At 37.7% G+C, this 72,089-nt stretch overlaps 2 protein-coding genes across 3 annotated transcripts; both read left to right on the forward strand.

The window, feature by feature from the left end:
- Positions 1–9,620: 9,620 nt before the first annotated feature.
- On the forward strand, positions 9,621–26,677 carry LOC103322040 (Insulinase (Peptidase family M16) family protein). Its single transcript, XM_008223905.2, has 26 exons — positions 9,621–9,841; positions 9,996–10,071; positions 10,508–10,575; positions 11,340–11,431; positions 11,523–11,596; positions 11,686–11,729; positions 12,387–12,438; positions 14,790–14,912; positions 14,995–15,107; positions 15,243–15,405; positions 17,813–17,905; positions 18,119–18,204; positions 18,951–19,037; positions 19,151–19,254; positions 20,845–20,947; positions 21,185–21,280; positions 21,357–21,546; positions 21,656–21,717; positions 22,270–22,374; positions 23,558–23,759; positions 23,866–24,074; positions 24,601–24,725; positions 24,821–24,872; positions 24,945–25,031; positions 25,677–25,799; positions 26,093–26,677. Exons 1-26 carry the CDS (start codon positions 9,716–9,718, stop codon positions 26,336–26,338), a joined length of 2,901 nt encoding a protein of 966 aa, XP_008222127.2. The 5' UTR covers positions 9,621–9,715; the 3' UTR covers positions 26,339–26,677.
- Positions 26,678–52,414: 25,737 nt separating this feature from the next.
- Positions 52,415–70,907, forward strand: LOC103322039 (insulin-degrading enzyme-like 1, peroxisomal). Of its 2 annotated transcripts, XM_089043514.1 has the most exons (26): positions 52,415–52,655; positions 52,810–52,885; positions 54,773–54,840; positions 55,611–55,702; positions 55,794–55,867; positions 55,957–56,000; positions 56,677–56,728; positions 59,041–59,163; positions 59,245–59,357; positions 59,500–59,662; positions 62,077–62,169; positions 62,383–62,468; positions 63,274–63,360; positions 63,466–63,569; positions 65,154–65,256; positions 65,490–65,585; positions 65,662–65,851; positions 65,961–66,022; positions 66,578–66,682; positions 67,850–68,051; positions 68,162–68,370; positions 68,897–69,021; positions 69,112–69,163; positions 69,236–69,322; positions 69,977–70,099; positions 70,369–70,907. In XM_089043514.1, exons 1-26 carry the CDS (start codon positions 52,530–52,532, stop codon positions 70,612–70,614), a joined length of 2,901 nt encoding a protein of 966 aa, XP_088899640.1. In that variant the 5' UTR covers positions 52,415–52,529; the 3' UTR covers positions 70,615–70,907. The 2 variants fall into 2 exon arrangements, with proteins under 2 accessions (XP_088899640.1, XP_088899641.1); XM_089043515.1 differs by lacking the exons at positions 52,415–52,655; positions 52,810–52,885 and adding an exon at positions 53,615–53,756.
- The last annotated feature ends 1,182 nt before the right edge of the window (positions 70,908–72,089 follow it).

A 72,089-nucleotide genomic window follows, 5' to 3' on the forward strand; every position in this document is an offset into this window, starting at 1 on the left:
GTTGTAAATTCTTCTGGAACTTCGTTAGCATACTACCCTAATTTGACGTTATGCACTATGACTGATATAAGGTTGACAAATGTATTGTGTTTAAACCACGTTCCCCTAAAAACTATACAACTGCATTATCGTTCCTTACATTCAACCGCTATGTTATCAACAAAATGGAAAGTTTACATGCAAAGTTAAAGCGAAAACTTCGCTCTAGTCAACTTAACTTTTTGAGATCGTGGATGAGTATTCACTCTTTGCGAGTCCACTTCATATGAAAGTGGAAAGTTTACATGAAAAGTTGAAGCAAAAACTTTGCTCGAGTCAACTTAAATTTGAGAGATCGTGGATAACTATTCACTCCATGCTAGTCCACTTCATATGAGGGTAATTTAGGAAGAAAAAAGTGTGTAGAGAGTACTTTTAAATTTCACTAAAAATGTTACGAGGTGTAAATAGTATATGATGTCAAAATAGCAAATTTTGGGTCAAATAGAATCACAATTTGAACAATATCATTCATCGTGCCAACTATTAGAGCAATATTTCTGCAAGAAATATTTATATTGTAAACAACTGCACAACTTTTTTGGAATTGTGCTCAATAATAGAGATGTTGTTACTCAATTTATCCAAATGATTAACTCATTTTCCCCTGCTTTCCAAGTGCCTGCGGAGTTAGCAATGTTTCTGACATATCTAGTGAGCAACTACAATGACTTGTAAGCAACAATTATTATTATTTTTTATATATAGTTTTTCAACTCACTATTGTTGTAGTTATTTATGAAATTTTCTTTTTCATTTATGTAGTGAAAAATTATGGAAGCGCCCAGCACTTTTGAATGCAGAAGAGAGATTAAGGTGTAGATTTAAAGATAAACAAGTTGTAGATGAACATCCTTTGATGCAACAGAATCTGGATATCAAGTTGAGTGGCATGGTTCTGAATATGGCAGATTGGATTAACAATGTTGTAAATTCTTCTGGAACTTCGTTAGCTTACTACCCTAATTTGACGTTACGCACTATGACTGGTATAAGGTTGACAAATGTATTGTGCTTGAACCACGTTCCCCTAAAAACTATACAACAACTGTATTATCGTTCCTTACTTTCAACCACTATGTATGCGTACACCCTATATACTAAACTAATTATTATTTATTTTGTCTTTCAAGTTCAATTTAGTTTCATTATTCTAATTTTTATTGTATGTACTTCTAGTTTTCGACTGATGTGGAAGTTGATGCAATCCTAAATAATTTTGTTTTTATTTTCATTGGTAGTCTACCCAATTCATTTTTTTATTTTGTACTTAATATTGTTTTTTGGGTAGTCCACATACTTGTTAAAATGTGAGGATGTGTAATCATTTACGACAATAATGATACTTATCATGCGTTCTTTTTTAAATATAAGTGCATAATACCATGTCTTGATTCATTAGATATGAAGAGGATACATAGAGGTACTACTGAGGCTGCACCATCTCAACCTGATAGAAAGCGTCCCACAGCCTCAACGAAGAGATACAAGGTGATGAGGTTAACCCCTTAAGAAGACCAGCCTCATCTACTTTTTTCAAAAGATGTCTTAATCTTTGTGTTCTCGAGCCCCATCGGCTCTTTGTAAAAGTGGGAAACGATACTTATTAGTCTTATAGGTGCAATCCATAATAAATACATGTGGAAATGCCCGCAAGATCTCAATATTAACAGGTGATTCCAAAACAAGTCAGTTACAATATCACCAGATGTCCTATGCCAATCAATATAATTTGTTTGGACAACTTAGTAAGTAATTGTTGCATATGTGTTCTCCGAGAAAATTCTTTACTTCTATTTCATATCCTAACATTGTATATTGTCTTCATAGTTGAAACATTCATTGCATCTCTATCCTTCAGGGTGACCAAAATATCCATGGGTTTCACCAAACTCTTAGACATGTCCACCAACAAGTCATTCTCCTCTTTAGAAAGTCGCCGTACAATTGAATGACCTTAAAGATACTTGGAAACAATATGGTTATGTACTCCGCAAACCATCTCCAACTTCCAATTATCCCCATCACCAATATTGATACCCTTTAATAAGAATGGGCATCCACATTTCTTCGTACTAATGTCCCTCAAATGCATTTTTGTATCACAATTTACATCTGACCTTACACCATTTGTCTCACTAGACTTGCAAGGCTCATATTTACCGTTCCTCTCACAAGCAAGTAGGTCCCCTTAGCCTCTTGCCCTGAGCTCCAGAATCAAACTTTCTAATAATAATTATGATATTATTTATTTTTCCTTGTGCACGAGCCCATCTAATTAATACATCTCTAACTTTGAATATTTGCACATTACACTCATGTTATTTGAAGTTAAAATTTGAAACACTAATGTCATGTTAATAATATTAAAAGGATTTCATTAAGAAAAAAAAAGATACTCAAAATAATTACCTCGTAAGTTGTGAACATTCCACATTCTGTTTCAACATTGTTGCCTTTAGTATGAGCGTCACCTTATGTTTTAAGCCCCCAAATAAACGAAAGTTGGGTCCCCTATATTTCAAAATCCAACACTTGGATATCTTTTTTTATCATTTCATAATGAAGAGATATTTCAAAAAGATGAGCTGGGATCGTGAAGAATATGATGAGAGTAGATGTCAGAAAAATGCTCTTATCCTTGGCACCATGGAAGAATTTCAAAGCTCCTCTTCCAATCCGCCCACCAAACCAAGTTCTCAAAATGGTCGGGAATACATCAATTGATATAGGGAAGACTATGACAAGATGCTGAGGAGGGATTATTTCATGCCAAGACCGGTATACTCATCCACTTGGTTTCGAAGGTGTTACAGAATGATGCTTCACCTCTTCGACCGCATACTTCATGATGTTGTTGGTCATGACAATGACTTACAACAAAAGCAGGATGCCCTTGGTAAACTTGGTTTGTAGCCCCATCAGAAGCTCACTGCGTCACTTAGAATGCTTGCTTATGGCTCATTTGCGAATCAGTGCGATGAGATTTGCAGGATGGGGGCCAAACAACAATCGAGTCTATGGCACGATTTTGCAATGCAATTGAAGCAATCTACATGTTGGACTATCTTCGCTCTCACCAACATCAGCGAACTTGCATAAGCTTTTGAATAAAGTTGAGCAACGAGATTTTCTAGGTATATTAGGTAGCATTGATTATATGATTGGAAGTGGAAAAACTGCCCAACAGACTGGGTTGGAGCTTTTAAAGGTCATAAAAAAAAAAAAAAAAACCCACTATAATTATAGAGGTTGTTGCCTCATTCGACACTTGGGTCTGGCATGCCTATTTTGAAACTCTTGAGTCCCAAAATTATATCAGCATGCTCGAACAATCACCGGTGTTCAATGAACGCATGACAGGTCGAGCACCTCAGGTGGTGTACAATGTTAATGAACACGACTACAACATGGGCTACTATCTGGCGGAAGAATTTATCCAAAGTGTGGTATTTTTGTGAAAACAATTCCAAAGCCCAATAATGAGAGGAAAAAAAAATGTTTTCCAAGTACCAAGAGGCATATTGTAAAGACGTTGAACGATGTTTTGGTATACTGCAAGCTCGATTTGGCATCATTCAGGGGGCTGCCCAAATATGGAATAGGGCTACCCTTCTTACCATCATGATAGCTTGTGTAATCATGCACAACATGATTATGGAGGATGAGCATGCCGAAGATGAAGAAGATTTAGATGTAAAATAAGTTGACTCGATGAACCTAAGGATAGCAAGAATATATGAGGGATCAGATGATGAAGAATTCGAGCCAGTGGGTAGAGATGGACAAAATCTTGGCGGCTTTATGGATCGTTATGCACAAATTAGGTCTGATTATGTTCATGATAGTCTTTGAAAAGATCTAGTTGAGCATGTGTACCACATGCACATATATATGTTGTTGGATAAACTACAGTAAACCCTCTAACCTATAGGGTCATTTACGAGTTCATACCCGATTTTGGGAACATTTATAGGTACATACACAACGTCGCAAAAATTTACAGATCGCCCCCCTCCGTTAGCGAATCCGTTAGAAAATCCGTTATGTGCCTATGTGTCAAAAGTGAGACCCTTTTTTTGATGACGTGGACTTCCACGTGGACAAAAAACTAATAAAAAATTATGTATATGTTAAAAATAATTTTTAAATCATATTAAAATCATTAAAAAATTAATAAAAAAAAGAAAAGAAATATCTCATCTCTCTTCTCCAACCCAGCAAACCCTCTCTCCCTCCCGACTCAACCCCACTTCTCACCACCACTCTCCCGTCGCTTCTCCCCCCTCCCTTTACCATGAATACCCAAAAAACAAAAATAAAAAACCCAGAAAAAAAAAGCTGCAAACATCTACATCATCAAAAAAACCCAGAAAAGAACCCAAAATTGCTTTCCCTAAAAATTATAAAATTAAAATTAAAAACCCTACCCATATTCTGTCTCCCGATTTCTTCCCCCTTCCTCCCAATTTCTTTCCCCCAGATTTCTTCCCCTACCTAGATTTAATTAACCACAATCTTCGTCTTCTTGTTTTCTCTGAAATGGAAGGAACGAGCAATGGAGGGATGTTGTACCACGATGTACAAGAGTCGAAGCTGTGCACGGTGCATTGCGTGAACACGGTGTTGCAGGGGCCTTTCTTCTCCGAATTCGATTTGGCGGCACTCGCCTCCGATCTCGATCGCAAGGAGCGACAGATGATGCTCGTCGAGGGTGGGTCCCACGCTGGCGATTTCCTCTCCGAGGAGTCTCACAACATCTCCAGATTTGTCTGGACTGAATTTTTATTTATTTTATATTTATTTTACTGATCTTTTGTAAAACAACCCAGCAACACCCCCTCTCTGATTGATCTTGTGTACCCAAAGAATGAAGATAGATCAGCTCCTTTTTTTATTTCTATTTTTTCTTTTCATTGTATGGAACTGAAAGAGATCTGCAAGAGTTGAGAAAATGAATTTGTTGTGCTGAAATTGGGGATCGCGCAGTGATCAGAGGGAGAAAGTTCTGATTCTGGGTTGGGTTATCTTAGCAATTGAAGTTCATATTTTTAATTCGTTAAACCTCTTTCTGAGCTGCTAGGTTTGTTTAGTTTAATCATTTTGTGTTTGACTGGGTTTCATGAATTGAAAAGGAGAAACTAAGTTTGATGAGTAAAAGAAACACAAGAACTTTTTTCTAGGTTTGATTAATTGAAGGAGAAATATGCCTGGGTAAGGATTGATTCAATTGATGGGGTTGCGTTACTTTGTCGGAGTCGGAGAGAGAGAGAGAGATTTTTAAAATAATTTAAACATTAAAATAAATTTTTTTATTATTTTTTTCATTTTTAAATAATTTTCATGTGATTTAAAAATTATTTTTAACATGTACATAATTTTTTATTAGTTTTTTGTCCACATGGAAGTCCACGTCAGTTAAAAGAAGGGTCCCATAAATGCCACGTAGGCAGATAACGAATTTCCTGACTAATTTACTAACGGAGGGGGCAATCTGTAAGTTTTCGCGATGTTAAGTATGTACCCATAAATGTCCTCAAAATCGGGTATGGACTCGTAAATGACCCTATAGGTTAGGGGTTTACTGTAGTTTACTCTATGTTGTCCTAGTAACTATAAAATTAAATGAAAATGAAAAAAAAAAGTGTTTGTCTTTTTTTATTTTGCTCAAAATTGTTGTTCCAAATTATGGCTCAAAATTGTTTTCAAAAATAAATTTTTGTGTTGCTTTTCTTATGCTTTGAATTTTTATCACAAATAAAATATAGGACAAACTACAGTAAACCCCCCAACCTATAGGGTCATTTATGAGTTCATACCCGATTTTGGGAACATTTATGAGTACATACACAACTTCGGGAAAACTTACAGATCGCCTCCGTTAGCGAATCCGTCAAGAAATCCGTTATCTGCCTACGTGGCAAATATGGACTCCATTTTTTAATAAGGTGGACTTTCACGTGGACTAAAAATTAATAAAAATTTATATATTTTTCAAAACTAGTTTTAAATTATTAAAATTATTTTAAAATTGATTATAAAAAAATAAAAAATAAAAACAAAAAACCAACCCAGCCAACCACCACGACGTCCTTGCCTACCCCTTCCCAACCCCTCTTCGTCGCAACCCCAACCACCCTCATCGACTGCATCTTCCCATCCCAGATTCTCCCAGATCTGTTTCATATCAGATTGGGTTTTGAATTTTGACTGACCATCTCAACTCAAAAAGCAAGCATTATGCCCTGCTACTCATTCAACAACAGAATCCAGATGACAAATTTATAGTTGTAAAATTATAACACATATTTCTGAAAGAGATTGGTATTTCAATTTCAAAGTTCGACTCAGTAAAAATGCATACATCATCTGATAAATCGATTCATAAAAGATAGCGTTGGCCCTCATGGTGGCGTGGCTGCCTGCTGATGCGACGCGTCTTCTACCCAGACGCCCACTACCGCCATCTTCAACCTACACCATCTTCCCACAACCACCATCTCCAACCTGTACCAGCGCCACCCACCCCCTGGCATCTCTCTCTGGAACTTCTACCATCGCCTGACGACCCACGAGCCGCCTCCCATCATCCCACCCAGCCAACCCCCATCCTCCCTTCCTCCGACTTAACCCTTCGTCGATCCACCCCGAACCCACTGCCAATGTCGTTCTCTCTCTCTCTCTCTCTCTCTCTCTCTCTCTCTCTCTCTCTTTCTTTCTCTCTCCAATACAACCAAACTCCACCTCCCTTTGCTTTCCACGAGTTGCCGCTTCCATCTTTAATTTACCCAAGCTCAGTATGGATGAAATTTGGGCAGCAAATATTAAAAAAAATAAATAAATAAACTGAGCAGCAACATCACCTTTCAAGATGCCAAAATGGAGATTTCAGAATGAAAATTTCAAAACAAATGTCTAGTATTATCAAACCAAATAGCTCGAATTTGAAATTTTATTCAATCTAATGGCCTCGATTTCAAATTTCAATTCAAATTTCATTTTAAAGAAATATCAAATCTAGACATCCAACCACGACCTTCCATCTCCCTTCCATCTCCAATGCCAGAATCAGATCTGGATTTTGTGTGCACTCAGAATCGATCTGATTACTTTCGAGACATTAATGATGATGCAGGTCTCTATTGTGTACTTGGGATCACTTCGTCATGGAGTGTACTATCCATTGTCTCACCACCACAGTATTCTACAGAGAGTTATCCAGGGAAGGTAGTCTATGCAGAGTTTTCCTTGCCCGCAGTTTTTGGGTCTCTAAAGTTAAAGGCTTTGGGCGCGGAAGCGGCGAAAATCGAAAGCTATCAGCGTCGAGGCCAGCTCCCATGAGTTGATAACCTCCGAGGAGGATGAATGCGTTTGGGTGGTGGTTTATGTGGCTAGGGGCTAGGAGGAGAGGAGATGAGAGGAGAGGAGAGAGAGAGAGAGAGAGAGAGAGAGAGAGAATCTGGATGAGGGTTGGGGGAAGATAGTGGGTGCGAGGTGGGCATATGCTGGAGAGGAGAAGAGAATTCTGGGTTGCAGTGGGTCGAAAAGGAGGGAGAAGGAGAGAGAGAGAGAGAGTTGTTTAGGTTTTTATTTTTTTAAAACAAATATTTATTATTTTTTAAAAGTAGATAATTTTTTATTAATTTTTGGTCCACGTGGAAGTCCCGTCATCAAAAAAGGGATCCTATTTTTGACACATCAAGATTTAACGGATTTTCTGACGGATTCGCTAATGGAGGAGCGATCCGTAAGTTTTCACGAGTTGTGTATGTACACATAAACGTTCCTAAAATCAGACGAACTCGTAAATGGCCCTATAGGTTGGGGGTTTACTGTAGTTTGTCCTAAAATATAATAAACTAACATAACAAAATTTGAATTTTAGCCCTTTGCCCCTAACCCCTCACCACCACTAAAATTATAAAAAATTTGAAAGGCTAGATTTTGTGAATAGTACCATTTATTGCCCTTGCATTAGACATCTTCTAAGGTTGCAGGGACGTATCTTGGGTCTAGCGAGAAAATTCAATTTTTATTAAAAAAAATTTTGTCCTTAACAATAATTATGTATAAGGATAAAATAGGTTATTGGGTTAATAATAAAAAATTTATTCTTTGAATTATTTTAAGAAATTAAACATATGAAATTAAAATTAAAAAAAAAAAACCATCCCAGGTTCTCTCTCTCTCTCTCTCTCCGATCTCCTCTCCTCCTAGCCCCCAGCCACACAAACCACCACCCAAACGCATTCATCCTCGGAGGAGGTTATCAACGCATTCACCCTACCGAGATTCACTCTCTCTCCCGATTTCTTCCCCATTCCTCCCAATTTCTTCCCCCATCTCAGATTTCTTCAACCCCATATCTCTCCCGATCTCTCCTCCCCTCCTAGCCCCCAGCCACCCAAACCACCACCCAAGCTTACTTAGGCCACACATCCCAGCCTTAACACCTCTCTTGTTCCAGCCCAACCCATCACCTCCCCCATGCCACAGATCTGATCGTTTTCCCAAACCATAGCTGAGTTCAACTTCAAATTTCACATCCCAACACAACCCACAGAAATTAAGACAACATCATTGGAGTCAGCGAAATTCAAAAAATCCAAGAAACCCACCTCTCCCTCGCATCCACCATCTTCCTCACAAACAGCACAGTTACGTTATTTTTCAAAAAAAATAAAACCCAATCTCATAGGGTGTTTTGAAATCAGTCTTAAACAACAAGCGAAGCAGATTTGAAGAATCCATAGATATAGTTTGCTTAAAGAAGATAGAGATTATAAAGGATGAAACATTAGAAACAAAACCACATCTAAACATCTAAAAAGTCAGTGCCTATGAAATAGAAAATGCTTGGCTGAGAAAAATATCAGAATTCGAATTCGTTTAGTATAATTCAAGGAATGGACTTCCCCAGGCTCAAATCGTGACATGGCCTGCCTCGCTCAACTCGCGAGGCTCCGACATAGCCAACCTAAACCCCACAGCGTCATCTGGCATCAGTGCAGTCGTCGTCGTCGCTCATAGGCCCTCGCGATTCCGTTGCTGCCCCTCTCGAATCGACCATCCCCAGTTGGCAGCGCGCGACACCGTCCACTCGTCATCTCTTCTTCCCCAGCAACTTAGGCTGGTTGTAGAACTGGGTTGCTATGGCTCGGAGGTTGGGCTGGAAGGGAAGGGATGAAATGAGGCTATTTGCGTCTTTTTACCTTTTTCAATTTGATTTGATTTGATTTTTTTTTTTTTTAAATTTTTAAATTTTTATTATTTTAAAATAAATTTTTTATTATTTTATTGTCCACATGGAACATCACGGATTTTCTGACGGATTCGCTAACTGGAGCGGTGATCCGTAAGTTTTCGCGACGTTGAGTATGTACTATAAATGCCCTCAAAATCGGATATGGACTCGTAAATGACCCTATAGATTGGGATTTACTGTAGTTTACCCTAAGTTATTTTATGTCTAAAATTTTTGTGTTTTTTTTTTTGGGAAGGGACGGGGAAACTCACACGCTTTGTACACCACAGGCATGAACTTTTTTGGATGAAACAAAGGCGTTATTTGACGTAGAACTATAGACCAAGACTACCCAAGTCCTTCTCTGTCTCTCTCTCGCGGTGTTGTTTGGTAGAAGAGAAGTAGAGAGAGAAAAAAGAAAGGAAATTTCAAATGGCAGTTGGGAAGGAAGAGGTCGAAGAAATAGTGAAAGCCCGTACGGACAAGAGGGAGTACAGGAGGATCGTCCTCCCAAACTCCCTTGAAGTCCTCCTCATCAGCGATCCTGATACTGACAAGGCAAACGGCCTCCCCGATACTCATTTCTCTTGGCCTCTTTTGTCGCTTAATTTTTAATTTCTCAATTCAATACGTTTCTTATTCACAAATTCACAATCTTGGTCTTGTGTATCTTTTTTTGGGTATTTATTTGTTTAAGTTATCTGTTTCTCAGTGTGCTGCTTCCATGGATGTCAGTGTTGGTGCTTTCAGCGACCCTGATGGCCTGGAGGGCCTTGCCCATTTCCTTGGTAACTTTAATTTCTTTAATGTTTAATACTATTTTATCTTGTTCTGGTATATGGATATTGGATACTATATTTGGTATATATTTGGTATGGTGTTGTGTACGTAGTTATATAAATTTTTATTTCCATTAAAAATCAATGCTAAAGAATAGCACTTCTAGTTTGATTCTGTTGCCATTTGGGTTAGCAGTTGGTGTTCTTTCTATGGTACATGGTAGTCTCTGTAACACTTATAGAGGTTAATATTTCTTCTTGTCAAACAAAAATCGGGTTGGTTAAATTGATCACTGGAGGGGTTTTTTTTAATGGTGAACTAGAAGATGAGTTCATTATATATTTTCATGACTTATTGTTAGTAAGCTTTCATGAAAGTGGGGTTGAAAAAGAATAAGATGTTTCATGACATTCTTTTCTGAATATTGCATGTGTTTTATTGCAGAGCATATGCTGTTTTATGCTAGTGAAAAGTACCCTTTGGAGGATAGTTACTCAAAGTACATAGCCGAGGTACTTATTGCCAGACTTCACAGCTACACTCGGGCCTTTTGAATGCTTTCAATCAAATAAATTTTGAATGGATTTTTATTCTTTTCCATGCTCCTCCACTTTCTGTTTCTTATTGTCAAACTTTGTTGAACGTAGTGGAAGTTAAAAAATGATACAAAAGCAAATAACACATCGTAGACTAAGACATTCTTTCTAGCATACAGGCAAACAACATAAGGATTTCTCTTCTGGAGAGTAGATAGGAGTCAATGTTTGAAGATAATTTCTAACGTGCATCTTCTTTGAGATTTCTGACAAGTGTTCTTATTACTTTTATATGTTTTTTTGAGATCACAATGGACCACTGTGCTTTTTTCGATTGGTTTATAGAATTGTGATTGTGTTGTGCACCATCATTTCCTTAATCCAATCTCATTTATGGGCTACACTTTCCATTATTTTACCATTTATTTATGTTTGATGAATCAAATAGAAGATTTGGACGGACTAGCTAGCTCTTCCCTGATTCTTTTGTATATCTGTCCAAATTCCGTAAGATATGTTTCGTTCCAATGCTTTTCTGCCAACCTGTCCCTCAGGGACTCTCTAATTCGAGAGTGGCCCTTTGTCGGATACATGTCTATTATAAAATGTTTTGGTGGTGTTGTGGAAATACAGAATAACAAAGATAATGTTAGACATATTCTCTTGATAAGGGCCCTTATGCTTGCTTACTTATGTTGTTTTTCTTCAACCTATATGTGGTTTATTTTCTTGGTGCACAGCATGGAGGAAGAACAAATGCTTATACTTCATCTGAGCACACCAACTATCATTTTGACATTAATGTTGATGCCTTTGAAGAGGCTTTGGATAGGTTGATGCTGCTTTTCCTTCTATTGGCTGTTATTTTCATCATTACAATTCTCAAAATTGAACATTGTGTTGATGTGTGGTTTATTGTTCAGATTTGCTCAGTTCTTTATTAAACCATTGATGTCAGCTGATGCTACAATGAGGGAAATTAAAGCTGTTGATTCTGGTTAGTGGCTCTGTTCTGATAATTTTTTTTTATTCTTCAAGTTGTCATTTTAATTACTGTTAACTTCTACTGTGTGTTTGGCGTTATAGAGAATCAGAAAAACCTGTTGTCTGATGGCTGGAGGATGAACCAGGTAGAACTTGCCTCGGATTATAGTCTTTATATGACTGCAAATGCTGAATCTTACTAATTTGAAATGCTATTATTGACATTCAGACTGCATTTAGTTTTGTTAAAGAAAAGTATATATTCGAAATAATTTAAAGAACTATTATGGTATTATGGTCCAATTATCATATGAGTAGTGCATAGTTTTGATGCATATGCATGTGTAGCTACTGTCTTTCCAAATATCACTTTTTTTTGCTATTGTTTTTAACATTGTCTATATGCATTGAGGTTTCAATTACTGTAAGTTTGTTTGCATCTATTGATAGTAGAACCCTTGTGAAACTTATTAGAAGAATGATGAGCTTTAACCCCCATACGAAGAACCCTTGTGAGTCAGGTCCTGCACTGAACTTTAAGAATAAGAAAAACACCCTAAATCTCTCTCTCTCTCTCTCTCTCTCTCTCTCATAAATAGTAGGCAAGTACCCTTAAGTTTCTTTTAACTAAAGTCTGCGATAATAATCTTATTCTTATAGATTTCTTAGTAATTTCCTTGTAAGCATATGATATGTTCTTGAAGTGAATTAGAGCATGCTGCTTTTCACATGTTGTAGCAGTGTTTTTATTTATGTCTCCAACTGGTGTCTAACCTTTTTTATGCATGAATGTCTATGTACAGCTTCAGAAACATCTAAGTGTGGCGGACCATCCGTACCATAAATTTAGTACAGGTCAGGAATTGACTCTTGATTATAATAAAAATTCTTTGACTCAATGTTCATAAAAAAGAGGAAGCAGGCTATTTTTACATCTGAGCTTTCTGTTGCTAATCGGATTTAGTCTTTGGTTATGGTAACCCATGGTTCTTCTTGTTTCACTCCTTTTGAATTGAAATTAATTTAGTGTGTTGGAAAATTGCTTATGCTATGTTATTAGTTATTTTTTTCCTTGTAAATATGAAGTATTGATAGGAGGCAATTGTATGCTTGGTTTTTGTTTGTATTCAAACTGTACCGGGGTGGATGGGTGGCGTTAAGTCTCATATGGCTAAATGCAACGGTGTTTTCATTAACTTGGGAAATAAGGTTTGATGGGGATGAGTTGATGTCTCTAAAAGGACTCTCTTATTCCAGTGGTTGTAGATTTGCACTATTGAGAAGGTGTTTTAAGATGGGATGGTCTATCTGATGTACGAAGAACGGAGGGAAGGCTGAAGTTTGACTAACGTTTTAAATGCTTAGTTGGTCAGTGTGTTGAGAGTTGAGAGGTTTAGAAGTGCACTGGTAATATGTGCTTTGAGGTTTGTATTGGGTATATTTTCTTTATTTATATAAAGGGTTCTTGGCGCCAGTAGTTACCTTGAAAGATTTATTCCTCAACAAGGGAGCAATGGTTCCGTATTGCAGTGCTTTGCATTATGCATTGCATCGGAAATTGAGCCTGTTCTTTTGTTTAAAAGCAATTACTATAAGGTGTTTTTAGGTCCTGCAAATATTACTCTATAACTGATGGTATGTTGTTCATATGGTTTCTGGTTGAGAGGATTGTTGAGGCTTGGGGACTAGTCCCTTGTTGTTTGGAGTGGAGTATATGGGGGAGAGGAATATTGGGACGATGTGAATGTGCAGAGCTTCCTATGGACAAGATCAGACTGTAAATCTTGATGTTTGTTGCTTCACTACTTTGAATTTTTCCCAGTGTTTTTCTTTGGTAATTCTCGTGCATGCCTTCTGTGTACTAGGATCGCTTCCTGTTTCTTCTGGTATTATATCTAATTGATGGACTCATCACCAGCTTAAGAGTGGATGAAGGGACTATCTATAAGTTTGTCTTTTTTGTTATCTTTTGCTTAATTGACTGAGCTCAGAATCAGATGATAGAGTAGTTGTGCATCGGTGGAGTCTCTTCACATGCTTCTGTATTTCTTCCCCCATTTATATGCTCAGTTTTTGTCTATAAGTTTTGTTGGTTTGCTTCTATTTTCTCACAGCTATATGGTAGTCCTACACATTTGACGTGGGCACAACCTCTCTGTTTTCTTTAATAAGACATGTGAATCTTTATGAAAAATAAAACTGTACAACAAAAGTGAACAAGGATTCCATTTCTAAAAGAAAACTAAACATGCAAGCTGCATGAACACCTCAATCCTAGGGGGAAACAACAAAACAAAAACAGAATTCCATAGAGTTACAAAACGTATGCTTTCCAATCTGAAAATAATAGAAAATGATAACTCTCTCAACTCTGAAGCTACAGATGCCCCCAAAGACGTCCAAAAATGCATCCTATCCCATAATCACTGCACCTCTTCACTGTCAAAAACCTTATTTTCCTTTCAACCCATAGAACCCAGAAACTAGAACATCTCCCAGAACTACACCCCATTTCTTTACACCAAAAGAGTTAAACTTCTCACATAATACCACATTACACAACACTGGGATGTACCAGCATAAACCTCTCTCATAACTGAAACTGCAAAAAAGAAGCCACTGTACCGTGCAGCAAGAAGTGATCCATTGCCCTTGCTTCTTAGTGATGATGTGGAGAGTATCACTCGTTTTTTTAGTATATTACTTATTTCATGGTATTTCAGTCATATCCAATGTTGATGTTGAGTTTAATATCAAACTTCACCTTAGTAACTCAGTTGTAATAGTATAATCATACATTAATGACTTGGAAAATCCTATAATGAATATTGGACGATAATTTTTTTTTGCAAATTTCATATCACAAATTTCATTATCCTGACAAGTGAAAAAATTATGAGGTTCATGTGCCCAAAAAGTCCTCTTATTATAAACTGCCTCCAATCACTCATATTTAGGACAGTTTGAGCTATTTAGGCTCCCTGGAGAGCTACACTATGAGTTAACGTAGGAAGAAATATGTGACCTATATCTTTGAAATTTGTTTCTTTTAAATGGCAGCTGCTTATTTTCAATTTATTTTCCTGCTTTGTGGATGGAAACTTTATACAGACTATTCTTACAAGAATGCCACTGTCTATACTCTGGTTGGTGTTGAGAATGTCTACCATGTTTTTCCATCGTGCCTACTTTGTTCACTCTTTCAGGGAATTGGGATACTTTGGAGGTTAAACCGAAAGCGAAAGGACTGGATACCAGAAGTGAGCTTATTACATTCTATGAAGAATATTATTCTGCTAACGTCATGCATCTTGTCATATATGGAAAAGGTTTGTAGCTACATTTACCTTTAACAATCAGGTTCAATGGCCTCGTGGTAAGTTAAATAATTATCACTATGGATGTTTTCAGAAAACCTTGATAAAATTCAAGGCCTTGTAGAAGACAAGTTTAAAGAAATTAGAAACATTGACCGCGACTGCCTTCGTTTTGCTGGTGAGCCTTGCACATCAGAACATTTACAGGTACACATGGTTCTGCTGAACTTTTTATGCTTTCTTTCAGACTTGCAGATTTTGCTGATTAGGAAAAAAACATACAGAATGTCCTATCTTTAGATGGATAATTCTTGCTGCCTTTCTCCTCTGTGTTTTTGTCAGATTCTTGTCAGAGCTGTCCCAATCAAAGAGGGTCATGCGCTGAGAGTTGCGTGGCCAATAACTCCAGAAATTCACCACTACAAGGAAGGGCCATGTAGGTATCTTGGTCATCTCATTGGCCATGAAGGAGAAGGATCTTTGTATTACATCTTGAAAACTTTGGGTGAGATTTGCACTATCTGTTTCCTGCTTCACATAATGAGTTTTCCAGCAGATGTTATTTGTATTGGAACTTTGAAGCCAATGTTCACATACTTTTCATTTCAATGCCTCCATAGACTTCCTCTTTGTGTTTAGATGATTTGCACTTCGGCCGGCTGGCAGTTGCTTTTCACACCCCCAGTTTGTCATCCTACATTTCAAACTCAATGTTTTTTTTTATTATTTATAACCCTCACAGAAAGAGTACGGTATGACAAACTGGGAGTGGAATTAGCATTGCCCTGTAACTTGTTTTTATTTCAAATGTGAAGATTGACATTGTACTCGAGCCTTATCTATAATGTATAATTATCATGCAATTTATGTGCGCATGTAATGTTTCCTTCTTCTTATCCTGCATAAACAGCGTGCATCTTGATTTACATATATAAAAGGATCTATTATTTATTAAGATGCAGATCCCCTCGTACCTCAAACTTTATCTTTAGAATTGACCTGAACTTATAAAGAAAATAAGTTTCATGGCACGCGCTTGGTTGGTTCCTACTGAATTTTACATGTCCTTTGACCTCATTTTTGCATCATTTGGTGAATATGTGCACATGCACACAGAATTTGACTCGTTCGTACTGAGTTTTCTTTTTTATTTTTGTTCACTCATGTCCTTCAAAACCTCTCCTTAATCTGTTTCTCGGATTCTTTTAAGTAGTCTGGGCTCTCTCTCCCCCCTAATATTGTTTAAATGATAGAAATGATCTGCAATGTAGTTACATATAGTTAGACCTGGCAACTTATTGTTTTTTACCATGTTCATTTTGTGTGAAGTGATCCTAAACCCAAATCCGAGTGGTTTGCTGTGTTATGTTTATCCATTTTATCTGTTATCCTTTTCTTTTGGGTAAAAAAAATATAAAAAGTTATAAATAATATCGATTATAGCGTAAATAAAAATCTTATAATACAATAAAAACTTATAAGTTATATCTAATGCATTACACAACAAATGTCCAAACATGTTACCAAAAAGAATGTATAAAAAACAAAATGAATTTATAGGTTAAAATATTTTTCAAAAGAAAAAAAAAAAAAAGTATCTTTCTTAAAGATAACATGGCACTATCGTGTTAAACGAATGGACGCTCACCCGATCAGTTAATAAATGTGTCATTGTCATGTCAACCTATTACTGACCCAATCAGATAATGCTAGATCGAAACACTTGGGGCCCGATTGATAACAATTTCAATTTTAGTTTTTAGTTTTCATTTTTCATTTGTTTATAGTAGAGAATAGAGGAAAATGAGAGTGAGGATGAGATTTAGAGAGAGGATGAGAGGAGAGGATGGGAGGGAAGTGTAACAAAAGTGAAAACAATTTCAAATTGATTTCAGTTTTTAGTTTTTTTTTTTCACTTTTGTTCCTCCTTCCTCCCTCCTCTAATCCCATCTTCACACACATTCTCACTACCATTCTCCCTCTTTTTTCCTCTATACTTTAGCACAAAAAATGAAAACTAACTAAAATTGAAATGGTTATCAAACGGGCCCTTAATGTTTCATTTCAAATTGTGCCGTGTTATCTTGCCATATATGATTTTGCTACGTAGAGTACTCTCGAAGGACTAATCTCCTGAAATTTGTTAAGGAGCATCATGTTATGCAATGGGCTCCAGAAGCATGGGATGCAGAAATTTAATCAGTCATTTCATGATATTGGCACTGAAGATTTAGGTTCTCCATAGACTTCCTGTTTTCTTGTATACGTGGTCATCCTTCTTTGATTTGGTTTATTTTATTTTATTTATTTATACCCTTTTTTTAATTTTTAATTTTTATTAATTGTCATAATCAGTGAAATGTAACTTCAAAGTGAACAAAGCTCAAGAATGTGATGCTTCAAATCTTTAAATTTGGCTCTGTTCTCATTAAAACAGAGAGATTGAGGAGTCTGATTACCAGGAAAGGTAGAGTTGATAAGCTATACTAGAAATGTTTGTGCATAAGAATACTTACTATAGTAGATGATCGGATCTAGTACAAATTTGAATGTAATGTTTGTGTACCTCAGATTACATGATAGTGTAGTAAACTAGTAAACTAACAGGATAGATGAATTAGGTTCTATCAATTTTGGCAGAAACTTAAAGTTGCCCCAGCTAGTTGATTTACTTGTGGTTCAACATGTACTAGAAAAAGGGCATCATTTTAAGGAAGATGTGAGTCTGATGTCTGATTTGGTCTGGCAGATATCACTAAGAATATGGCTGAATTTTAAATTTAGAGATTGACACGTAAAGATGAAAATTCGTTGATGTGGTCACCTTCTGTCCTGATTATAGGATGCATGAAGTTAATTTACTTGGGTAAAAGCTAACTTCACTTCTTTGTTTGTTCTGAAATAAATTGCAGGATGGGCAACAGGTTTGTCTGCTGGTGAAGTAGATTCAACTTTTGACTTTTCTTTCTTTAGAGTAGATATTGATCTCACTGACGCGGGTCATGGTTAGTTTATCTTCTATTTTTTTCATTTTTACGTATTCTTATTTCTCCCAACCCCTGCCCCCATTTAGGCTTCATTTCATTTTGGATGAACATTTTTCACAAGTCCTAAGACAGCTTGAAGTACTAATCTAACATATTCTTTTTGTAGGGTGGCATTCTTTTACTTGGATTTTAGTTTTCTAGAATATGATAAACCTTTTTACTATATTGCAGAGCACATGCAAGACATCGTAGGCTTGCTTTTCAAATACATTTCCGTCTTACAGCAGTCAGGCATCTGCAAATGGATTTTTGATGAGGTATACATATTGTGTATTGTAGTTTATGAATTACTGGTGCATGATACCTTTATCTGCATTTTGTCTAACATCAAGTGTTGTATCTTCACAGTATGAATTACTGGTGCATACTCTTACTAAGAAGATGGCTAATATGTCATGGCAGCATACCCATTCTTGGTTTCCACATCTGTTTGTCATGAGATCAGTCTAAGGATGATGGATATAAGTTATTCTAGTTGTTGGTGTCATGTCAAGGACTTTAGGGGTTGGATTGAGTGTACTTATATAATATTGGCGTTTTAGATTTGTAACTATCCCTATCCCTACTCCATGGTAGACGTCTCTTCCGTCCCTCCCCCCCCCCAAAAAAACTCTCTTTTCCCTAAACCAGACGAATCCTTAATGTGTAGAAGGGTGGATTAGTCAACTCTCGAGACCTTAAAATATATTTTGCAATGGCCTTAGGATGTTTTCCAGGGACTTGTTCTACTGCTGCTATATTAGACAGTGATAGATAGCCTTTTATTTCATGGTTACAATGGAGGGAATTGTACCCTGGACCTAACCTAATCATAACCCATTTCCCCACCCACCCTTATCACTTGGGTTAACCCTAAGGGTGAATGCAATGCTGACTTTATATATGAATATGATTCATCACCATTTTCTCTTGATTTTCTTTGTATCTAAACAGTTTTAATCATACTGTGGTTTGAATTGAGGAATAAATTCTTGAGTTATGATATACCATCTGTTTACTGTAGCTTTCTGCTGTTTGCGAGACGAAGTTTCATTATCAGGACAAAATTCAGCCAATTAGTTATGTGGTCAGCATTTCGGCAAATATGCAGGTATTCGGGCTCTTTTTTTTAAAAAAAAAAAAAAACTGTGCTTCTATTCAGTTGTTTGATAATTAATATTCACTTGCTTCTTACTCACATGACATGTTTGTGTCCTTACGCAGAAATATCCCCCAAAAGATTGGCTAGTGAGATCATCCTTGCCTTCTAACTTCAGTACAGACATTATCCAAATGGTGCTGAACAAGTTGTCTCCAAACAATGTCAGGTAAGTCTTTCGCTTAGTTTGGGTTCTTTACGGGTTGGTAAGGTACAAGGCCATCTTCCAAGGATATCATGACTTTGTCTCTCATTTTAGCTTGGTTCTTTTTATTGGTTTAAACATCAGATTTTGGGAAGATCTGTCCTGGAGTGATGCTCCTTTTTCTTATTAAAGAAGCAATGTTCGTTTCATGCTTGAAATTTTTATGCCTTATCATTTCTAGGGTTGTCTCCATGACCTTTTAGTGTCTTTCTCCAGAAACTGTCTTAACTACTCGGGGTTTTCATTTTTTTCTGAAATCTGAATGATGGAAAGGTAGCATTTCATCACAATTCAGGAGAATATTGTGTTTTTGGTGGAGGGGAGAAAGGTAAGGTTTAATGGATCTTTTGGGTTATTGTCATGCATTGGGGCTGTGGTGGTGGTTAATCAGGGAGGCAGGGGTTTCTTGGGTTGTTTCTCAGTCACATTGAAACATTCTTTGTGAAAAATATTGTCCTTTGGTGGTGGAAGGAAGACAACAATTTCGTGGTATCGCACTGTGTTAGCTTGTTTTTGGGTAATTTGTCCTAAGGCCTCTAAATCCACTTACCATCCTAAGAGGAGATATTCAAAGCATGTTTTTATAAAAGTTTGTTTAATGTAGTTCTTGCCTTGGACTGTTAACTCATATCTACTTGCATTGTCAACAAGGACGGAACTACGCTATGGCTAGATTGGGCTCTAGCCTAGTGCAAAGTTTGGGAAAAAAGAAATTTAATACTAATTTTTAGGCACTACACCTCATTTTACAAAAATTAGCCCAAGCAAAAATTAGCATGTCCTATCTAAACAGATCTCCAGTTAGCTTCAAGTTTTCTCCTATGAGAAAATAAATGGAATTTTAATTAGATCTTTACCCATATAAGAAATAATAGCCCACCCTTAAAAAAATTTCTGATTCTGTCCTTGATTGTCAAGCAATTGATGTCAACTCATTACAACCTTGAGTGTTTAGGAAATGGAATATGTAAATACAATCAGCAAATTTGGACTGCTGACCCTCCCTTTATTTCTTGGTACCTTTATCTAATTGTAATAAAAGTTTTGTTTTTATCGAAAGACGGCCTATCACTTGGTTTGCCTACGTATAAGCAAAACTTAGTGATATGATAATAGAAGAACCCTGTTATCTGTTATGTTCAAGGAATGTTTGGCCCACCTGCATTCACTTCTAAAGAATTGACTGAAAGACTGCAGTATCACAATCATGTTCTGATTGCAATTTTTTGAATGTACTTGTGTTGATTGAAACTTATTTAGTCTTGGTTTCTCATAGTGATTCACAGCACTATAACTCATTAATCACTTATCGTCAGTTCCTGAGGCTGTCCCCGTTAAGTAGCGAAATAGTGTATTATTTATGTGGGAATTTGATCTTTCCATCCATGGCATTGTACTTCTTGATGCTGTCTAAAAGTTTGATCTCAGCAATTAAGAATGTTTTTACTGTTTCTCATAATTCTCCTATTGTCTATTTTTTCTTTTCTAAGCGATATACGAAACATAATGACAGTACATTGTAATAAGTTTCCTAATAGGTCCTTTGCTCAACAGAATTTTCTGGGAGTCGAAGAAATTTGAAGGTCAAACTAATATGGTTGAGCCATGGTATGGAACTGCTTATTCCATCGAGAAAATTACGGGCCCCATGATACAGGTTGGTTACGGGTTCTATATGTATATCGAGTTTTATATATTGATGGACACAATAGCATTAGTCAGTTTTCTTTTCTTTTTTCCATTTCTATTTTTTCTTTTTTTGTCTTTTTTAGAGTGATAGTAATATGTAAGGTATGCTGCTTTTTTATTTGCATCAGTTTAGAGGTATTAGGAATATTTTAAGGGGAGGAGAGGAAAACACTTTTGATCCTGGAAGTTTTTCATTTAAGTGCAGGAATGGATAGTATCTTCGCCAAATGAGAATCTGCACCTACCAGCACCTAATGTATTCATCCCCACCGACTTGTCACTTAAGAGCGATCATGAGAAGGTGTGATGAATAATAAAATCTAACTGGAAGTTAACACAGCACTTAAATTCTTCTGATATGATTGACTTTTTATCAGGCCAAATATCCAGTTCTTTTAAGAAAGTCGCCGTATTCAACACTATGGCACAAGCCTGATACAATGTTCTTTACTCCTAAAGCTTATGTTAAGATTGTTTTCACTTGTCCCCACGCAAGTGACTCCCCTGAAGCAGAAGTGTTAACTAATATCTTTACTCAGTTGTTGATGGATTACTTGAATGAATTTGGTAAGATATGTAGTTACAGTTAATTACTTGGTTTCATTGGTAGTGTTGCATACACAACGTGTTATTTTCTTGAAGAGCTTATTCAAATATTTAATTCTTTCTTTGTCAGCTTACTATGCTCAGGTTGCTGGACTGAATTATGGAATAAGCCACACAGATAGTGGATTTCAGGTATCAATATGAAACTTGCTAGATGGTTCTTTTTAAATTTTTGTTGTGTTTCTGTAAAATTTTAGTCTGTGTTGTCACAGCTACTTCTTGAATCGATTTATTCTCTGAAAGTTGCATTATTCATTTCATAATACCTTATATAGCAAACTCAAAATAATAATAATAATAATAATAATAATAATAAAGGTGGTCTACATAGGGTAAATGGTAATTCAGTATAGCGTGAAATATGAAACATGAAGGCTTTGAATACTGAATGTAGTAATGGTCCTTGGATCACTTTTTTGGACACCCATTGTGGACCTTTGAATTCCGAATCAAGAAATTATTGATTGTTGTTGTCCTGGGGATATTTATTGATCTAAAACTAGAGGAATAGGAAGTGTCTGTAACTCATCCAATTGGTATTATAATGTTTTTAAGGGGGTTAGAAACAGTGAACTTAACTATGTTTAGTTGGAAGATCTTGAGGCGTGGCATTATTCCAAATTTGGTTTTACCTTTTATTGATCATAACTATCCGTAGATTTTACCTTATGTTTTCTTGTGTAGGTGATTCTGGCTGGCTATAATCACAAATTAAGGATTTTACTGGAAACTGTAGTTGAAAAGATCGCAAGCTTTGAAGTGAAAGCTGACAGGTTCTCTGTTATAAAGGTAAACTTCAAGGCTCCTTCATAAAAATATTAACTTTAAATGTTCCTAGTCATTTTTATGGATGAGGATTTGATAAGCTGTCACTAGTGGTACAGTAACTGGATTAATAATTTTGCATATTAGTGACTTGTTGCGCTGTGTTATTCCAGAGGCTTACACCAAAATATCTTCTGTTATGCAGAGCCAATAAGAATTTTGAAAAGATACTGAATCATATCTGCCTATATTCTATTACATTTCTTTGTTTTCTTTTAAATAAACAAAACATTTTGGGACATTCTCCTTATTTAGGTATTTTAGGATCTTCACGATTCTTCTCGTGCTTTCTCAAACTGGGATTAGATTTTTCCATGCATGGGATTTTCTAGTTTTGGCATAACAGACATTCTCTGTTGATCACACATCAAGAATATAAAGTCTTGTCCTGTTTAAAAAAAAGAAAAAGAAAAAGAATCTCCATTGATGGCCAATTGGTTTTGACTGGATGCTTTAATTCTATCATGTTATCGAAGAAGGCAACCAACGTGTCAGGCCCAACGGCCATACGTGCTTTCACGTCACCCAATATAAGTTGTCCATGTCTTTGCACAAGTCATGCTACACGAGGGGTCGTGTTCAGAGTATACCCCACATGGGAAATGTAATGTTCTAGGCCTATGCACCCTTGGCCATTTGGTTTTGGGTTGGTGATCAAGTAATCTTGTTACTTCTTCTATACAAAATATTCAATTTGATGCAGGCTCAACATAAAAAGTATTGAATTACACACATATTGTGGAAGTTCTGACTGGTCCATGCCCCAGTTAAAGATGCTAACCATCCTTAGAATCAAAGAACTTTCCTAGATTTCATGGTTGTCATCATTTTTTATCATTAATTTTCTCCAAAGAAATACCTAATTTTTTATTTTATCAATTAATCTGTCTTCGTCAGGAGCATTTTCTTTTTCCTTTCAACCTGTTTCTGTTACTCTGGGACTTTATTTTTATAGCTTCTTTATTTTGTTGCCCCTTTGCTGAACACCTTTATCCTTATGGTAATCTTTTAAGTATCTTATTTTTGGGAAGGAAAAAGGGTCAATGTATTTTAGCTTATGAAATTTGGGAAGTCAATCTTCTATCTAGAGTGGTGTATATCTTGAATGATACCTTACTTGTGTTATCTGCCCTTTTGTCCGTATCAGGAAATAGTCACAAAGGAGTACCAAAATTTCAAATTTCGGCAGCCTTATGAGCAAGCTATGTACTACTGCTCATTAATTCTACAGGATCATACTTGGCCATGGATGGAAGAACTTGATGTTCTTCCTCATCTTAAAGTTGAAGATCTTGCTAAGTTTGTTCCCATGATGCTCTCAAGGGCCTTTTTAGAGTGTTACACAGCAGGTTACCATGTTTTCTTACCTCAAACAACTTAGGTTATAGCCACTGTTATTTTCATTTTAATTTTCCTTTTCTATTCGTATTCATTCCTAGTTATACGCTTTTGCAGGAAACCTTGAAAGGAATGAAGCTGAGTCCATGATCCAGCATATTGAAGATGTTCTCTTTAAGGGTTCAAACCCTATTTGCCAACCTTTGTTCCCATCTCAGCATTTGACGAATAGAGTTGTGAAGCTTGAAAAGGGCAAGAGCTATTTCTACCCTGTGGAGGGTCTCAATCCAAGTGACGAAAATTCTGCCCTTATCCACTATATCCAGGTTTTTCAATTTGTTTACAGTATTAATCAACTAGATTCTATTGGGATAGTTTAGTGTCTGTATGACCTTGCTGGAATCAATAATTTTTGCTTCTAGTTTTCTTTCTCTATGCTCTAGTTCAAAATTCACCAAACCTTGTCAGAGTTCCCCCTGAAGTGTTTCAAACCAATAATTTCTTCTCTGTTAACTCATCAAGAAATTGCAGAAAATGTCTTTTCTTGAAATTTGAAAAGGTATTGGAGCTGTATCTACCTTTGACAGATCTGTAGTTTGATCACTGAAATGAACTTTCAGGGTTTTATTCTATCAGGTTACATGCAAATGAGACATTCTGACAACAAAGATTATCCACCATCCTTTGGTTAACTGAATCCCCTTCCTATAGGCCATGTTCCTCTTGGTTATAAGACTTATATTTGGCCTTCCTGTTGAACAGCATAAAATCACCTCACACCAATCCCCACTCATTTATCTGCAGCAGAGGTTTCTGTGTTTGTTTTAAATGTAGTTGTGTTAATATGTTTAGGTACATCGGGATGATTTTATGCTGAATGTGAAACTTCATCTGTTTGCTCTTATTGCAAAGCAACCTGCCTTCCACCAACTTAGATCAGTTGAGCAACTTGGTTACATCACCGCCCTCTTGCAGAGGCATGAAACAAATTCAAATGACTTATCCCTCAATTTCATGCCTCATGTTGTGATTTTTTTTTTCTCAATTACCTTCCCATTCTTTTCTGATGCAGGAATGATTGTGGTATCCGTGGGGCACAGTTTATTATACAATCCACAGTGAAGGTATATTAGATGCTTCTACTGTTGCCTTGTTGCCTTATCTACGTATTCTAATTATGTTATGTTCATCTACAGGATCCAGCACATATTGATTTGAGAGCAGAGGAATTCCTCAAGGCATTCGAGAGTAAACTTTATGAGATGACAAATGAAGAATTCAAGGTGAGATCAACTAGGCTCTATCTTTAATTCCAGCTTGCTAGGGTTGACTACATTTTTTATGCTGCTATAATCTCTTTTGTATGGAAAATCGTCAGAGTTAAAACTTCCAGGGACCTTACATTAGTCTTTCGTCCTTGTTTATTATCCTCACATATAGATGGCAGTCTTTCAGTGCCAATGTTCAATCACTTCTATATAAATTTTATTGGAGTTATTTACAGTAACACCCACTCAAGTTTTAGCTTTTTCACAAAACCCCCTGAGGTTTGGGAAATTACACGAACACCCCCTGATGTTTTAGATTGTTTGCATGAAACCTTTTTTCGTTGATTTCTCCTGCGAAGAAAACATTGCACGTCCTCAAAACATCCACCAGCATCATCTTTCGCCTTCCATTGGTCTTTCTTGCGATGTTTAGTATCGTCGTGTATGGATGGTAGATGTGTTTCAATGTCAGTGTTCTTCACTTCTAGATAAAGTTTATGCAAACCTATAAAAAATATATATATAAAAGGGGAGATTGTACGATCTGCAATGTGACAATATGATTTTGAGAATAGTCGTAAAACTTTGATGAGAGTTTACGAGTCTTGAAAGGATCAACTCTTTTTCCCAATAATAACTTTTGAACTGATTGTTACATAGAGCAATGTAAATGTGTTGATCGACATGAAGCTTGAGAAGCACAAGAACTTAAGGGAAGAAGCGGCATTTTATTGGAGGGAGATTTCTGATGGGACCCTCAAGTTTGACAGGATAGAATCTGAGGTATGAACATCACTCTAACTTTATTTGCATGTCTGCAATGCAAAATGTTCAATACATTTTATCTTTTTTAGTACAAATGAATTCGGAAAGAACCTGAAGAAAAATGTCCTTATCAGGGCATGTCATCTTAAGTCCAATAGTTCTATGTAGATGAAAATATTTCGTAAAGTAATATTACAAACTTGTTAGCAGAAAAGGATAATGTTAAAGCTGATAATTGTAAAAATACAAAAGAACTGTTGGAATATACTTAAGAGAAAATGCGTCCTCTATTAATGATGGGGTTGAAACAGATTGCTGCACTGAGGCAGCTTACACAACAAGAGCTGATAGATTTTTTCAATGAGCATATAAAAGTTGGGGCACCTCATAAGCGGACATTAAGTGTACGAGTGTATGGGAACTCACATTCATCTGAGTATAAAATAGACAAAAGTTCACCAGCGCAAGCTTCCTCCGTCAAAATCGACGATATATTCAGCTTCAGAAGGTCACAACCTCTTTATGGTTCATTCAAGGGAAATCATGTGAAGTTGTAGAGAATTCAGAGTATGATATCTCGATTGCATATGGAATTTCATGATTTCAACCTGGAAAACTTTGTAGAAGAATACCAAAGCTTGCAGACAGCAGATTCGGCAACAAACAGCACTGAGAAAGTCACCAAGAAAGTTCATTGGCAAAGCAAGTCTATAAGATCAAATGTTATTTTTCACAGGGCACCGTCTTGAATTCCATCTATGCCGTATATTGCCCTTGTCAAAACAATGTTTTATTTGTGTATTCTATTTAGAGCTACCAATGAATTATCAATAATTCAAATAAGAGATTTAGAATGTGCCTTTGGGTTCGGTTCAGCTCTGAGGCATTTGGTTCAACTTATTTGTCATATACCATACATTGTAATCTATGTAATGAACTACGGAGCATTTTAAAATTAAAACAATTTATAAATCCATCGTGAAGGTACAACCTATATAAAGAAAAATGATTCCAAATAAATAATTTGAAAGAAAAGGCTGCAATAAATAACATGGCAAGGGATTTTTGTTCAAAATTTTTGGCAACACAAACTGATCATATATTAAGATTAGTTAAGTGATGTTCTTGCCCTTGATATTTGGGTAGAACAATTAAGTTGTAAATGAATTTCTTTTTCTTCTAAATTTTGTGATTATATATAAGTTTACTTTTCTTTTTCTTAATACAGAAACTAGTTTTCTATTTGTTAGTAATAAAAACAAATACAAGGTGTAAACGCAAACATTGAGTGATACTCGTATTAACTAGTTCTTGATTTAATGATATTTATCGTTACAATGTTGGAAACCCAACGTATTTATTTCGTCAAAATGACGTTGAGGCATATATTATATTTTAAGCTCTAGTGGTAGAGCATTTTATTCTCCAAGCAAGAATTCAACTCATATCATCCCCTCCTTTAAAAAAAATAAAACCCAAGTCATAGAAGAAAAGAAAAAAAATCCTTTTATAAATAACCAAGAATCAAGTGATGATGAGAAGCCAATTACCATTAAAAGAATTCTTTTCAACACAAATCCAAGATGGATTCAATTCAAGTTTAAATTCTATGAGAAGATTATAAATTTGTGGAAAGAAAAAAAAATCTCCATTAAATGTGGACACAAATTATGCTTAATTTCCTTCCTTTCTCACAAAACAGAATACAAAAAAGCCTCATTGGTGTTGGCCTCCATAGCTGCTGCCTTGACACCACAACTGGTGAAGATGCCATCAAATTGAGAATGGCTGCCATTGGTGGGCTTCTGGGCTTGGTCAAAGTAGTGATGATGATGTTGATCTTCAGAACCAGATGGAGGATGGTAATACAAGCGTCCAGTTTGTGGGCAATGAGAATGAAATCTTGCTGCTATTCTCACCCCTGTATCTAATAATTCCACCCACTTTCCCATCTTTATATATTTTTTTGTATTTCTCTCTCAATCTTTATGTTGCTCTCTGTTGCTTTCTGTTCTTCCCAAGAGAGAGAGAGGGAGGGAAGGAGAGAGATCAGAGAACACAATACAAAGCTAAGAAATAGAATTTTGCTTCTTGTGAGGAAGGAAGGGACACTTGGTCCCTTTTATAGCCTTGCCTATGTTCTTGGTTGGTTCCTCTATTTATTATGGTTTTTTACATTTAAGGGCCTATCTTTTCTATGCAATTATTGTGGTACCCCTTTGTTTTTCATTTTTTCTCTTTTTATACCCAAAGCTTCAAGGATCATTTTACTCATTCTTTTTTTATTGCACATTTTACTCATTCTTTAAGACAAGTGGTCAAGTGAGTGCTATATTTAAAAAATTTAAAACAAACTCATTCAACAACCAACAATTGTGGGGTAGGAAATCAAATTCTACCATTTTAACAAAATTTTAAGAGTGCTGTTATTTCCGCCTCCTGTCCTATTTCCCCACCCACCTTATCCTCAAAATTTTAAAGGCAAATTTGTCTTTATGTAAAATGACTTCTAAGGACTGAAATAAATTCTTCTGTTTGTGACGCTTCTTTTATCATGTCATTGGACTCTTCATCTTCTGTTTGATAATCGACACTGTTTGCTGTTCTTCTTTAATTCAAACTTGACCAGTTTTATCTAGGCAAGTAAAATAAGGTTCACTCTCTAAAAACACTTGTATTTTTTTTTTTCCAGCTGCTTGTTATTTTGCACGAGTTTGCCAAACATGTGGTATTGGAATTTTTATGCTGTTGCAGTATCATTAAAAAAAGGAAGAACTCTTTTGAAACTACAGAAGAAGTAAAAATTGGAATATCGAAGAGTAGGGATGTTGGGTGAGTTATCCTTATGCAGGCTTCATTTGAAATTTATGTAAATAAATAGGGAATTAATTTGGGTAGATAATGTTAAAGCAAAATTCGATTAGGAGAAAACAAATTTATGGGTTTTACAGATGGGTTGGAGGGATTGTGGTGATGGCAGAGGAGAGGAAGAGGTTGGGGGTGATTTGGAGAAGAGAGTTTGATGAACTTTTTTTCATTTAATTTTGTAAATGGTATTTTAGGAATAATAGGGGTGGAAAAATAAGATTGTATTTATTCAAATTTACATGGTGGGTGGGAAAATAAGGTGGGTGAGAAAATAGGATAGGGTGGTGGAAATAGCAGCACTCAATTTTAAAATAAACAATATGTTTTTATTTTTTTTATTTTTTCCATGGAAGCATTTCTTGTAATGAACTATTATTATTAGTACGACCCTCACTAATGGTCCTATTGATAGCAGCCATATCCAATACTCCTTGTAACTTTCTTTATATTCCTTTTTCCTAAGATGGAAAAGCCACATGTAGCGTTCTTTTTAGATTTTATTTATGTATATTTTTTGATAATACTGTTAGTGAGCTCATATTCCGAGTGTATTTAGTTTGAGAGTTTTGGTCATTTTAGGATCATGAATGAAGAATTACTTATTTTAGTTTCTCCTTTCCGCCTTTATTTTCCTTTCTAGTGTTTTGTACGTATCAAGAGGTAATTGAACCTAGTTTACATGTACCCTTCACCATGAACCTGAGTTTAATAATAAATAATAAAAAAGTTGTCATCAACATTCACGGGTTAGAAAGCTCTCTTTTTTTTATTTATTAATATGGGCTCAGATTCACAAGCTCCACATGTAAGTTTTTAGACATTAAATAATTGAGGTCTAATTTTTATTGTAATTAATTTGCATGTGATGACAAGAAATAAGAAGTGTATGGTTCCGTATTGTAGGTCAAATTCAAATACAAGGGAGAGTTGAATGACTAAAATGAAAATATACCAGAATACAAGCCCTGCACTGCAAGCATTCTTTTGTAGGCCGTGATTTGACTCAATCCTTTTGTATGTTATTTTTTTAATTTTTGTGCGGTTGCAATGTAGTCCGAGGAGTACTGCGTCAGTCTTTTGCAGCTACGTTGAATATTCGCATTCTAGTCGTTATAGCAATTGTTGCTTAAGCCGAGCGAAAGGTCCTGGAACTTATTTATTCCCAATCAGGGGAGTAGTAGTTTGACTCCTCAGTTGACTGTGAGTTTTTCGAAGTAGTTTCACCCTTCGAGGAGTACTAGAACGACCATATTAATAAGTCTCGACTGTTATTTGAGTTACATTGACTATATTGGGATTTTGAGGTTTGTTTTTTTTACCGTATGGAAATTCTTGGATACTATTTTAATAATTGAAATTATGAAATAAATGAATATGGGTTAATTGAGTTGGGTGAGATGAAAGTGAGCTTTGGGTTCGGCTATGATTTTAGTGAGTGGATATTGTTTTCAAATAAATAGCATGGCTTTGTGATGAAAATTTTATGCATATGAATTTAATGGTTTATTGAAATTCATTTGATATTTAATAGTTAAAGTTATCATTTTTGTAAAGTATTTGTGATATATATGGGTTTTGACATATTTGAGTATCTTGAGTTCATATATATAATATTTTGAGAAAGAGCTATCTATGTTGATTTTGTGTGGGGTACTTGGTGTGTTGTTGTAAGATGTTGGAAAGATGTGAGTTTAGAATGTTACTTTGAGTGCTATTAGCACTACCTTATGTACCTCCCTGGATATGGATTATATGCTTGAGAGTTTATTGTCTACTATGAATAAATATTTGGAACAATTGAATTAAGGACGGGAACATTGTTTTTATAATATGGTTATAAAGGTTACGAACTCCACCATCATATGTACCTTCTCTAGTTACTATACCCACACGTGGTGTTTTCGAGCGTGTGGGCTTCCTTGGTTACGGATTCTGGAATTGTTGGATGCTGGAAAATTGTGGATGTGGTTTGGATATGTGGAACTCGGACACCCTTCATGGGGTTGTTTGGGCCAAAAATTGACACATCCAGCCCAAGGCCCATCGAACAAACAAAGCTGAGTTGGGCCTCACAGGCCCAACATAATAGGAAGAGGAGTCAGGACAGAAGAGGAACAATCCCACATGGCAGCCTCTGGGATAAAAGTCGCAATGGCGGAAGTCGCGAGGATGAAAAGTCAAAAGCGACCTCTGAAATGAAAAAGTCAGCAATAACAACGCCATAGAAGAAGTGATGAAGGGTTCGTGACATCAAGAAGAACTGAAGATTAAGTCCCCTTATATATGTATATACAGAGATTTTTCCTGTCTTTACAGAGAAGGTAAATCTCCCAAGATAGATAAGCGGTTACAATCTCGAGAGAGGATAAGCGAGAAAGCGGGAGTCGGAAGGCGGCTGAAAACAGCAAGTGATCACCTATCCGAGAGCCTATCTGCGAGAATTGAAGAAGAGGAGGAAAAGGGGAAAATATCTTTGCGCCCAATAAAAAAACACAATCACCCTACTCCAGAGAAGAAAGCAGTTTTTCTATAAATACAAGAAGGAGTGAACAGGGTAGAGGACACTCAAAAAACCAGAAAATCAATCAAAAACAAAAACTCAAAATGACTTCAAAACACTGAAGCAACCAAAGCTCATTGAGCCAAGACACAAACAAACAACTCAACGAAGCTCACTTGAATTCCAAGTGAAAACCAGCTTTAGATTAGAATTCCCAAGGTTCGGACTTAGAAAATAAGTCATTCAAATTTCACAGTGCAGTTTCTAGCCCACTGAAGTCTCGAGAACGACCATACGCCTAAGAAGCGCGATTCTGCCCACTTAGAAGCTTCACAAAAGCCTAAAGTACATTGAAGCTCTGCCAGAATCAACCTTTGGTATCGATTTAAAGTTGAAACTTAGCAATCAGAGTTGTCAACATTCCAGTCCGGCCGGACATTTCCAGTCCGGCCGAGCAGAGCCTCCCATCCAGGTGAAATGGAGTTCCAATTGTATCTTCATCTCTCTAGCATGAGTATTTATTGTTATAGTTTTGTAAAAGGCGATTCGCTAAAAACGTTTAAATTCCATCGATTACGCCTTAAAAGCAGTTTAAATTCCATCGATTCTCAAACAGTTTAAATTCCATCAACCATTTTGGCCAGAACAGCCTGTTTATACTGAGATAAATTGTTAAAGTCCTCACCCGTCTGAGGCAAGAAAAGAACTTACTTGGGAGATATTCCTCACCCAAATTCACAATCGTTTGTTTGCAGAAATCAGTAACTTGGGGCGCAAGTTATTTACTCCAAACTAAGTCTGCTAGAATTTTTATTGCTAGCAGTGGCACGCTCGCACACCAAAGAAAGCTGACTTGTCGACTAGTTTATGGTTCTCAAGGCAGTGAGGAACTTTGCCCTTCCATCACAGGAGTGAACGCCAAACGGGCAAACAGGGGTGTTTCGTGGACCCTTGATTGGGTAGTCTGCACGCGTAGGACTTGTCATAGGCGTCTGAGTCTTGAGGATTGGTTATGCGTCTTTGGTGAGAGTTAGTCCCCCAGTTGGACAGCTCGTTCCCTAGCCACATGGTCAATTGAGAACTCTTTCATGTGGACTAGTCAAATGATCCCCGGTTGGATTGTTTTCCCCGATACATGATGTGTATCATCATGTGTACCTCCCCTTGAATACTGATACTTGGAAACATTGGATATGGATACGTGGATATACGGAAATGGATACATGGATATGGACATGTGGATATGTAGACCCTTGATTGGGTAGTCTGCGCACGTAGGACTTGTCACAGGCGTACGAGTCTTGAGGATTCGGCTGTATGCGTGCTGGCTGAAAGTTAGTCCCCCAGTTGGACAGCTCGTTCCTGGCCACATGGTTGTTGAGGATTCCTCTATGTGGTCTAGTCAAACGATCCTTGGATTGGATTGTTTTCCCTTGGTACATGATGATGGTGAGAGCTGGGTGTAGTTATATATATATATATATATGAACACACATATTACATAGGCATATGTGGATTTGTTTCCGGATTGAGATTTCTTGAGTTTGTGCTTTGTGATTACCTTGCACGGGTATGAATGTCTAAGTCTCAGATCGGGGAAATGTTGTTCGGCAACATACGCCTTGGATAGGGTATGATTGCGCGGAAAGAATTGATAAAAGAAAAGAACCCATAAAATGTAACAACCCGGTCCTTAATTAATATTTGATTATTAATTTATTCCAATAAAAGACCATTATACCCCTAGAATATTTTAATAATTTAAAAGTTGACTTTTTGACCGGGGAGGAATTTGGAGGTTTCAGTTATACCGTTGCGTAGAGCGCAGTGAGATGAGTCCGTAGACACGTAGTGCGCTCAAATCGGAGTTGTAACGAAGGAGTTACGATCAAAAGAAGTTCAGTGGCATAACCGTAAATATTTCGAAGTTGAGTTCTTAAAAACCCAGATTTCTCCTATGTCGGCAACTCGACCAGCCGACTTCCAGAGAGGATTTCTCTCAGCTTCGAGCACCAAATCGAGCAAGACCGGTGCCAAACGAACCACCTCACTCCCTTCTTTCAGTCTCAGCCCATCCCAGCCTCGATCCACCATCGTGGTCGCGGAAATCGCCACGAAACAGGCGGTTTGGACAGTTTTTATGGAATTTCACGGAGCTTGTTCGGACACCTCCAGCCACCAAATCGGATGAGTGAGGTATGATTTTCTAGCTATTTTCCATGTTCTAGCTGCTGGTTGGATAGGATTTCAGAGATTTCAAGCGTAGATCGTTCGATTTTTAAGTTAGGTTTCAGCAGACTTTGATTCTTATTACGATCACTTTCGGCCAGTTTTTGGGGTAGGTCCAAGAACAAAAGTGGTTTCAAATAGGGTTTTTTACCTAGGATAGGAGTCTTGAGCCGAGATGTTGAGATTTTCCGGTGAAGCGTTATCGCTTCGGGCAACCACGCACTGCTAGCGAGTGTGGCAGCGCGTGGGCACTATAGCAGTGAGACATTGTGTCCCAATATGATCCTCTTGTTGTCACGAGCTCGTAGGAATTCATGGATATCAATTCAGATAACGTTTGAACCCCGAACGAATCTCGCCTAGTGGGTGATTCCCGGGTTCAGCAGGTTTGAACCGTTGGATCGTAATCATGTTCCAATATGTTGATCTAGGTAATTTCAAGATCGTATAGAATTTGATGGATCGTAAAACGGAGTCTCGGATACTCCAGGAATGCCAACCTAGAACCAGAGTTTACTGATGCATGATTCGATTAAAGATCGAGAGAAGAAAGAACTATGTGTGGCTTGATCCTCAGTAAGGGTACATAGGCAGCCTATAGTTATCAGGCGCAACCACGAGTTAGAGGCTCAGGGTTTATGTTACTGTTTTCAAGGTATTTTGGTCTTTTACGATCCACGATTACAGTGTCGATTTTAAATAGATTTCGACCCAAATTCCAAAGTGAAAATTGGGTCAGGTCGTTTCAATTGATATTAGAGTATTAGGTTAACTTCCTGTAGACATTGCATTACTTGTGCATCCTTATTTTCAGAATTGCTGGACATTTCTTATGTTTGAAAAATTTGTTGAGGTTTTCATTTGAAAAACTTGTTATGCATGTTAATATATATGCTTGTATGTCGAGAACTGAGGTTTAGCAAGTTGAGCATTTAATTATCGGTTTATTCATCACCTATTTATATTGGTTCATATGATTAATTATGTTGTAAGAATATAAATTTAATATTGGAATGATATGCTAAGCAGAGAGCAATGTGGTTGAAAAGGAAGAAATTTAATTTTTGGTTTTCATCAAATTTTTGCATATATATATATATATGGATATATTCTCAGTTCAGTTGAAAACCAATTTATTAAAAGTTTATGTAAATAGCAGATTATGATTTTCAACCCACCATAGGGTACCCCCCAGTTGCCTTGAGACAGTTTGTTATTTATGATAATACCCCACGAGTATCGGGGACGCCTGAACCATGTGTTGTGAGGATTGCGGCTCAGGCTGACTAATAGTCCTCTGAGACCTATGAGGAATGCGGCTCGGATGGACTTGGTGTCTCCGGGACCTGCGAGGATTGCGGCTTAGATTGAAGTTTTATCTCTGGGACCTGCGAGGAATGCAGCTCGGTTAACTTTGTGTTTCCAAGACCTGCGAGGATGGAATTGACGGATATATGGAATTGACCGTATTAAAGGAATTGTGGAATATCAGGAATTGACGTATCAGATATGGGGGTACACCTAGGTGGAGAGGATTTAAGTTTTGAGATGCTTTTAAACTAAATTAAGGATTTTATACAGTTACCATTATTTATTTAAACATTACAGTTGTTTTACAAGTAATAGATGAAGTATATATATGTATATATATATGTATTTACTTATGGACTTTATTTATTTTAGTTTAGTTTGCTTTAATTTATCTTAGTTTATTTTATTTAAGTTGTTTTATTTTATTTCATGTAAGTTGTTGGCTTTCATATTTTACTATTGGATATGGTATTAAACAGTTCCAGTATTTCTAGCATATTTTGTCCCACGAGTCTTACAGTTATCCGGACCGTGGGAGCCAAAATTGCGGATCAGGTTGACCAGATGTCTCATGAGTCCAGCAAGGATTACAGAGCAGGATGAACTATATATTCAATGTTTTTCAGCAAGATTACTGCTTAGTAAGTTGTGTATAAGCAGGAATGCATGAGTTCAGTACCTTACTATATGCTTTTAAACATTTTAAATTTCATCTTTGCTGCGCTAGATTACAGTATTATTCTTTGAGCTGAAAGTTGAGATTGATTAGTAGATTGATTTATTTGGTTTGTTATGACCTGAGACCTGAATATTATGATGTTGATTGCTTGGATATGATTTAATGCATGCTGGCAGATGAGTTATATAAATATATATGCTTGTTTTACAGGTAGAATGTTTTTGGGAATGTTCGTTTACATGAGAGACTCTGCCGAATTTTGGTAGAAGTCGCACTTGAATTCGATTAATTTGATTAAAAGGGCAAATTAGTCTTTTGTGCCCAGATTAGCAGTGTCGGACACTCGGAGGGAAAAAGGGATTTTAGCTTGTTGAAGGTAAAAACTAGACAGTAGTAATTAGACCAACTTAAAGATGAGGAGGAGGATGATGAAGGTGAGGACCCTCGATATGTGAGAGCATTCAGTAAGTACATAGGCATGCATACAGAAGACAAATGTACGTGGTTCACTCGAATAATGGGCTACGTCCACGGAGAAGTATGTTCTCATTATGATAAAGGCTGTATACATTGCACATAGGGTTAGACCCAAGGAGAGGAAGTTGAAGGCCGAAGGCTGATGGTGAAGGTGAGGCAAGACCGATGGCCGGAGGGCGAAGGCTGAAGATCTGGCTGAAGGCAAATGATCTGTGGGCTTGTAAATGGGCTTAGGAGTAAGCCCATGAGGCCCTTATGAGCCATATGGTGCCCTAGTAGCCTGTCTAACTCTCTCCTTTCTTGAAGGAGATGAGTCTCCTTTTATAAGTGAGGGAGAGTCCCCTCTTTTTGTGTTTTGTCGATGTGGGACTCTCATCCCCTCTGCTTGGATTGGCTTGGGAGTGCTTGGCCAGATATTGTACAAATAGGAGTCCCCCAAGTTCTCGATTAAGGAGGTACTTCTTGATTGGGGACTTGTAGTCATCAATACACTGGCCAAGCAATGCTTCAGCTTCTTCTTCGCTTTCTCTTGTATGCGATCTGGTGCGAGTTGTTGAGTCGAGTACTCGCTGATCACTGAAGGTAATGGTATTGAGTGTTGAGTAGCAATTATTGAAGGGTATGGAGATTGAGTCGCATGACAACTACTGGAGGCATGCACTATCGTAGGTGCTGAAGGTGTAGCTACAATAGTGGGTGTCGTTCAGCATTGGCATAGGTACCAAAGCTTAGAGGATTCTTCATGTGCCGTTCGGCAAGTAGCTTTGGCACTGTAAGAAAAATGTCTCTATGAAGTGCCGTTCAGCATGTGGTCTTGAGAAAAGGTGTCGTAAGGTAGAAGATCCCTCATGTGCCGTTCGGCAGGTAATTTTGAGAATATGCGCTTTTCCTTGATGGGGTGCCGTTCGGTAGGTAGCCTTGGCGCAGAAATGAAAAGATATCTCATGGGAGGTACCATTTAGCATGTGGCTTTGAGAAAAGGCGCTGGAGAAGTGTCACCGTGGGGTGCCGTTCGGCAACGCAAGAGCTCTGGAAGATGTCGTTGGAGCTTTGGGAGCTGCTGTAAGCTTGTTGCCGTAAGCTTTGGAAGCTAATGTCGAAAGCTTGGGAGCTAATGCTGTTATTCTTCATGAGGTGCTAGCAGGTAGCCTCGGTCTGGAAAAGTGTCAGCGGTAGGGTGCCGTCCGGCAACGCAAGTGTTTGCGACCGATGCCGTAAACTTGATCTTTGGAGTTGCAGCCGTAAGCTTTAGAAGTTCTTGCCGTAAGCTTGAGAAGCTTAGGAGGCCTACTACGTAAGTTTTGGGCGAAGGCAAGCGCCGAATCATTGGAGGGATGTGAAGACATTGCACGCGCCAAATGATGGAAGGGTGCCAAAGGCAAATGCCAAATCATTGGGGGGATGTGAAGACATCGCACGCGCCGAATGATGCAAAAGTGCCGACGGCGATGCCGAATCATTAGGGGATGTGAAGACATCGCACGCCGAATGACGTTAGGTGCGAGGCGGATGCCGAATCATTAGGGATGTAAAGACATCGGCGGATGCGAATGATGCAAAGTGCCGACGGCGATGCCGAATCATTGGGGGATGTGAAGACATCGGACGTGCCGAATGATGCAAAGGTGCTAACGGCAGATGCCGAATCATTGGGAGACGTGAAGACATCGCATGCCAAATAACGCAAAGGTGCCGAGGGTACTGAATGTAAGAATGCTGAGGGGCACTTGTTGTAGAGTACCGAGGGCAATCGAGAAGGAGAACGACATAGCCTTTCGTGTCGCTTCCTACAGACGGCGCCAATCTGTTGGAGGTAAAAACTAGACAGTAGTAATTAGACCAACTTAAAGATGAGAAGGAGGATGATGAAGGTGAGGACCCTCGGTATGTGAGAGCATTCGGTAAGTACATTTGCATGCATACAGAAGACAAACGTACGTGGTTCACCCGAATAATGGGCTACGTCCACAGAGAAGTATGTTCTCATTATGATAAAGATTGTATACAATGCACATAGGGTTAGACCCAAGGAGAGGAGGAAGAATGCCGGAGGCTGAAGGCCGAAGGCCAAAGGCTGATGGCAAGGCGGAGGGCCGAAGGCTGAGGATCTGGCTGAAGGCAAATGATCCGTGGGCTTATAAATATGCTTAGGAGTAAGCCCATGAGGCCCTTATGAGCCATATGGTGCCCTAGTAGCCTATCTAGCTCTCTCCTTTCTTAAAGGAGATGAGTCTTCTTTTAAAAGTGAGGGAGAGTCCCCTCTTTTTGTGTTTTGTCGATGTGGGACTCTCCTCCCCTTTGCTTGGATTGGCTTGGTAGTGCTTGGCCAAATATTGTATAAACATAGCTAAATATTGGATTCATGGCAGCAGAGTTTTAAATTTATCAAAAATTCAGTTATTTATCAGATCTTTTCAAAGTTTTATATTTTCTTAAGCCACCTTAGGTATTCAGATATAAATAGGTTGCTTTCAGATTTTATTAATTGCCCTATAGATACAGTTATTGAGATGCAAGTGGTGAGTGCAGTACTAGAAGAGCATACTTCAGACCCGAGTAGCAATCGTATGCCCAGCACCTCCACCCCATTCAGTGAAGGATAAGTAAATTTCGAGGACAAAATTTTTGTAAGGGGGGTAGATTGTAACAACCCGGTCCTTAATTAATATTTAATTATTAATTTATTCCAGTAGAAGACCATTATACTCCTAGAATATTTTAATAATTTAAAAGTTGACTTTTTGGCCAGGAAGGAATTTAGGGATTTCAGTTATACCGTTGCGTAGAGCGCAGCGAGATGAGTCCGTAGACACGTAGTGGGCTCAAATCGGAATTGTAACGAAGGAGTTACGATCAAAATAAGTTCAGTGGCATAACCGTAAATATTTCAAAGTTGAGTTCTTAAAAACCCAGATTTCTCCTATGTCGGCAACTCGACCAGCCGACTTTAGGAGAGGATTTCTCTCAGCTCCGAGCACCAATTTGAGCAAGACCGGTGCCAAACGAACCACCTCACTCCCCTCTTTCAGTCTCAGCCCATCCCAGCCTCGATCGGCCGTTCTGGTCGCTGAAACCGCCACGAAACTGGGCGGTTTGGGCAGTTTTTATGGAATTTCACGGAGCTCGTTCGGACACCTCCGGCCACGAAATCGGACGAGTGAGGTATGGTTTTCTGACTATTTTCCATGCTCTAGCTGTTGGTTGAGTAGGATTTCAGAGATTTCAAGCGTAGATCGTTCGATTTTTAAGTTAGGTTTCAGCAGACTTTGGTCATTTCCACTTCCGGCCAGTTTTTGAGCTAGGTCCAAGAACAAAAGTGGTTTCAAGTAGGGTTTTTTACCTAGGATAGGAGTCTTGAGTTATGTTGAGATTTTTCGACGAAGCGTTATCGCCGAGCAACCACGCCGCCAGCGCTTGTGGCGGCGCGTGGGCACTTTATGTGATGAGGCATTGTGTCCCAATATGATCCTCTTGTTGTCACGAGCTCGTAGGAATTTGCCGATATCAATTCAGATAACGTTTGAACTCCGAACGGATCTCGCCTAGTGGGTGATTCCCGTGTTCAGCAGGTTTGAACCGTTGGATTCTAATCGTGTTCCAGTATGTAGATCTAGATAATTTCAGGATCGTATAGCATTTGACGGATCGTAAAACGGAGTGTCGGATACTCCAGAATGCCAACCCTAGAACCAGGTTTACAGAAATGCTTCGATTCTGATCGAGGAGAAGAAAGAACTACGTGTGGCTGATCCTCAAGAAGGGTATGTAGGCAGCCTACGATTATCGGTAGCGCAGCCACGAGTTTAGGGTTCGGGGTTTATGTTATTCTTGTTTTGGTATTTTGATCTTTTACGATCCACGATTACCAAGTGTTAGTTTTAAATGGTTTCGACCCGGATTCCAAAGTGGAAATTGAGTCAGGTCGTTTCATAAAGTGTTCAGGGATTGCCTTGTCGAATATTGATATATTAAGGAATCTAAAGTTATTCGTTGGTGTTACTTAAAAGAAAAATTGTACATTATTGGAATTATGACTGTTGATTTAAGAACTACGTGTGGCTTGATCCCTCACAAGGGGTACATAGGTAGCCTAGAGTCTTACTTAGGTGCAGCCGCGAACTAAAGATAATTCTGGAACTTTCATTTAGTCGTTTGGATCTAGTCTCACTTCTTTTGCTTCGTGGATGAGTTTGGTTTCGACTTTGTTGATGGTTCTTAAGCTCGTTTGAGAACGAGGCTTGATTGATTGATTTTATTTCGGTTTTACCAAGTAGTCGTGGTTAATAGGTGTTTGTGGTATTGTTGAGTTTGAAACCTGTTGGGATGGATGTTTGATCCTAGTCTTAGTCTTTTGGATTTCTTTGTTTTTACCCATACTCCCATACTTGGTATGATTGTGAGGCCGAAGGCCATCTTTGTAAATTGCATGAAATTATCGTGTGCATGCTGCTGGTTGGTGATATTAAATGTGTTTTAACAGGATGAGAAATTTGGGAAAAGTCCAATTTACAGGGAAGACTGCCAAAATTTCAGTAGAAAGTCTCGGTCTTTAGCAAGTGGGCCCGGCATCGGTGCGATGTCTTAAATTCCACAGGATTCATTCTGGGTTCCGAGGAATTCGGGGCTAGTCCTGTCACTACACCTATCATTTATTCCTAAATTACCTTCCCCACCTAAACCCATCACACATATTTTATATTCACACCTCATCTCTTTTGACCCCACAAAATGCTTTGAATGATGTGAAGAAACATCGCGCGCCGAATGATGCAAAGGTGCCAACGGCAGATGCTGAATCATTGGGGGGATGTGAAGACATCGCACGCGAATGATGCAAAGATGCCGACAGCAGATGCCGAATCATTAGGGGATGTGAAAACATCACACGCCGAATGAAGCAAAGGTGCGAAGGCAAATGCCAAATCATTAGGGGATGTAAAGACATAGCGCGCCGAATGATGCAAAGGTGCCGACAACAAATACCGAATCATTAGGGGATGTAAAGACATCGCACGCCAATGATGTAAGGGTGCAAAAGCGGATGCCGAATCATTGGGGATGTGAAAACATCACATGCCGAATGACGCAAGGGTGCCAAAGGCGGATGCGAATCATTAGGGATGTAAAGACATCGCCCGCCGAATGATGCAAAGGTGCCGGCGGCATATGCGAATCATTGGGGGATGTGAAGACATCGCGCGTCGAATGATGTAAGGGTGCTGAAAGCGGATGCGAATCATTGGGGATGTGAAAACATCACACCGAATGACGCAAGGTGCGAAGGCAGATTGTAGGAAGTGCCGAGGCAGCGCTCACAAGTGCCAAGGGTACTGAATGTAAGAGTGCTTGAGGGGCATTTGTTGTAGGGTGCCGATGGCAATCGAGAAAGAGAATGACATAGCCTTTCGTGTCGCTTCCCACAGACGGCGCCAATCTGTTAGAGGTAAAAACTAGACAGTAGTAATTAGACCAACTTAAAGATAAGGAGGAGGAGGATGATGAAGGTGAGGACCCTCGGTATGTGAGAGCATTCGGTAAGTACATAGGCATGCATACAAAATACAAATGTACGTGGTTCACCCGAATAATGGGCTACGTCCACGAAGAAGTATGTTCTCATTATGATAAAGACTGTATACATTGCACATAGGGTTAGACCCAAGGAGAGGAGAAAGAATGCCGAAAGCTAATGGCCGAAGGCTGAGAGCTGAAGGCGGAGGGCCAAGGCTGAGGATCTGGCTGAAGGCAAATGATCTGTGGGCTTGTAAATGGGCTTAGGAGTAAGCCCATCAGGCCCTTATGAGCCATATGGTGCCCTAGTAGCCTATCTAACTCTCTCATTTCTCAAAGGAGATGAGTCTCCTTTTATAAGTGAGGGAGAGTCCCCTCTTTTTGTGTTTTGTCGATGTGGGACTCTCCTCCCCATTGCTTAGATTGGCTTGGGAGTGCTTGGCCAGATATTGTACAAACAAAACATAACGGAAACAGTGAACTATCAATCGTTTCACCTTAATCTTTTGTAACCGAACCTAGTTACACCATTATTTCTCCAAGTCCTTGTATAACTTAGCGCTCCTCATACATGCCATATATCGAAAACAATGAACTTCATTCAACATCTCTCCCTTGGAATCGTCCAACAATCGTACACACAATCTTCCTTGACATCTCAAACCACCATATATTCCAACAATGCTACTCTCCTAAATTTTACATAAGTCTTTGTGGAAAGTCCTGCTATTGCACAATGCTACTTCAATTATTCACATTATTCTCCAAAGTAATCACCACATATAATAATTTTTTTTCTTCCCAATAATCCTACAAAAATCTACTAGTACATTCTTCCAAAATATTACAACCTTTATATTTAACATACCTAAACACATTTCACTTGATTAATCAACATTTCAATTCCTCAACTTATTCTTCGCATAACTAGCACTCTCCAATCTTTAAGTAAAAATCTAAACCAAATCAGATTTGACTAATGCTAATATTGACGAATTTAAATTCTTAAAGTTGCATGTATGTATAACCCAATAACTACTTAAACTTATAAGAACAACAATAATTTACATTACACACACTACTCTTCATTTCAAGGCTATACTGACCACCCCCATGCAACACCACACTAATTTTGAAAAAGAATTCAATCCTCGAAAAATTTTTAAGTGTCATCTAATTTTCCCAACATCTTCAAATTCATTGCCCTCATTAACTTCAGATTTGAGACTTAAGTACTATAAAACTACAACTCTAATTTTACAACTAGAAAACCTCAAGCATAATGATAACTATGACGTAAATCTATAAATACGCGAATGTTCACTTTTCTCGAAATAGATGTACTTGCATACATCAATCACCCATCTAATTTTAAATGTACTTATGTACTAATGATCACTGGATTTTTTCCTCAAAAATCTGTAGAGACCCTCAAAACCTATATTATTACAACTCCAAAATTCAAGCCTATTTCCAGCTCATTTGCATAACTTCACAAGTTCTACCCAAAGAATCTAATACCTGGGCTTTGATACCATCTTGTCACGACCCAATTCGAAATAAGGAATATTCCCGAATCAGGGTGTGAGTCATACCATAGTTATATAAAAAAAAAATCCTACAACCATGATATGATGAGAAAAAGAGCCACAAATATATACAAATTTACTTAATAACACAGAATCAGAGTCGCAGTAGCTCGTAATTAATTACACACTAAGACCTTTATCAAACGGTTGACTACTTACAAATGTTAATTACACAAATCAACAACAAAAGCCTAGTACCTTGGTTGAAACCTGCTTCCTCAAACTTCGCCTTGAATCATGCACAATCTATTAGGGTATGAGCATTCTAATTCCCAGTAGAGTACTGTTAAACCCCTCAAGGTTAGCTATCACAGTTAATCAAAGTGTCATGCATCAACAACACAAGATACAGAAATTATGCAATCATACCAGATAAATAAATTTGCATATGCGGTGATGCCATGAACTCACTCCCTTCTAATCTCACTAGTTCATAACTTAGAGCAACAAGCTTGCATGTCTCATACCATGCGTTTTACCACTGTGACTCCGAATACCTTAAAATATGAACTAGTGCCCATCCGTCCTTTAACCAGTTTTCTTTTGTTTACGAATTTCTCAATTTTCGCTTTGTCATTAGAGGCTCTGCTCCCATCACCTCATTATATTCACGCCCTGCTCCCGTCACTTGAATATATCTATATATATATTTTCTTACTCAAGTATATCTAAAGCATTCTCCCACCCCTTAGATATACGTCAAACGACACACGCACCCTTAACGCCACTGTATTTATGATGCATACATAATGCAGCACAAACATAATTTATTTCTGCTGAATAATAACATAGATAATAATAATAATATTTCAGATTTAATCACATGAATAATAATATTCACCCAACTCAAATAATATCCACAAAGAAACATTAATAATAATATTCACATGACATTAAATAATATTCATCGAGCAAAGCAACAACAATATTCATATTTATAATATCATATAAAAGCACCAAGATTAAAAGTTAGCCCTATCATCGGGAAAACAAGAAACCCTACCTCATGTCTAGCTAGCTAAAGTACCAAATTTACCATTCGGAGATTCTCGGAGTTGTCGAATATACACTTTTGACTCAATTCCTGAACAAATTCAAATTCAGATTATTATTGAATAGTCTTCACCTTATTTCACCTAAGTCCAACCACAACCTTATGCATTTCAAAGATTTTGCTTGGAAATGACGAAAATGATCCTAGGACCAACCCGCCAAATCTGGTCCAAAATAATCTAAAACTCTGTCCTATGCCCTGTCAACACCAAAACAAGGCTAACTACACTGGTTATCCAAAAGTTACTATTTGGGTCTCGTGGGCCCCACAACCACCCATACTTTGCACCACCTCGGATTAACTCAAAACATATATCATCGGACTTGGATCGAGAAATCTAGTCAAATTGACTAAAATATGGCGTCGGAGGCTGCCGGAACAGCCGCCGCGAGCAGCGAGTGGGCTTGTTTCCGGTTACTGTTCATCTTCTTCCTGTTTTTCAGTTTAAATATAAGATTTTGTGAGACATTTTGACCAACCTATAGTCAAAGAAACTCGGCAAACTTGCAGTGGATTTGAATCTTATTCTCTCTAGTTTCTAACCAGCAAACCACACGCAAAACGGAGCTTAAACGAATGAGAAAACTAGCTCCAAAAGTTGGACCCATGGCTGGTTTTTCTACAGAAAACAGATTTTTTTTTTCCAAATCTTGCACATCTAGCCTTAAAACAACTAACACCAAGGCAGACACGACTTCTCCCCTGCCGAAGGAAGACACTCTTCCAATGTGCCAGACACCTGCCGAAGCTCACAAATTGCCAAACCTAATCTCCATGACACGTGTCACCACCGCAGCGACTTGCACAAAGTCCCATATCGGAAATCTACACAAACCTCCCACTTTCACTTCCCTATAAATAGGGAACAGTACCCTAGTAAAAAGGGTAACTACTTTCTTACCTTTTACTGTTATTCTGCTAAAGTTACTACTCTTAGCTTACTTAAGCATCGAAGAGCCTTCGGCCGGCACTACATCTGGTGTCCGAAGCTTAACGACTGCTTCTCCTACTTTGTCTTATGCAGGCTAACCCTTATTGAAGTCCACACCTTTTCCATTGCTGAAGACAAACTCCTTTTCTATAAGTTGATCCTCTCCGAAAAAGAGCATCAACAGTTTGGCGCCGTCTATGGGAATCGAAAGAAGAAGCCTTTGTCGTTCTCCCCCTCATTCAGTGCCCTTCGACACACTTCCAATCATCACCTTTTAAGTTTATAATTTAGCACAAACAACCCACCTTTCAGATACTTTGAGGAGTTTCAGTTTGAAGGCTGCCAAGTATTCCAATTCACTTAGAATATCATTTTGCATGGCTTGCATAGCCAGGGACAAGCCACCATTTCAATCTAGAAGGATTTCAATTATTTAAGTGAAGGGAAGAAAACATATTGACAATATCACCAATTTGGAGGTTGCTGAATGTCTTGTCGTCACTTTGCATGGCCAAGGAACAAACCAATGTTTCAATATGAAGGATGCCCACATGCATCCTTCCCAAAAAGATAAGATTCCTTTTTCTTGCATTTTGTTATTTCAATATACTTGCAAGCACACCATATTTATCACAATCCAATTTAACTTGAGATATGAGAATAAACAAAGGCCTATATTGTGGTCAGAATAAAAGCCATTGGTGGGCCAACGTGGTGAAAATACACATGGGCATCGGTCCAATTACAGCCCAGCATGCTGATGCACATAAAGCAAAAAGGAAGCCACCAAAAATCCCACCATCTGAAGACAAAGTACGAGCTTCAGGATCAGCACCTCACATATTGTCTCCAAAATATGGCACACCCCGCCAAGAAATTTCTCCAGGCACCTAGCATCCTCCATCACTTAAATAAGAAGCTTGGCACACTGTCATTCTATGATTTAAGAGGCTAGCGAGTTGAAAATAATTTAGCAAACGTGAATAAATGTTCTACGAATTGACAATGGCAGCACGCCGTTCGAAACTCCATCATCCAAGTCAACCAATTGGCCAAACCTGAAACAGCAAAGAAGAAGAAGCAACTCTCTGCAATGTTATGTTTCTCCAAAAACCAGAACATGGACCGCCGCCACCTCACACTACCTCCTCCCCATCTCTGCCACAACCTCTCCAGGCACCTAAAACCTATTGGTGATGCCTTACCGTTCGGCAAAACTATTCAAAGGCAATGAGGCTTACCAAAATTGCTAACTCGTGAAGCCTAGCTCCAAATATGCCAAACCCAAGTCAAGTCAAATGCACAGACAAAAGGAAGAATCACAAACTCCAAACCATGCCAAAACCAAGCAACTGAGACCTCACAAATATTTCCATTTCGCTCGCGAAGAACGGTCTGAGCGAATGTTCACGATGTCTGGCGAAACCCAGCCCTTGCAAAGCAAGGGCCATGCTGAAGCGGATATACACGAAACCTTTCAAGTCACCTTGCTGAAACTAGAATACCCAGACGCCAAGGACACTCGCAAATGTGAAAGCTCACCAATACTCGTTCGACAGACCCTTGCCGATCGGCAGGAGCTTTGCCAAAAATGGGGAGCACACGGCAGACTTATGCCTAGCCTTATTACCGAAGCTGCTAGGGCTAGTTTCCTTATCAAAATCACAAGGATCCCTACCATGGCCTCTGCCACTAGCAAAATCTTTCACCAAGACACCTTGCTAAGGAGAATACTAGCACCACAGCCTCTTTTTGATCGAATCTTGCCGAACGGCAGGTTGTATACAAAGAGAAATATACACAAAATGAGAGGTTGCCGAATGGAAGGCTCATATACAGCCATGCTCGGGACAAGGCTATCAACACACTCACCGATCTGTCTAGCCATCTAAATATTCTCAAGGCACCCATAATGTCTTCAGTAGATGAAAGAAAAGGAGTTCCAACACATTGTACATACATCATCAAGCTCTTAGAGCATCCACAATGATGCTCTCTATTTCTTAGCTAAAATTTGGCTAAGAATATAAGAAAGCTATTTTAGGAGCTCTCTAAAAAAATTCAACTCCAACCATACTCCCTAATTTGGAGAGTCATAAATGCTATAACTCTTTTTTCATTGGTTCATCTCTATTAAAAAATAAAATAAAAAATGGTTACCATTAAATAAAAGTTTGAAATACTCATTAAATAAAGCAGCATTAAATTATAGGGAGCCACTAGGAGTCCTTTCTCTCTCCTCAGATTTAGGAGCTCCTAGAGGACTCCCTATTTTAGGAGGTGGATAGGGAGCGTGGTTGGAGTTGTATTTTTATCATCCCTCCCTAAAATTTGTCTAAGGATGTGGTTTAGGGAGCCCATTGTGGATGCTCTTACTCCATCAAAGCCTCTCAAGCCACCACAACAACTATCCTCACTTGTCTTACCGTTCGGCAAATCAGGATAATTAGGCCAACAGACTCCACCTCGGCAATTGCTCCAGAAGCATCCTCACCATGCATAGGAGCCACATCTCCGTCGGCACTCTTATCCTACCGAATGGTAATTGACATAGTCCATGCCTCCCTCTCAGCATCAAGCTTTGAACCTGACACCGAAAATCCTCCCTTCAAAAATGTGCTTTGAAATGCCAAACCTGTGAGCTCACCAAAAAATTTTCTTTCAACCACCCTTGCTAAACGACAAGGGCCGTGCAAAATTGAATACAAGCCCACGAAATTTCTGCCTAAAAATCTCCCTTCACAACTCATGCTTAACGACACCTCGTGTCCAAGAAGGAGTCCCTTGCCTAAAGGCAAGGGTTATGCAAAAAACGAAGACGCTCCCGAGTATCGCCTCGGACCGATTCTTGAAGCTCAAATGTTTGCCACAGTCCCAAGGCCTGTCGCTACCAAATTCTCACCCGGGATGCATTGGCGCCGAAGCCTTCTCCCAAGAATGTCGAACGCAGGTTCTGTAAACAAAAATTGAGGGACTTACACCCTTCCCTCAAACCCTAAACAAACATTAAGGAGCCGGCTCCAAATACCACACCGAGGCCCAGCTCTTGAGCCCAACTCCAAGCCCTGTTCAGTCTGCGTGGGCCATTTTCCTCATTTCAGCCTAAACCTTAGGCCTTTGCCAAGGTCCAGCTCTAAGGATAAGCCCGTGCCGAAGCCTTAAGGGCCCAGCTCCAATGACATGCCAAAAGCCCAAATGTCCACAAGGTATCGAAAAAAAAATGCTATTACTATTATTATTTCTTAAAATCATAATAAAAAATGCACATACGCATTCTTTCCCTTCGGGCACCCTCTTGCCTAGGCATATCGCTTTACGACATGCAAGCTTTATACCTTCGGCATCCCTTTTGCCTTCGGCACCCCCGGTGCCTAAGCACAGTGCCTTACAACATGTAGATTTTGTGCCACCTTCGGCACCCCCGTGCCTAACCACATCGCCTCGTGACATGCAAGCTTTATGTCACCTTCGGCACCCTTGTGCCTAGCCACATCGCCTTTCTACATGCAAGCTTTGTGTCGCATTCAACACCACTGTACCTAGCCACATCGCTCTATGACACGCAAGCTTTGTGTCACCTTCGGCACCATCGTGCCTAGGCACATCGCCTTGAGACATGCAAGCTTTGTACCTTCAGCATCCCTTTGCCTTCGGCACCCTCAGTTTCTAAGCACATTGCCTTGCGACATGCAGGCTTTGTGCGACCTTCGGCACCCCAGTGCCTAGCCACATTGCCTTGCGACATGCAAGTTTTATGTCGCCTTCGGCACCCTTGTACCTAGCCACATCGCCTTACTACATGCAAGCTTTGTGTTGCCTTCGGCACCACCGTGCCTAGCCACATCTTGTGTTGCCTTCGGCACCCTCGTGCCCAGCCATTTCACCCTTCGACATGCAACTTTGTGCCTTTGGCAAGCCCTTCACCTTCGGCACCCTCGTGCCAAGTTATATCACTTTCAAATGTCCTTCTTACCCGGGGACTTGGGGGACTATGGGCAATGCACTATACAACTTGGGGATCTTGCTTCAGGACCTTCAAGGTCTAGCCTCTTTGCCAAAGGCCTTACCCAAACCTTGGGCTCACTAAGGAATCTCAACCAAGGCACTAGCCCCATGCTCTTAAGCCCTTGCCGAACGATAGGGGTCATGTCTTATGTTCCAGAGGCTCACATACAATTCTTGCTCAACCATAGTATCCTTGCCAAAGCTTCAAGGCCTCGGCTCCTACCGACGCTCAGCTCCACAGATCCCAGTCCAGACCCATCTTGGTCCCTAGCTCCAAGGACTTGCCAAAAGTCCAGGTACCCAGCTACCAACTGTTCTAGAAGCTCCTATACCTCTCAAATGTTAACGCAACTTCTAGCTTACCAACTTGGGGGACTAGGGAATGCCCTACGGCTCCCACCGAATCTAGAATGCTCAGTCATGATTACACAAAACTCACAAGTTCCCAACCCAGAAGTTACTTCTTGACCGCAAACTTGGGGGACTACTGTTTACAGCGTAATCAACCAAGCATATCCAGCCTTAAAACAACTAACACCAAGGCAGACACGCCTTCTCCCCTGCCGAAGGAAGACACTCTTCTAAGGTGCCAGACACCTGCCGAAGCTCACAAATCGCCAAACCTAATCTCCATGACACGTGTCACCACCGCAACGACTTGCACAAAGTCCCACATCGAAAATCTACACAAACCTCCCACTTTCACTTCCCTATAAATAGGGAACAGTACCCTAGTAAAAAGGGTAAATATTTTCTTACCTTTTACTGTTATTCTGCTAAAGTTACTACTCTTAGCTGACTTAAGCATCGGAGAGCCTTCGACCGGCACCACACTGGTGTCCGAAGCTTAACGACTGCTTCTCCTACTTTGTCTTCTGCAAGCTAGCCCTTATTGAAGGTCCACTCCTTCTCCATTGTTGAAGACAAACCCTTTTTCTCTAAGTTGATCCTTTCCGAAAAAGAGCATCAACACGACATATCAAAACTCAACCAAATTCGACGAAACAAATTTTTTTTTGTTCCTTGCCATGTCTAGTTTAAAATCCATCAAATGGCTTCCTCAAAAACTCAAAGGATTGGAAGAAAAAGAAAGCCAAAGTGAGGCTCGCAGACTGCAAATTTCCAGAAAATGCAAATTTCTAGATTTGGTTCAAAGTTGTTTTCAATCATTCTAACACTTCCAAGCTGTTCATAAGGCTTTTAAAATACTTCTAAACTTCATACCTATCATTGGAACTTATCAAAAACTCAAAATGAAACCAAAATCAACAACACCCACACTTGAAAAATTGCTCTATCCACCCAACCCGAAAATAGAAATTCAACATCTTCCAATTCAATCTTCCCATCTCTCAAATGACTCAAAATACTCTTTTAAGGAACTAGAAACACACAAACACCAAGTTAAAAATCACAAATTCGAAATTGACTTACCTTATAGAATTTTTCTTCTCTTCTCCTCTTCTTTTTATCCTTCTTCTTAGTTTTCTCTATCTCTCTCTCTCTCCCCCATTAACTTCTCCCTCCTGCCCACAACTCACCTCCCCTAGTTCTTAGAAAGATTTCAGCTTCATTAAGAAAATCTCTTAGGCTAGGTGACTCACCACTTAGACTAGGTGATTCATCCTCATCCTTTCATAATGGAAGCTCTGAAATGAGGCAATGGGGGAAGAATGGGAGGAGGATGGTTTGATTCCCTCCACGTTTCAGATTCTTCTTCTCTTTTTTTTAAATATATATATTTTTTGGCCTACAAGGATATTTTGGTAATTATCCACACATAAGGGTATTTTGGTCATATTTGTCCAACTTCAAATTAAACACACTTAATTTAATAATCTCAATCCAAAATCACCAAATAAAATACCCATAATCATTCTCCACCACAATATTATTTTTTACTAAAATATGAAAATCCACCTTGAATTTTTCGGTGTATTATACCAAGATACACAAATCTGAATGGTAGCTAGACATTCTGATTAGCATATAAGCAAGTAGGCCTAATGAATAAGAACATGAATTATGAATCAAACTTGAAACTTGAAATTTATAAACCCAGAATATTCATTTAGGTTACATCGAGGCCACATTTCAAAATATTCGGATAAAATTTTCAAATTAAATTTTCAGATAAGATTTTCGATTGCCACGTGTCCATATGTATTATAAAATCCACATCTCACTCATCATACAAATTGAAATACCTACTCACTCATCTTACAATTGAAATACCTACTCACTCATCATACAATTGAAATACATACTCACTCATCATACAATTGAAATACCTACTCACTCATCATACAATTGAAATACTATTGGCCCTCATAGTCCGATACAATTGAGTACAAGGACAACTCAATTATTGGCGGAGGTGGTTCCATCGGATCATGACTTGGGGGAGTATTTTCCTTCGAATGATGTAATAGTGCCATTATTTCCAACACGGAACGCACCACTAGAACCGACTGCGGGCATTGTTCACTTGAGGAGCCATGTGTAATGGTTTTCCTCTTTTTGTTTTGCCTTGAATAATTTATTAAAAAATGAAATTCGAAATGCAAGAAATATATATTTTTTTAAATACATTAAATTGAATAAAACGGCAATTAATTTTTTTCTACCTCGTCGCCAAGATTTTGACATCTTCGAACATTTTTCCACGACTCTTCGGCTTCGATAGAAGATACCATTTTTTTTTATACAAATAATAAGTAGTAGAAAAATGTGAGTGGAAAGTTAAAAAAATATTGAAAGGAGAAGAGTTTGTATGAAGATTTGGTGTGGAAAGTGAATAAAATTGTTAGATATTTATAGGGAAAAAATCTAGAATTTTTTGGTTTTTTTTAGAAAAATTGAATTTTTCGATTTGCCATCGATTTCTGGACAAAATTCGATCGAAGCATCCAGGAAGCGCCATGTGGAGTCTTCTTGTTGGGGCCTGTCAATCGAGATGTCACGCTGACGTCAGCAAGCCAAAATCAAAAAAATTTACCGTTGGCGTGTGACATCATGGTTGACGTCAGCACCTTCGAGCAAGAGCCCAGTCCAGTTTTGCCCGTTGGCTTGCCCTGGCTGGATTTGTAGCGTTGGAGGGAGAATTGGGGCCTGGAGGGGCATGTTGCCATGGCAGGGCCCTAGCGCTGCACTTGCTCTAATGACAAGAAGAGGGCTTATAGTTGGGTGGTGTGGTGGGTGGTTTCCCTATTTTTTTTCTTTAAAAATATTCTTATTTTGTTAATTATTCATGTGTTTATCATTTGCAAACTGAAATTATTATTATTTTTTTATAAAACAATTACAGTTTTTCAACTGAGTAAAATACAAGGGCCAAATAGACCAAATAAAAAATATGAAGACTAAATTAGGCAAATAAATAAAATACAAGTGCTATTTTGCTATTTTGACATTTAAGCCTTGTTTTTTTCCCAAAAAGTTAGAAAGGAATGGGAAACTAACACTCACTGCGCCAAAGACCAAGACTACCCAAGTCTTTCTTCATTGTCTCTCTCTCTCTCTCGCGGTGTTGTTTGGTAGAAGAAGAGAACGAGAAACAGAAAGAGAAAGAGAAAAAAAGAAAGGAAATTTCAAATGGCAGTTGGGAAGGAAGAGGTCGAAGAAATAGTGAAAGCCCGTACGGACAAGAGGGAGTACAGGAGGATCGTCCTCCCAAACTCCCTTGAAGTCCTCCTCATCAGCGATCCTGATACTGACAAGGCAAACGGCCTCCCCGATACTCATTTCTCTTGGCCTCTTTTGTCGCTTAATTTTTAATTTCTCAATTCAATACGTTTCTTATTCACAAATTCACAATCTTGGTCTTGTGTATCTTTTTTTGGGTATTTATTTGTTTAAGTTATCTGTTTCTCAGTGTGCTGCTTCCATGGATGTCAGTGTTGGTGCTTTCAGCAACCCTGATGGCCTAGAGGGCCTTGCCCATTTCCTTGGTAACTTTAATTTCTTTAATGTTTAATACTGTTTTATCTTGTTCTGGTATATGGATTTTGGATACTATATTTGGTATGTATTTGGTATGGTGTTGTGTACGTAGTTGCCATTTGGGTTAGCAGTTGGTGTTCTTTCTATGGTACGTGGTACTCTCTGTAACACTTAGGTAGCGTTTGGGTTGCTGCGATTAATAAAAAATCAGCTTTTAATAAAAATTTTGTGTTCCAACCCGTTTGGTAAAACCAAGAAAGCTGACTTATTTTAAAAACTCAGGTCATTGGCGGCAGATTCTCAAAGCAGCCCAAGACCTGCTTCTCAAAGCTGCTTTGAAAAAAACATTAACCGGTCCTTTAATGAACATTTCATATTCCCATAAGGCCCCTAATAACTTTCTAAAATGACAACACATATCCTTCGGAAAGAATAGAATCTCGTTCGAATTGGTTCGCGGCCGAGTCCAAATTCTCCAGTCCACCTGAAAATATAAAATTTTAGATCCCTGAAACGATGACGAAGATGATGGACTTTTTCTAAAGACTAGAGAGAGAGAGAGAAACTGAGAGATCATTGATGAACGAATTGGCTTGCAGAGCAGAACCTCTCTGACTTCCGCATTGTATCCATTGCTGCGGCGTCTACTTTGTCCGGCGAATCAAAGTTCCGGTCTTGATTTGATTGCAATTGGCTTGATGATGATCATGGCTTGGTAAGCTCTGTTTGGAAGGAAGGAAAATATCGAAGGAGATTTTTGGGTTTTTTCACGGGAAAGTGACGGAAGCGGAAGGTGGGGTTGGGATGGGGCTTCCTCCGAAGCTGATAGCCTCTTTGTCAAGAACGCCGCTTGCGCCATAGCCATAGTCGCCAAGAAAGGTAGCAGGTTCATACGACTGTTCTTATGGCTTGCGGTTGGGTTTGGTATTGAGTGCGTGCGAGCGAGAGAGAGAGAGAGAGAGAGGGGGTTGGGATGGGGATGGGGTGGGTGCCTGGTAATGAGAGCAGGGATTGGGAGACCTGAGATGGGGTGGGGTTGTACGGTGGGATAGGTTTGTTTCTTTCTTATGTTTAGGTTACTTTTTTAATTTTATTTTGTTTATATATTTGTTTACTTAACCCTTCTTATTAAGTATTAAATTTCATTACAATAATAATTTAGAATTTATGGTAAAATGTGTGAGTAGTGTTAAAAAAAAAAAAAAAAAATTATATGTAGTGAAGTTGGTTTCCTTTTGTTATTAAAATAAAAAGAAAAAAGAGACAATTTCATCATCATGTCCTTTTTTGTCATTATATACACTAAAAGCACTTTCGATAAAAATTTACCAAACACTTTGACTTTTCACAGCACTTTTTTTAATATAGGTTACCAAATGCCTAAGTGCTTTTATTTATACAAATTTATAAATAAACTCAATCCTAGACATGTATTTATAAAAAAACCCAAGCACTATTTAAACATAGAAACACACCCAAAATCAACCTCAAAGTCAACTTTTTGGGTGTGTTTATAAATGGATTTTGAGTGTGTGTAATGATGGGTTTTGGGTGTGTTTATAAAGTGTTTTGGGTGTTGGGTTTTTTTATAATTTCAATCTCCATTTTGGGTGTTTTAGTGAAACTCCCTTTTATTTATAGCTGTTTATTCTCGCAGACAGATTTTCTTAAAAAGCACAGTAATACCAAACTAGCCCTTAATATTTCTTCTTGTCAAACAAAAATTGGTTGGTTAAATTGATCACTGGAGGGGTTTTTTTAATTGTGAACTAGAAGATGAGTTCATTATATATTTTCATGACTTATTGTTAGTAAGCTTTCATGAAAATGGGGTTGAAAAAGAATAAGATGTTTCATGACATCCTTTTCTGAATATTGCATGTGTTTTATTGCAGAGCATATGCTGTTTTATGCAAGTGAAAAGTACCCTTTGGAGGATAGTTACTCAAAGTACATCACCGAGGTACTTATTGCCAGACCTCACAGCTACACTCTGGCCTTTTGAATGCTTTCAATCAAATAAATTTTGAATGGATTTTTATTCTTTTCCATGCTCCTTCACTTTCTGTTTCTTATTGTCAAACTTTGTTGAACGTAGTGGAAGTTAAAAATGATACAAAAGCAAATAACACAGCATAGACTAAGACATTCTTGCTAGCATACAGGCAAACAACATAAGGATTTCTCTTCTGGAGAGTAGATAGGAGTCAATGTTTGAAGATAATTTCTAACGTGCATCTTCTTTGAGATTTCTGACAGGTGTTCTTATTACTTTTATATGTTTTTTGAGATCACAATGGAAATTCTGAGACCACTGTGCTTTTTTCGATTGGTTTATAGAATTGTGATTGTGTTGTGCGCCATCATTTCCTTAATCCAATCTCATTTATGGGCTACAGTTCCCATTATTATACCATTTATTTATGTTTGATGAATCAAATAGAAGATTTGGACGGACTAGCTAGCTCTTCCCTGATTCTTTTGTATATCTGTCCAAATTCCGTAAGATATGTTTCGTTCCAATGCTTTTCTGCCAACCTGTCCCTCAGGGACTCTCTAATTCGAGAGTGGCCCTTTGTCGGATACATGTCTATTATAAAATGTTTTGGTGGTGTTGTGGAAATACAGAATAACAAAGATAATTAAACATATTCTCTTGATAAGGGCCCCTATGATTGCTTACTTATGTTGTTTTTCTTCAACCTATATGTGGTTTATTTTCTTGGTGCACAGCATGGAGGAAGAAGAAATGCTTATACATTATCTGAGCACACCAACTATCATTTTGACATTAATGCTGATGCCTTTGAAGAGGCTTTGGACAGGTTGATGCTGCTTTTCCTTCTATTGGCTGTTATTTTCATCATTACAATTCTCAAAATTGAACATTGTGTTGATGTGTGGTTTATTGCTCAGATTTGCTCAGTTCTTTATTAACCCATTGATGTCAGCTGATGCTACAATGAGGGAAATTAAAGCTGTTGATTCTGGTTAGCGGCTCTGTTCTGATATTTTATTTTTTATACTCAAGTTGTCATTTTAATTACTGTTAACTTCTGCTGCGTGTTTGGCGTTATAGAGAATCAGAAAAACCTGTTGTCTGATGGCTGGAGGATGAACCAGGTAGAACTTGCTTCGGATTATAGTCTTTATATGACTGCAAATGCTGAATCTTACTAATTTGAAATGCTGTTATTGACATTCAGACTGCATTTAGTTTTGTTAAAGAAAAGTATATATTCGAAATAATTTAAAGAACTATTATGGTATTATGGTCCAATTATCATATGAGTAGTGCATAGTTTTGATGCATATGCATGTGTAGCTACTGTCTTTCCAAACATCACTTTTTTTTGCTATTGTTTTTAACATTGTCTATATGCATTGAGGTTTCAATTACTGTAAGTTTGTTTGCATCTATTGATAGTAGAACCCTTGTGAGACTTATTAGAAGAATGATGAGCTTTAACCCCCATATGAAGATTGTGAGTCAGGTCCTGCACTGAACTTTGAGAATAAGAAAAACACCCTAAATCTCTCTCTCTCCATAAGTGGTAGACATGGGTGTCTTAGCGAGTTTGTGAAACAAAGTAGCTAACCAAGTACCCTTAAGTTTCTTTTAACTAAAGTCTGCGATAATAATCTTATTCTTATAGATTCCTTAGTAATTTCCTTGTAAGCATATGATATGTTCTTGAAGTGAATTAGAGCATGCTGCTTTTCGCATGTTGTAGCAGTGTTTTTATTTATGTCTCCAACTGGTGTCTAACCTTTTTTATGCATGAATGTCTATGTACAGCTTCAGAAACATCTAAGTGCGGCGGACCATCCATACCATAAATTTAGTACAGGTCAGGAATTGACTCTTGATTATAATAAAAATTCTTTGACTCAATGTTCATAAAAAAGAGGAAGCAGGCTATTTTTACATCTGAGCTTTCTGTTGCTAATCGGATTTAGTCTTTGGTTATGGTGTGTAAATCATAATGGTTCTTCTTGTTTCACTCCTTTTGAATTGAAATTAATTTAGTGTGGTGGAAAATTGCTTATGCTATGGCGTTAGTTATTTTTTCCTTATAAATATGAAGTATTGATAGGAGGCAATTCTATGCTTGGTTTTTGTTTGTATTCAAACTTTACCGTGGTGGATGGGTGGAGTTAAATCTCATATGGCTAAATGCAACGGTGTTTTCATTAACTTGGGAAATAAGGTTTGATGGGGATGAGTTGATGTTTCTAAAAGGACTCTCTTATGCCAGTGGTTGTAGATTTGCACTAGTGAGAAAGTGTTTTAAGACGGGATGGTCTATCTGATGTATGAAGAACGGAGGGAAGGCTGAAGTTTGACTAACGTTTTAAATGCTTAGTTGGTCAGTGTGTTGAGAGTTGAGAGGTTTAGAAGTGCACTGGTAATATGTGCTTTGAGGTTTGTATTGGGTATATTTTCTTTATTTATATAAAGGGTTCTTGGCGCCAGTAGTTACCTTGAAAGATTTATTTTCCTTATTTCAGTGCTTTGCATTATGTATTACATCGGAAATTAAGCCTGTTCTTTTGTTTAAAAGCAATTACTACAAGGTGTTTTTAGGTCCTGCAAATATTACTCTATAACTGATGGTATGTTGTTCATATGGTTTCTGGTTGAGAGGATTGTTGTGGCTTGGGGACTAGTCCCTTGTTGTTTGGAGTGGAGTATATGGGGGTGAGGAATATTGGGACTATGTGAATGTGCAGAGCTTCCTATGGACCAGATTAAACCGTAAATCTTGATGTTTGTTGCTTCACTAATTTGAATTTTTCCCAGTGTTTTTCTTTGGAACTTCTCGTGCATGCCTTCTGTGTACTAGGATCACTTTCCGTTTATCTAATTGATGGACTCATCACCGGCTTAAGAGTGGATGAAGGGACTATCTATTAGTTTGTCTTTTTTGTTATCTTTTGCTTAATTGACCGAGCTCAGAATCAGATGATAGAGTAGTTGTGCATCGGTGGAGTCTCTTCACATGCTTCTGTATTTCTTCCCCCATTTATATGCTCAGTTTTTGTCTATAATTTTTGTTGGTTTGCTTCTATATTCTCACAGCTATATGTTAGTCCTACACATTTGACGTGGGCACAACCTCTCTGATTTCTTTAATAAGACACGTGAATCTTTATGAAAAATAAAACTGTACAACAAAAGTGAACAAGGAGTCCACTTCTAAAAGAAAACTAAACATGCAAGCTGCATGAACACCTCAATCCTAGGGAGAAACAACAAAACAAAAACAGAATTCCATAGAGCTACAAAACATATGCTTTCCAATCTGACAAAATAATAGAAAATGATAACTCTCTCAACTCTGAAGCTACAGATGCCCCCAAAGACGTCCAAAAATGCATCCTATCCCATAATCACTGCACCTCTTCACTGTCAAAAACCTTATGTTCCTTTCAACCCATGGAACCCAGAAACTAGAACATCTCCCCAGAACTACACCCCTTTTCTTTCTACCAAAAGAGTTAAACTTCTCACATAATACCACATTACACGATGCTGGGATGTACCAGCATAAACCTCTCTCGTAACTGAAACCGCAAAAAAGAAGCCACTGTACAGTGCAACAAGAAGTGATCCATTGCCCTTGCTTCTTAATGATGATGTGGACACTATCACTCGTTTTTTTAGTGTATTACTTATTTCATGGTATTTTAGTCATCCAATGTTGATGTTGAGTTTAATATCAAACTTCACCTCAGTAACTCCATTGTAATAGTATAATCATAGATTAAAAACTTGGAAAATCCTATAATGAATATTGGATGATAAAAAATTATTGCAAATTTCATATCACAAATTTCATTATCCTGATAAGTGAAAAAATTATGGACTAAAGTCCTCTTAGTATAAACTGCCTCCAATCACTCATATTTAGGACATTTTGAGCTATTTAGGCTCCCTGGAGAGCTACGCTACGAGTTAACATAGGAAGAAATAAGTGACCTATCTCTTTGAGATTTGTTTCTTTTAAATGGCAACTGCTTATTTTCAATTTCTTCTCCTGCTTTGTGGATGGAAGTTTTATAGGACTATTCTTACAAGAATGCCACTGTCTATACTCTGGTTGGTGTTCAGAATGTCTACCATGTTTTTCCATCGTGCCTACTTTGTTCACTCTTTCAGGGAATTGGGATACTTTGGAGGTTCGACCGAAAGCGAAAGGACTGGATACCAGAAGTGAGCTTATTAAATTCTATGAAGAATATTATTCCGCTAACGTCATGCGTCTTGTCATATATGGAAAAGGTTTGTAGCTACATTTACCTTTAACAATCAGGTTCATTGGCCTCGTGGTAAGTTAAATAATTATCACTTGGATGTTTTCAGAAAACCTTGATAAAATTCAAGGCCTTGTAGAGGACAAGTTTAAAGAAATTAGAAACATTGACCGCAACTGCCCTCGTTTTGCTGGTGAGCCTTGCACATCAGAACATTTACAGGTACACATGGTTCTGCTGAAATTTTTATGCTGAGTTAAACGTTCTTTTGGACTTGCAGATTTTGCTGATTAGGAAAAAAACATACAGAAGGTCCTATATCTAGATGGATAATTCTTGCTGCCTTTCTCTGTGTTTTTGTCAGATTCTTGTCAGAGCTGTCCCAATCAAAGAGGGTCATGCACTGAGAGTTGCGTGGCCAATAACTCCAGAAATTCACCACTACAAGGAAGGGCCATGTAGGTATCTTAGTCATCTCATTGGCCACAAAGGAGAAGGATCTTTGTATTACATCTTGAAAACTTTGGGTGAGATTTGCACTATCTGTTTCCTGCTTCACATAATGAGTTTTCCAGCAGATGTATTTGTATTGGAACTTTGAAGCCAGTGTTCACATAATTTTCATTTCAATTCCTCCATAGACTTCCTCTTTGTGTTTAGATGATTTGCACTTTGGCAGGCTGGCAGTTGCTTTTCACACCCCCAGTTTGTCATCCTACATTTCAAACTCAATGTTTTTTTTTTATAACCCTCACAGAAAGAGTACGGTATGACAAACTGTGAGTGGAATTAGCATTGCCCTATAACTTGTTTTTATTTCAAATGTGAAGATTGGCATTGTACTTGAGCCTTATCTATAATGTGTAATTATCATGCAATTTATGTGCACGTGCTTAGTTGGTTTCCTTCTTCTTATCCTGCATAAACAGCTTGCATCTTGATTTACTTATATGAAAGGATCTATTATTTATTAAGATGCAGATCCCCTTGTAACTCAAACTTTATCTTTAGAATTGACCTGAACTTATAAAGAAAATAAGTTTCATCACGTGCTTAGTTGGTTCCTACTGAATTTTACATGTCCTTTGACCTCATTTTTGCATCATTTGGTGAATATGTGTACATGCACACAGAATTTGACTCGTTCGTACTGAGTTTTCCTTTTTCTTTTTGTTCACTCATGTCCTTCAAAACCTCTCCTTAATCTGTTTCTCGGATTCTTTTAAGTAGTCTGGGCTCTCTCTCTCTCTCTTTCTCTCTCTCTCTCTCTCCCTCTCCCCTAATATTGTTTAAATGATAGAAATGATCTACAATGTAGATACATATAGTTAGACCTGGCAACTTATTGTGTTTTACCATGTTCGTTTTGTGTGAAGTGATCCTAAACCCAAACCCGTTCACAAATTTAGCATGTTGTGTTATGTTTATCCATTTTATCTGTTATCCTTTTCTTGTGGGTAAAAAAAATTATAAAAAGTTATAAATAATATCGATTATAGCGTAAATAAAATCTTATAATTCAATAGAAACTTATATCTAATGCATTACACAACAAATTTCCAAACATGTTACCAAAAAGAATGTATAAAAAACGAAATGAATTTATAGGTTAAAATATTTTTCAAAAGAAAAAAAAAAGTTTCTTTCCTAAAGATAATATGGCACTATTGTGTTAAATGAATGGAAGCTCATCCGATCAGTTAATAAATGTGTCATGATCATGTCAACCTATTACTGACCCAATCAGATAATGCTAGATCGAAACACTTAGGGCCCGTTTGATAACAATTTCAATTTTAGTTTTTAGTTTTCATTTTTCATTTTTTATAGCAGAGAAAAGAGGAAAATGAGAGTGATGAGATTTAGAGAGAGGATGAGAGGAGAGGATGGGAGGGAAGAGTAAGAAAAGTGAAAACAATTTCAAATTGATTTCAGTTTTTAGTTTTTGTTTTCACTTTTGTTACTCCTTCCTCCCTCCTCTAATCCCATCTTCACTCTCATTCTCACTTCCATTCTCCCTCTTTTTCCTCTATACTCTAGCACAAAAAATGAAAACTAAAAACTAAAATTGAAATGGTTATCAAACGGGCCCTTAATGTTTCATTTCAAATTGTGCCGTGTTATCTTGTCATATATGATTTTGCTGCATACAGTACTCTCGAAGGACTAATCTCCTGAAATTTGTTAAGGAGCATCATGTTATGCAATGGGCTCCAGAAGCATGGGATGCAGAAGTATTTAATCAGTCATTTCATGATATTAGCACTGAAGATTTAGGTTCTCCATAGACTTCCTGTTTTCTTGTATACGTGGTCATCCTTCTTTGATTTGGTTTATTTTATTTTATTTATTTATACTCTTTTTTTTAATTTTTATTAATTGTCATAATCAGTGAAATGTAACTTCAAAGTGAACAAAGCTCAAGAATGTGATGCTTCAAATCTTTAAATTTGGCTCTTTTCACATTAAAACAGAGAGATTGAGGAGTCTGATTACCAGGAAAGTTAGAGTTGATAAGCTATACTAGAAATGTTTGTGCATAAGAATACTTATTATAGTTGATGATCGGATCTAGTACAAATTTGAATGTAATATTTGTGTATCTCAGATTACATGATAGTGTAGTACACTAACAGGATAGATGAATTAGGTTCTATCAATTTTGGCAGAAACTTAAAGTTGCCCCAGCTAGTTGATTTACTTGCGTTTCAACGTGTACTGGAAAAAGGGCATCATTTTAAGGAAGATGTGAGTCTGATGTCTGATTTGGTCTGGAAGATATCACTAAGAATTTGGCTGAATTTTGAACTTAGATATTGACACGTAAATATGAAAATTCGTTGATGTGGTCACCTTCTGTCCTGATTATAGGATGCATGAAGTTAATTTACTTGGGTAACAGCTAACTTCACTTTTTCGTTTGTTCTAAAATAAATTGCAGGATGGGCAACAGGTTTGTCTGCTGCTGAAGGAGAGTCAACTTTTGACTTTTCTTTCTTTAGAGTAGATATTGATCTCACTGACGCGGGTCATGGTTAGTTTATCTTCTATTCTTTTCATTTTTACGTATTCTTATTTCTCCCAACCCCTGCCCCCATTTAGGCTTCATTTCATTTTGGATGAACATTTTTCACAAGTCCTAAGACAGCTTGAAGTACTTATCTAACATCTTCTTTTTGTAGGGTGGCATTCTTTTACTTGGATTTTAGTTTTCTAGAATATGATAAACCTTTTGACTATATTGCAGAGCACATGAAAGACATCGTAGGCTTGCTTTTCAAATACATTTCCCTCTTACAGCAGTCAGGCATCTGCAAATGGATTTTCGATGAGGTATACATATTGTGTATTCTAGTGTATGAATTACTGGTGCATGATACCTTTATCTGCATTTTGTCTAACATCAAAGTGTTGTATCTTCACAGTATGAATTACTGGTGCATACTCTTACTAAGAAGATGGCTAATATGTCATGGCAGCATATTCATTCTTGGTTTCCACATCTGTTTGTCATGAGATCAGTCTAAGGATGATGGATATAAGTTATTCTAGTTGTTGGTGTCATCTCAAGGACTTCAGGGGTTGGACTGAGCGTGCTTATATAATATTGGCGTTTTAGATTTGTAACTATCCCTACTCCAAGGTAGAGCGTCTCTTCCGTCCCCCTCCCTTCCCTAAACCAGACGAATCCTTAATGTGTAGAAGGGTGGATTAGTCAACTCTCGAGACCTTAAAATATATTTTGCAATGGCCTTAGGATGTTTTCCAGGGACTTGTTCTACTGCTGCTATATTAGACAGTGATAGATAGCCTTTTATTTCATGTTACTATGGAGGGAATTGTACCCTGGACCTAACCTAATCATAACTCATTTCCCCACCCACCCTTATCACTTGGGCTAACCCTAAGGATGAATGGCTGACTTTATATATGAATATGACAACTGTGAGGTTGACTTTACATCTGATTCATCACCATTTTCTCTTGATTTTCTTTTTATCTAAACATTTTTAAGCATACTGTGGTTTGAATTGAGGAATAAATCCTTGAGTTAGGTTAATTTTCGTATTCAAAATTCGGTATGGAAATTGTCTTTCAGATCTTTCTTAGAGACTGATATACCATCGGTTTAGTGTAGCTTTCTGCTGTTTGCGAGACAAAGTTTCATTATCAGGACAAAATTCAGCCAATTAATTATGTGGTCAGCATTTCGGCAAATATGCAGGTATTCAGGCTTTTTTTTTTTTTTTAACCGTGCTTCTATTCAGTTGTTTGATAATTAATATTCACTTGCTTCTTACTCACATGACATGTTTGTGTCCTTACACAGAAATACCCCCCAAAAGATTGGCTAGTGAGATCATCCTTGCCTTCTAACTTCAGTACAGACATTATCCAAATGGTGCTGAACAAGTTGTCTCCAAACAATGTCAGGTAAGTCTTTCACTTAGTTTGGGTTCTTTACAGGTTGGTAAGGTGGAAGGCTATCTTCCAAGGATATCATGACTTTGTCTCTCATTTTAGCTTGGTTCTTTTTATTGGTTTAAACATTAGATTTTGGGAAGATCTGTCCTGGATTGATGTTCCTTTTTCTTATTAAAGAAGTAATGTTCGTTTCATGCTTGAAATTTTTATGCTTTATCATTTCTATAATAGTAGAAGGGTTGTCTCCATGACCTTTTAGTGTCTTTCTCCAGAAACTGTCTTACCTACTTGGGGTTTTCATTTTTTTCTGAAATCTGAATGATGGAAAGGTAGCACTTCATCACAATTCAGGAAAATTTTGTGTTTTTGGTGGAGGGGAGAAAAGTAAGGTTTAATGGATCTTTTGGGTTACTGTCATGCATTGGGGCTGTGGTGGCGGTTAGTCAGGGAGGCAGGGGTTTATTGGGTTGTTCCTCAGTCACATTCAAACATTCTTTGTGAAAAATATTGTCCTTTGGTGGTGGAAGGAAGACAACAATTTCATGGTATCGCACTGTGTGAGCTTCTTTTTGGGTAATTTGTCCTAAGGCCTCTAAATCCACTTACCATCCTAAGAGGATAGATTCAAAGCATGTTTTTATAAAAGTTTGGTTAATGTAGTTCTTGCCTTGGACTGTTAACTCATATCTACTTGCATTGTCAACAAGGATGGAACTACACTATGGCTAGAGTGGGTTCTAGCCTAGTGCAAAGTTTGGGAAAAAAGAAAATTAATACTAATTTTTAGGCACTACACCTCATTTTACAAAAATTAGCCCAAGCAAAAATTAGCATGTCCTATCCAAACAGACCTCCAGTTAGCTTCAAGTTTTCTCCGATGAGAAAATAAATGGAATTTTATTTAGATCTTTTACCCATATAAGAAATCATAGCTCACCCCTATAAAAATTTCTGATTCCGTCCTTGATTGTCAAGCAAATGATGTGAACTTCTTACAACCTTGAGTGTTTTGGAAATGGAATATGTCAATACAATCAGCAAATTTGGACTACTGACCCTCCCTTTATTTCTTGGTACCTTTATCTAATTGTAATAAAAGTTTTGTTTTTATCGAAAGACGGCCTATCACTTGGTTTGCCTACGTATAAGCAAAACTTAGTGATATGATAATAGAAGAACCCTGTTATCTGTTATGTTCAAAGAATGTTTGGCCCACCTGCATTCATTTCTAAAGAATTGACTGAAAGACTGCAGTATCACAATCAAGTTCTGACTGCAATTTTTTGAATGTACTTGTGTTGATTGAAACTTATTTAGTCTTGGTTTCTCATAGTGATTCATGGCACTATAACTCATTAATCACTTATCGTCATTTCTTGAGGCTGTCAGTGTATTATTTATGTGGGAATTTGATCTTTCCATCCATGGCATACTATTTCTTGATGCTGTCTAAAAGTTTGGTCTCAGCAATTAAGAACGTTTTTAGTTTTTCTCATAATTCTCCTATTGTCTATTTTTTCTTTTCTAAGCGACATATGAAACATAATGACAGTACATTGTATTAAGTTTCCTAATAGGGCCTTTGCTCAACAGAATTTTCTGGGAGTCGAAGAAATTTGAAGGTCAAACTAACATGGTTGAGCCATGGTATGGAACTGCTTATTCCATCGAGAAAATTACGGGCTCCATGATACAGGTTGGTTACGGGTTCTATATGTATATCGAGTTTTATATATTGATGAACACAATAGCATTAGTCAGTTTTCTTTTCTTTTTTCCCTTTTTTTTTTTTTTGGGTCTTTTTTAGAATGATAGTAATATATAAGGTATGCTGCTTTTTTATTTGCATCAGTTTAGAGGTATTAGGAATATTTTAAGGGGAGGAGAGGAAAACACTTTTGATCCTGAAAGTTTTTCATTTGAGTGCAGGAATGGATAGTATCTTCGCCAAATGAGAATCTGCACGTACCAGCACCTAATGCATTCATTCCCACTGACTTGTCACTTAAGAACGATCATGAGAAGGTGTGATGAATAATAAAATCTAACTGGAAGTTAACGCAGCACTTAAATTCTTCTGATATGATTGACTTTTTATCAGGCCAAATATCCAGTTCTTTTAAGAAAGTCGCCGTATTCAACACTATGGCACAAGCCTGATACAATGTTCTTTACTCCTAAAGCTTATGTTAAGATTGATTTCACTTGTCTCCACGCAAGTGACTCCCCTGAAGCAGAAGTGTTAACTAATATCTTTACTCGGTTGTTGATGGATTACTTGAATGAATTTGGTAAGATATGTAGTTTCAGTTAATTACTTGGTTTCATTGGTGGTGTTGCATACACAACGTGTTATTTTCTTGAAGAGCTTATTCAAATATTTAATTCTTTCTTTGTCAGCTTACGATGCTCAGGTTGCTGGACTGTATTATGGAATAAGGCACACAGATAGTGGATTTCAGGTATCAATATAAAACTTGCTAGATGGTTCTTTTTAAATTTTTGTTGTGTTTCTGTAAAATTTTAGTCTGTGTTGTCACAGCTACTCCTTGAATCGATTCATTCTCTAAAAGTTGCATTGTTCATTTCATAATTCCTTATGTAGCAAACAAAAAAATAATAATAATAATAATAAAGGTGATCTACACAGGGTAAATGGTTATTCAGTATTGCATGAAATATGAAACATGAAGGCTTTGAATACTGAATTATTATTATTGTGGACCTTGGATCACTTGGATCACTTTTTTGGACACACATTGTGGACCTTTGAATTCCGAATCAAGAAATTCTTGATTGTTATTGTCCTGGGGATATGGTGTTGATCTAAAACTAGAGGAATAAGAAGTGTCTGTAACTCATCCAATTGGTATTATAATGTTTTTAAGGGGGTTAGAAACAGTTAACTTAACTATGTTTAGTTGGAAGATCTTGAGGTGTGGCATTATTCCAAATTTGGTTTTACCTTTTATTGATCATAACTATCCGTGGATTTTACCTTATGTTTTCTTGTGTAGGTGACTCTGGTTGGCTATAATCACAAATTAAGGATTTTACTGGAAACTGTAGTTGAAAAGATCGCAAGCTTTGAAGTGAAAGCTGACAGGTTCTCTGTTATAAAGGTAAACTTCAAGGCTCCCTTATAAAAATATTAGCTTTTAATATTCCTAGTCATTTTTATGGATGAGGATTTTGATAAGCTCTGTCACTAGTGGTACAGTAACTGGATTAATAATTTTGCATATTAGTGACATGTTGCGCTGTGTTATTCCAGAGGCTTACACCAAACTATCTTATGTTATGCAGAGCCAATAAGAATTTTGAAAAGATACTGAATCATATCTGCCTATTTTCCTTATTTAGGTATTTTAGGATCTCCACGATTCTTCTCGTGCTTTCTCAAACTGGGATTAGATTTTTCCATGCATGGGATTGTCTAGTTTTGGCATAACAGACACTCTGTTGATCACACATCAAGAATATATAGTCTTGTCCTGTTTTTAAAACAAAAAAAGAATATAAAGTCTTGTCTTACAACATGTAATATCCTGGTCCTCTCCATTGATGGTCAATTGGTTTTGACTGGATGCTTTAATTCTATCATGCTATCGAAGAAGGCAACCAACGTGTCAGGCCCAACGGCCATACGTGCTTTCACGTCACCCAATATAAGTTGTCCATGTCTTTGCTCAAGTCATGCTACACATGAGGGGCCGTGTTCAGAGTATATCCCACATGGGGAATGTAAAGCCTTGCTTTACAATATATAATGTTCTAGGCCCATGCACCCTTGGCCATTTGGTTTTGGGTTGGTGATCAAGTAATTTTGTTTCTTCTTCTATACGAAATATTCAATTTGATGCAGGCTCAACATAAAAAGTATTCAATTACACACATATTGTGAAAGTTCTGACTGGTCCATGCCCCAGTTAAAGCTGCTAACCATCCTTAGAGTCAAAGGACTTTCCTAGATTTCATGGTCGTCATCATTTTTTATCATTAATTTTCTCCAAAGAAATACCTAATTTTTTAATTTATCAATTAATCTGTCTTCATCAGGAGCATTTTCTTCTTCCTTTCAACCTGTTTCTGTTACTCTGGGACTTTATTTTTTTAGCTTCTTTATTTTGTTGCCCCTTTGCTGAACACCTTTATCCTTATGGTAATTTTTTAAGTATCTTATTTTTGGGAAGGAAAAAGGATCAATGTATTTTAGCTTATGAAATTTGGGAAGTCAATCTTATATCTAAAGTGGTGCATATCTTGATCTGCCCTTTTGTCCTTATCAGGAAATGGTCACAAAGGAGTACCAAAATTACAAATTTTGGCAGCCTTACAAGCAAGCTATGTACTACTGCTCATTAATTCTACAGGATCATACTTGGCCATTGATGGAAGAACTTGATGTTCTTCCACATCTTGAAGTTGAAGATCTTGCTAAGTTTGTTCCCATGATGCTCTCAAGGGCCTTTTTAGAGTGTTACACAGCAGGTTACCATATTTTCTTACCTCAAACAACTTAGGTTATAGCCACTGTTATTTTCATTTTAATTTTCCTTTTCTATTCGTATTCATTCCTAGTTATATATATGCTTTTGCAGGAAACCTTGAAAGGAATGAAGCTGAGTCCATGATCCAGCATATTGAAGATGTTCTCTTTAAGGGTTCAAACCCTATTTGCCAACCTTTGTTCCCATCCCAGCATTTGACGAATAGAGTAGTGAAGCTTGAAAAGGGCAAGAGCTATTTCTACCCTGTGGAGGGTCTCAATCCAAGTGACGAAAATTCTGCCCTTGTCCACTATATCCAGGTTTTTAAATTTGTTTACAGTATTAATCAACTAGATTCTATCGGGATAGTTTGGTGTCTGTATGACCTTGCTGGAATCAATAATTATAGCTTCTAGTTTTTTTTCTGTATGCTCTAGTTCAAAATTCACCAAACCTTGTCAGAGTTCCCCCTGAAGTGTTTCAAACCGACAATTTCTTCTCTGTTAACTCATCAAAAAATTGCAGAAAATGTCTTTCTTGAAATTTGAAAAGGTATTGGAGCTGTATTTACCTTTGACAGATCTGTAGTTTGATCACTGAAATGAACTTTCAGGGTTTTATTCTATCAGGTTACATGCAAATGGGACATTCTGACAACAAAGATTATCCACGATCCTTTGGTTAACCGAATCCCCTTCCTATAGGCCATGTTCCTCTTGGTTATAAGACTTATATTTGGCCTTCCTGTTGAACAGCATAAAATCACCTCACACCAGTCTCCCACTCATTTATCTGCAGCAGAGGTTTCTGTGTTTGTTTTAAATGTAGTTGTGTTAATATGTTTAGGTACATCGGGATGATTTTATGCTGAATGTGAAACTTCATCTGTTTGCTCTTATTGCAAAGCAACCTGCCTTCCACCAGCTTAGATCAGTTGAGCAACTTGGTTACATCACCACCCTCTCGCAAAGGCATGAAACAAATTCAAATGACTTATCCCTCAATTTCATGCCTCATGTGATTTTTTTTCTCAATTACCTTCCCATTCTTTTCTGATGCAGGAATGATTGTGGTATCCGTGGGGCACAGTTTATTATACAATCCACAGTGAAGGTATATTACATGCTTCTACTGTTGCCTTGTTGCCTTATCTAGGTATTCTAATTATGTTATGTTCATCTACAGGATCCAGCACATATTGATTTGAGAGCAGAGGAATTCCTCAAGGCGTTCGAGAGTAAACTTTATGAGATGACAAATGAAGAATTCAAGGTGAGATCAACTAGGCTCTATCTTTAATTCCAGCTTGCTAGGGTTGACTACATTTTTTATGCTGCTATAATCTCTTTTGTATGGAAAATCGTCAGAGTTAAAACTTCCAGGGACCTTACATTAGTCTTTCGTCCTTGTTTATTATCCTCACATATAGATGGCAGTCTTTCAGTGCCAATGTTCAATCACTTCTATATAAATTTTATTGGAGTTATTTACATTAACACCCACTCAAGTTTTAGCTTTTTCACAAAACCCCCTGAGGTTTGGGAAATTACACGAACACCCCCTGATGTTTTAGATTGTTTGCATGAAACCCCTTTTCGTTGATTTCTCCTGCGAAGAAAACATTGCACGTCCTCAAAACATCCACCAGCATCATCTTTCGCCTTCCATTGGTCTTTCTTGCGATGTTTTGTATCCTCGTGTATGGATGGTAGATGTGTTTCAATGTCAGTGTTCTTCACTTCTAGATAAAGTTATATGTGAACCTATAAAAAAATATATATATAAAAGGGGAGATTTTATGATCTGCAATGTGACATGTCATATATGATTTTGAGAATAGTCATAAAACTTCGATGAGAGTTTACGAGTCTTGAAAGGATCAAACTCTTTTTCCCAATAATAACTTTTGAACTGATTGTTACATAGAGCAATGTAAATGCGTTGATCGACGTGAAGCTTGAGAAGCATAAGAACTTAAGGGAAGAAGCGGGATTTTATTGGAGGGAGATTTCTGTTGGGACCCTCAAGTTTGACAGGATAGAATCTGAGGTATGAACATCACTCTAACTTTATTTGCATGTCTGCAATGCAAAATGTTCAATACATTTTATCTTTTTTAGTACAAATGAATTCGGAAAGAACCTGAAGAAAAATGTCCTTATCAGGGCATGTCATCTTAAGTCGAATAGTTCTATGTAGATGAAAATATTTCGTAAAGTAATATTACAAACTTGTTAGCATAAAAGGATAATGTTGAAGCTGATAATTGTAAAAATACAAAAGGAATGCGTCCTCTATTAATGATGGGGTTGAAACAGATTGCAGCACTGAGGCAGCTTACACAACAAGAGCTGATAGATTTTTTCAATGAGCATATAAAAGTTGGGGCACCTCATAAGCGGACATTAAGTGTACGAGTGTATGGGAACTCACATTCATCTGAGTATAAAATAGACAAAAGTTCACCGGCGCAAGCTTCCTCCGTCAAAATCGACGATATATTCAGCTTCAGAAGGTCACAACCTCTTTATGGTTCATTCAAGGGAAATCATGTGAAGTTGTAGAGAATTCAGAGTATGATATCTCGATTGCAAATGGAATTTCATGATTTCAACCTGGAAAACTTTGTAGAAGAATACCAAAGCTTGCAGACAGCAGATTCGGCCACAAACGGCACTGAGAAAGTCACCAAGAAAGTTCATTGGCAAAGCAAGTCTATAAGATTAGTTAAGTGATGTTCTTGCCCTTGATATTTGGGTAGAACAATTAAGTTGTAAATGAATTTCTTTTTCTTCTAAATTTTGTGATTATATATAAGTTTACTTTTCTTTTTCTTAATACAGAAACTAGTTTTCTATTTGTTAGTAATAAAAACAAATACGAGGTGTAAACGCAAACATTGAGTGATACTTGTATTAACTAGTTCTTGGTTTAGTGATATTTGTCGTTGCAATGTTGGAAACCCCAGCGTATTTATTTCGTCAAAATGACGTTCAGGCATAGATTATATTTTTAGCTCTAGTGGTAGAGCATTTTATTCTCCAAGCAAGAATTCAACTCATATCATCCCCTCCTTTTAAAGAAATAAAACCCAAGAATCAAGTGATGATGAGAAGCCAATTAACATTAAAAGAATTCTTTTCAACACAAATCCAAGATGGATTCAATTCAAGTCTAAATTCTATGAGAAGATTATAAATTTGTGGAATGATATCCACACCTAAAAAAAATATTAAGAATCAATTTTTAAAAATAAAAAAAAATTTCCTTCCTTTCTCACAAAACAGAATACAAAAAAGCCTCATTGGTGTTGGCCGCCGTAGCTGCTGCCTTGACAGCACAACTGGTGAAGATGCCATCAAATTGAGCATGGCTGCCATTGGTGGGCTTCTGGGCTTGATCAAAGTAGTGATGATGATGTTGATCTTCAGAACCAGATGGAGGATGGTAATACAAGCGTCCAGTTTGTGGGCAGTGAGAATGAAATCTTGCTGCTATTCTCACCCCTGTATCTAATAATTCCACCCACTTTCCCATCTTTATTTATATTTTTGTATTTCTCTCTCAATCTTTATGTTGCTCTCTGTTGCTTTCTGTTCTTCCCAAGAGAGAGAGGGAGGGAGGGAAGGAGAGAGATCAGAGAACCCAATACAAAGCTGAGAAATTGAATTTTGCTTCTTGTGAGGAAGGAAGGGACGCTTGGTCCTTTTTATAGCCTTGCCTATGTTCTTGGTTGGTTCCTCTATTTATTATGGTTTTTTACATTTAAGGGCCTATCTTTTCTATGCAATTATTATGGTACCCTTGTGTTTTTCATTGTTTCTCTTTTCATATACCCAAAGCTTCAAGGATCATTTTACTCATTCTTTTTTTATTGCACATTTTACTCATTCTTTAAGACAAGTGGTCAAGTGAGTGCTATATTTAAAAAAAATTAAAACAAACTCATTCAACAACCAACAATTGTGGGGTAGGAAATCAAATTCTAAGATTTTAACCAAATTTAAAAATAAACAATATGTTTTTATTTTTTGCATGG

Source organism: Prunus mume, linkage group LG8 (genome assembly GCF_029339155.1).
Source record: "Prunus mume cultivar Tortuosa linkage group LG8, ASM2933915v1, whole genome shotgun sequence".
In the NCBI taxonomy this organism is placed as follows: Eukaryota; Viridiplantae; Streptophyta; class Magnoliopsida; order Rosales; family Rosaceae; genus Prunus; species Prunus mume.

Coding starts and splice junctions, on each gene's coding strand:
- LOC103322040 (XM_008223905.2), top strand. CDS start 9,716: ATGGCAGTTGGGAAGGAAGAGGTCGAAGAAATAGTGAAAGCCCGTACG. Junction 12,439..14,789: donor GTACCATAAATTTAGTACAG/GTCAGGAATTGA, acceptor TCACTCTTTCAG/GGAATTGGGATACTTTGGAG. Junction 20,948..21,184: donor TTACGGGCCCCATGATACAG/GTTGGTTACGGG, acceptor ATTTAAGTGCAG/GAATGGATAGTATCTTCGCC.
- LOC103322039 (XM_089043514.1), top strand. CDS start 52,530: ATGGCAGTTGGGAAGGAAGAGGTCGAAGAAATAGTGAAAGCCCGTACG. Junction 62,469..63,273: donor GCAAATGGATTTTCGATGAG/GTATACATATTG, acceptor GGTTTAGTGTAG/CTTTCTGCTGTTTGCGAGAC. Junction 63,570..65,153: donor TTGTCTCCAAACAATGTCAG/GTAAGTCTTTCA, acceptor TTTGCTCAACAG/AATTTTCTGGGAGTCGAAGA.